General features: G+C 42.7%; 2 protein-coding genes across 2 annotated transcripts; one reads left to right on the forward strand and one right to left on the reverse strand.

The window, feature by feature from the left end:
• Positions 1-18423: 18423 nt before the first annotated feature.
• Positions 18424-26392, reverse strand: LOC130573384 (serine/arginine repetitive matrix protein 3-like). Its single transcript, XM_057365795.1, has 2 exons — positions 25621-26392; positions 18424-18437 (listed from the first exon to the last, which is right to left on the reverse strand). Exons 1-2 carry the CDS (start codon positions 26390-26392, stop codon positions 18424-18426), a joined length of 786 nt encoding a protein of 261 aa, XP_057221778.1.
• Positions 26054-54191, forward strand: ABHD17C (abhydrolase domain containing 17C, depalmitoylase). Its single transcript, XM_057365859.1, has 3 exons — positions 26054-27341; positions 49650-49829; positions 52678-54191. The coding sequence occupies exons 1-3, from the start codon at positions 26809-26811 to the stop codon at positions 52895-52897; spliced, it is 933 nt and encodes a 310-aa protein (XP_057221842.1). The 5' UTR covers positions 26054-26808; the 3' UTR covers positions 52898-54191.
• The last annotated feature ends 5809 nt before the right edge of the window (positions 54192-60000 follow it).

Genomic DNA, 60000 nt, shown 5'->3' on the forward strand with positions numbered 1-60000 from the left:
TAAAGCCACCTAACTGACCCTATAGCTGCAGTTGTAATTGGGAATGCTGATGTTTTTATTGCTGTCAGTGTAGCTTCCTTGGCACTTTGGCTTCCAGTTTCCACAATTTCATAGGTGGTTGGATTTCTCGTTTCTTTTGTGGTTTTTTTTTTCCTAAGCTGGAAATAAAGCTGTGATTTCTGATGGAACTGTTGCAAACACGATGTTTCTTAAAACTGAATCTTTTGGGTTTTAAACCAGTGGAGCAAGAAACTGCAAACAGTGATGGTCTGGGTGAGTTATTTCAAGGAGCAGACATGTAGACTGAGACAATTTTAGATACTRAAATATTTATATTCATTTATTTAGATGAACAATCAGTCCATCACATTACKTGTATAAGTGCTACTGGCAGTACCTACAGTGATGCTTTAACCAGATAGTTCCATTTGTAGCTTTGTTGCCTTTTCTTTTCTTTTGAAGTACAGTATGAAACTGTAAATACTTCTTGCAGAACGGCCTTTTTAACTCTTAATTACTTTTGGCACAGTGTTAAATAGTGTTGGATTTACCCAATTGCTATGACATATATTTTTATACATAGGTGTACTCTTTTTTCGAGAATAATACAGCCATTTTTTCATTAATGCCTTATCGSTGTCATACTGCTGTTGCTCTTTATTTGCAAGGTATCGAGTGGACTAATTTCTAGTTCAGATATTTTCACTTTTCCTGGCAGTGCTCAAGTTTGGCTTCAGGTGATTTTTGCCAGAGTCCCATTTTTCACAGTTGTTAACTGTGAGGAGAAGAGAACGTGGGCTTGGGCTTGTTGCTGTTAATGGAGGAAAGAAAAGGTGATGGCATCTGATTGTCTTTAAAAGGTCAGTCTTTTCCTACTCTAAACCAGAGTGCATTCCATGAAACTGATGATTGTGGGCACTGATTACTTTGTGTAGATTAATGGTCTTAAAAAAAAAGAAGAGAAAAAAAGAAAAAGAAGACAACTCCAAAAATGGGCTTCTGTCACTGTTAGGCACTTGGTTACGTATCTGTTTAAACTCTTCATATTGATGTGAAATTGTGCTGTGGATAAAGTGTATTTTGTACTTCTGAATGTTCTATATTTATGACTAACAAGTACAGAATCAGTTGTGTGTATGTATAACTAATAACTGCCTTTTTAAATTTCATTAAAATAAAAATGTCATGAGCTGTTGTTAATTCCTGTCTTTCTGTAAATAAGCAAAATACGCAGTTGGGAATTGTCAGGTGAGAAATAACCCTGTATTAGAAGATTCATGCCAAAAACCAGATGATGAGGCATTGATCTTTGTCTTTGAAATCTCCTCCAGTGCTRTGTGGTTGGGGACAGGATGTTCTGCTTTTATCTGTCTTGTAAAGGCTGTCCAGAGGGAGCGGGAGAGGAATGATAGTTTGAGAGCCCAACTTTTGAAAGTGTTCCAGAAAACCATTAATTAACAGCCCGTTCATTTGATGATGCTGAGGTGTGTGAATTGGTGTCTATTGTAGAGGGTTTCATCAGAACACAGACGATTTAGAGTGAATTCCTGGTCTGGGRCAGTATTTATTCCCTCCCTGGGGTGGTGTCAGTGGTTTCCTTGTCCACCCCATTGTTCAAAGTTTAAAATGTTTGTATCCTTGCCACAAACATCCTGGTGACCTTTTCAGATGGCCAACATGAGGCACATTTGCCTTTCACTCTGGGCCTTCATTGCAATTGTRTTGTTATTTCTTTGTCAGTTTAACAGTTTGTGAGCAGGATTTACCTCACTGTTAAATCCCAAAGGCTGGTGACTGTGCCATRCAGGAGCTGAGGACAGTGTGCATTGCTGGAACAGGATAGGAGGTATTTCCACAGCTCATTCTCCACTCTGGGGGCTCTGCTGGGACAGGAATGGGGRCACTGGGATGGGTTTGGTCAGCCCCAGCCTCCAGCCCCACTGGGCTCTGAGCTGTGTGCTCATCCACAGGCACAGGCTGCTCTGTGAAAACCAACCATTTGTGCTGTTTGCCTGTGAAAATCGGGTTTTCCACGGAGTGATGTTCTTCTGGCATTCACTCAGGTGCTGCTGGGCATCTCTGGTGGATGGGTTGTGCCAGGCTTTGAGCCYCGTTGGGAAGTGCAGCCGCTTTCATTCATCCTGGCAGCTCTCTGCTGCTTTTCCGGTGCATTTTAATGGGCTTGTAGTGCTTTTGAAGAACTTTATCCAAACAGAAAGGCACAGAGAATGGTGCTGCACCCGTGCCAAGCAGGATCCGTGTGGTTGGGCTGTTTGAGATCCCTCCCAGCACTCCTTTCATTGTGGCTCATCATTAGCTGTGCTCTCACGTGCTGGACCAAGCGTGCTGCCAGCTGGGGATGGGAGTGCTGGGGATGCTGCTTTTGGTGGGAGTGCTGGGGATGCTGCTTTTGGTGTGGGATCTGGGTTTGGGGTGCTGGGTGTGGGATGGAGCCACCTTTGGTGACTGATGGTCACTGTGTGTCAGCAGGACACCGTGCCAGAAACCCACCCAGGCTGGCACACGGGAGGAAATGCAGCCAAGGTTCATTGTGTCCCTGCACTGAACCATCTKCACCTCTGTAAACTGACACTAATGATTCATAACAACAGTGTGAGTCTTCATTATGATGATAGAATTTTATTTTCCTTAATTTTTCCATGGAATCRATTTCTTAGCCACATTTCCATCAAAATACCGTTATGGGTCCGGAAGCATTACTCATTTAATTTTCCCAGTTTCTTTCCCAGTTGTATCTAACAGGGAGAGATACAGGGTGAATTCTTCCATCCTTTTTTACCAAGTTTCAACATACTCCTGGTTGAAAATACTTGGCGTCATCTTCCTTGGAACTTTGTGGTCTGTCCCACATAAAATGAAATTGAATTGTTTGAGCTGTATTAATGGATGTGGGATCGGATCCAGGGGTTGCTAGGGCATCTTTTCATTAGCTCTGGAAAAAATTATCTTCTAATTATAGACTGGCACTAAATACTAATATACAAAAGGTGCCATTTGGGACTCAGTTGACAAAAATGTCACTGTAGGGCTCACCCCTGGACAATGCAGCAGTGCAGAAGGGCATTGCTGTGGCTTTTGCAGACAGAAGTAAGGGCTGCACACATTTCACTGTAGTGACAGCTGTAGGGACAGAAAACAGCCCCATCTGCAGCTTGGGGTTAGAGGAGACTGGATCCCCAAAACTTTGGTGTCCTGCAGCCTGGTAGAAATAACCTGGTAGAAATAACCTGGTAGAAATCTATGTTTCCCCCAGAGCTCTTCAGAGTGGGGCTGCTCAGCCCACCAGAGCTTCTGTTCCAAAATGGAAAAAATTACTCTGTAATGAAAGAAAGTCTGGGTTTGGGCAGTGTTTTATGCCGTGTCAAGGAGTCCTTCATACCAAACCCATGTGTCATCGTGGTTGTCCTGTGCAGTCAGGAAAGGTTCCTGCCCGATGATTGATTCGGTGACGTAGGAAGGGTTCTTGTCACTSTACCCACAAGGCTCAGACACTGAATGTGCAAATCCATTCTGATATGGCATGGAAAACTACCAAACCTTTTGAAAAAATGTGGATTATAATCTAGGAAACCCTGAAATTACATGGTTGCAGTTTTATGAAAAATTTGCTGAATTGATACCTTGGTAACTTGAAGTGGTATCTTTGCCACTGTCTCTGTAAAAACTGTATTTGGTGGGGTTGAGGAAAACAAGTATGCATTGAAATTTGTGAAATTCCTATGAAAAGTTTTAATTATTGAGAAACTATAAAGCATTGTGCACTTCCTTTAATCCATATTGATGCCCACAGTGCACGAAGAATCTAAAGGAGTTCTGATTTGGAGTTTATTTAGATTCTTCACATATTTTTGGTGACCTCCGTGATTTAAGGTCGGAGACCTCAGCAGGGACTCAATGGAAGCTGTCACTTTAATCATTTTCCTTCTAAAGGTTCATCAAAGTTATGGAATTGACCTAAATTTTCAGCTCCTGCTGAGGGAGTGGGGTTCTGCACTAACCTGCCAAGGCTGACCTGGATACATCAGCTGGTAATGAAATACTGGAGCAAACCCACTGAAACAAGTGTCAATTATATAAATAAGGCTACTAAAAGGTGAAAATCTTCACTCAGTGAAAGGTAACGTTTGATATTTATAGATCACTATAGATATACAACATTTCATCACAGAAGTGTCGAGCTCAAGCAGCAGATTTCCTCTGACAGGTTTGTTAAATCCCCACTTTGACCCGTGCACCACCGTGCTGGTGAAGGGTGGGTGGATTTTTGTTCTGATGTTGATAAGGTGTTAAGGCAATTTTACAAGACTCCTTTTAACACCAGCCAAGACTCCAGCATTGAAAAAGAGAGCTTTATTAGCAGRGGTGGGAATATCAGATAACTGATTCCTGTTTTCCTCTTGRTTTTGTGCTTGTTCTCCCATCACAGCCATTTAAAATACTGGAGCTGAGCTTCCAGCAACAGGTCCATTAATAGCTCCGACTTCCCAGTTCTAAAATTGGGTTAAAGATACCCTGAAAGCACAAATTTCTTTGCTGTTTAAGTCTGTTTCTCTCAAAAAAAAAAAAGCAAAAAAAAAAACCCTGCTAGTTGTTTCAGTTGTTTCTCTGAGAGATTACACACGGAATACTGTTTGTCAGGTTTGTTGATTCCCTGTCACTCTGAAATTGAGCTAAAAACTGTGCTGTTCTCAACGGTGCCAGAAATGCTGCTGAAATGGTTTCCACCTTCTTGTGTTCCTCAGCAGACTCAGAGCTGGCCGGTGGTGGAGGAGAAGGTGTGATCAGGAGGGCACTTTGGACATCTTCTGTGATCAGGAGGTGCACTTTGGACATCTTCTGTGCTCAGGAGGGCACTTTGGACATCTTGTGTGATCAGGAGGGCACTTTGGACATCTTCTGTCAGAGACTCTGCAGGGTGGGAAAGGCTGCCAGAGGTCCTGTTTGGCTGGACAGAGCCTTGAGTGACCAGATCTCAAGCTGGGAGAGCCCTCTTTCCATGGGGTGCTGTACTTCGAGTATTCTGGGATTCAGAATTTGATTTATTTGGTGGCTCAGCTCCAGCCCTCAGCACAGGCACAGTGCCAGAGAAGCACCCAGACCCTGAGCCAGTGAAAAGGTCCGTGTGGGCTCCTCAGCCAGGCAGAGCAGCCCCAACTGACCACACAAAGCCCCAAAACCTTGGGCTGTGGCCCCTCCTTGCCCACTGACACATCCTTTCTCCAGACCCAGAAGCTCTGAGAAGGAGCTCTGTACCACACTGCTGTCAGATGCTGAGCTGTTCTCACACCCATCCTGCTTTAAAGAGCACAGCAGTTCTGTAAAATGACTCAAGCTGGTGACAAAATTCCCCTGAGGTTGCTGACAGAAGCCCAGACAGAGTCTATCAGCACAGCCAGTGCCTAAATTCTGCAAGAAACTTTCCCTTTTTATTGCAGGCCCTGAGACACTGAAAAAGAGAGGCYGTCTTGATGCAACACAACAGCCTGATTTGGAAAGTTGTTTTGCTGGAGAAKCTCCAACATCCCATCAAATAAAACCCCTATTAACAGCAGAGTGAAACACAAACACAGCAGTTAGCAGATGTGACCAGGGAGAAGGGAACAAGGAGGATCTTTAATGGGAAGATCACAGTTTAGCTGCCAGCTAAAATGCTTTCCTGTAGGATTATTTCCATCATCRTCATCCAGAACTATGGATTGGTGTCCATGCAGTTTGTAGGGCAAATGTGGATCTACTCAGTAACGTCAGTACCAAAGTATCCTGGATTGAAGGAACCCAGGAAGGAATGCTGTGAGTTTCAGTGCTGTCACAGTGTAGGCCCTAGTTCAATATCACTGAACTATCAATTAATGGTGGTTTTATTTGAGTTTTAACAATCTGAGCTAGAACTAGAGCCAGCCATTCCATGGTGTTTAAAATCCCACTGTTGTGCAAGCTGCTGTTCAGATGTAAGATTGGATACGTTCATCAGCTTTTTGGAAAATTATGTTTTTTAACCATTCCTGAGCTAAAAGTTAGCACTGCTGCTTGTCGGCTTTTTCACTTCACTAAGGATCTGCAAAGCTCTGGGGGTCTCTCCAGGAAAGTTGTGCTCATTGCTGGGAGAGGGACTGTCCAAGTGCTCGTGGATGATCTCAGTTTGGATCAGAACAACCTGCACAGGACCACGTCAAATGCATCATTTCTGATCCAGGGACTGCCCAACCCAAAGCCAGCAGAGGTGAGGGTGGGTCAGCAGGTTTGGGACAATCCCTCCTGGTGCCCCATCAGGGCTCTGATCCTCTCCAGTCCAGGACCAACACATGGATGGGATGAGGAGGTGTCGCTTTGGGACACTGTCACACATCACCCACAGCAACTCAGTGCCCCAAAGCAAACCCCTGGTGRCCCAAAATTACAGCGTGGGAGTTCCTGACTGCTAGACCCCTGCTCATTCCTCTAGACCACACTGCCTCCTGAGAAAATACATTTTAATGGTACTTGCCAGCTGTGTAAACATGTCAAGAGACGGCCATGTAAAACTGAACTGCTGCCATCAGGCAAGTTACAGTCTGTTTTATTTGTAAGCACAAATCCTAAATCCCTCCTCTAGGATGAGACTTTCACAAACAAAAAGTAAGGAAATGAAAAACAAAAGCATCACAGAAAATGTTGATGTTTGGGGTTATGGGTGACATGGCCAAGTTCATTTCCTCTGGACAGAGCCTCTTCCTCTCTACCAGCCCTTCTTGCCAGCCTGGTTCCTGATTTGAGAGCTGATTTTGGGGACAGATGGGGTGGTGCCCACTGGGCAGGTGGGAAAGGCATCTCTTTCCACCTTATGARGTTTCCTCAGCTGATGATAAACCACCTCTGCTTAAAAACACATTGCTGTAAGAATGAGAGCTCAGTTAATGAATCTGAGCACCCTCGGTGCTCAGTGTTGGGTTTTCTCATTTTGCCTCATTTTGTATTATGAGAAGACAAAACTTTGTCTGGTGTAGGACATGGCCCCCACCCCACAATCAATCTTTATTCTTTTATTAAAATGCCTCTTTTCAGTCTGTGCATTGCAGGATACAGAAGAGCAAGGGTTGTATTTAACACTAATATGACCCATCCTCCCAAAAGCACTTGTAGCAGCGTCTAATACAATAAATCTTTGCTCTGTTTTGTTATAAAAAACAGAGGATGGGTTTCTCGCATTCTGAGGATAAAAAACAATGGGTTTGGGTAAGTAAAGTGCCCCAGACCTTGCATGRGCTGATTCCACTGACAAAATGTTTCAGGTTGTAGTGGGACTGATGTTTTAAAAGAAAAACCACAGCTGTGCTGCCTCTTGTTCACTGTTAAGGGCCCTTCTCTTGGCTGTGTAGGTGGCACCAACATCCCAGGACTCCAATCACTTCCCTCTGTGCCAGCRTGTGGGCACAGCTGCACAAAAAATAGAGACATTTCTCACTTGAGACAGTTTGGTTCTGGTCCTTGTGTCACTGCAGTTGCTAAGTGACAGCATTTCCCTGATCCATCCCCCCGTGCTCTGCTGGGCTTTAGCCACAGGAGCAGACTGTGGCTCTCAGCTTTGCTCTAACTCATGGATCACGCTGTTCCTGCAGTGCTTTTCAGCAGCATTTCCTCTGTTCTCCAGCAGTTCCATGCAGAGCTGGGTTCCCCAGGGAGGTGGATCCATGCAGGGCTGGAGAGGCAGCGCTGCTCCTGTGCTGTGGTGACAACAGGAAAGARAAACACTGCCTGCTGTGTCACCTGCAGCAAGCTCCTCTGACAGCCCTCAAGGTCCACAGAGCTCYTCTGGGGCTGGAGTGTGAATGGCAGCAGGAAATAATGAGCTGAGCCCTGCAAAAAGGCACAGCTCAGCTCAGGCTGGGGCTCTGAGCATTGGTAAGGAATTATTATATTCTTTGTTCATGGGGATCTTCCTGAAGGCTGTAATCCCTGCTCACACTCTCATGTTGGGCAGTGGATAATTGAAATCCAAAGGCACTCTGTCATGGTGAAAGAAATCCCAGATAATTTCAGAAATTCCAGGTGTCCTAGTGAAGCAGGAATGTTTGAGCAGTGGATAATAGAAATCCAAAATCACTCTGTCACAGTGAAAGAAATCCCAGATGATTTCAGAAATTCCAGGTGTTCTAATGAAGCAGGGATGCCTGGTACAGGCAGGAAGAAAATTTGAGTGTTGGATGTTAAAYACCCAGGTTGGCTGTGCTGAGAGCGGAGATTTCTCACAGAGCAAATCATGGTAGGGAGTTCTCATGATTTATTTCTTATCTGGGTTTCCTGCTGGGACCATTGCTTCCACGATTTCCCCCTTCTTCCTTGCCTTTCCCTTTCCCATCCCCAGCCCTCACGAGGCTCCTGTGCTCTCCCCGATGCTGGGGCTGGAGGAAGAGCTGCCCAAGCTGTCTGAGTTGAATTCAGGCTCTGAATTCTGCTGACGAGGGCTGTGGTGGGGTTTTGCAGAGAGCTCAGGGCAGGGGTTTTTTTAGCAGGTGTTGAGGTCCCCCTGAGGCTGGTTTCCAGCAGGCTGAAAGCAGCCTTTCAGCTTTACCGGTGATGACATTGGATGAGAAAACATTTCTCTTTAAACAGTAGTTTCTTCAAAGCAAGATGTGAAAAGAAAAAACTCATTCTCAAAGTAGAATTTGCTTCCTAGAGTAGAGCACCAAAACTAATGAAAGCCAGGTGTCTTGGCCTGTCCCAGGAACAGGAAAGGAGGAAAAACCAACCTCAGCAGCCTGAAAATCTACAGTTACAGGAACCTGCTCCGATACCCAGGGTCTCCCAAGCAATAGAGAAGCCCAGGAAGGACGTGTTTGTGACAAAACCACGGTGTGTACAGGCAATGGAGGGGCCTGGAGCTGCTGACACAAAATAAAACAGCTTCCTGAGGGTGAACTTGCCAGAAGGGGAGGGARGATGCTGGAATCTGCTTCAGGGCATTCAGGTGCACTAAGCTAAGCCCCAGGGAGCCCAGAGCCTGGCCTAAGGCCAGCTCTTGCAAAAGTCATGTAGGTGTTCAGTCCTTCCTGCATGGGGACAGTGGTTAGGGTTACACAGCCATCAAACCAGTTTGGGCACCCACTGCCCCCAGTTCCACGCTGTGGGGTCAGTGTGTAGGGCAGCACTGGGCTGGCTTCAATCCCATAATGTGCTCATCCTGTCCATCTGCATCATCCTTTTGCAGGAAAAGTGTTGGGAGTTGAATGCTTGCTGACGGAATTAGGTGAGCGTGGCAGAAATGAGCCTGACACACTTTCCTGAAGGACCAGGGTCACTGTAAAGAGTGTGCAAGTGCAGGAATGTGTGTCTAAAGTGGGTGTGTGTGCGTGTGTAAATGTGTGCACAAATGTCTGTGGTACATGGACCCTTGAGCAAAACATGAGGGCTGGAAAATACCATCAAAGGCTACAAATAATTGCTCTGGTGGGCACGAGAAGAAAGTGYCCCCTTTCCCTGGGCTCCCACAGCCATCCCAGCYCTGCCAAAGACAATGGCAGGAAGCCAAGGGGAAAGAAAGAGATCAGGGGGAGCAGAACCAGGCTGGGCGTCCTGTTTCACACTGGAAATACGGAAACTCAGAGGCTTAAGCCTTTTTTCATGAACCTTTCATCTGGACCAAAAGGGTTTGTACAAGCTTTGCTCGCTAGCTGTGCCCCTGGGCTCACAGGGATCCCTGGGACTGAGGATTTTATCCAGTCCTGCTGATTTTTCTGGGTGGAGATGAAACACTGATTTCCTTTCAGGAAGGCTCATCTCTTCCTGGGAATGGTGAAAYAGTGCTGACTGCATGTGCACCTCCTGGGAAGAGTCAGGGAGGAACAAACCCAGCCAGTTCCACGTTTTGCAAATGGTGCAGACRTTGGAGAATGGTAATGAGGAGCTGATAAGCACTTTGTTACAGTTTATTAATTAAGATCCATGTAATTGACTGATCCCAATGTCAGGTATTTCTGCCCTGCTGTCCTGGTTCAGTCCAGAGAAGGATGTTAGATCCAGGCAGTCCCAGCATGGCAAGTGGTGTTGCTCAGCTGACTGGGCACAGGGTTGAGCTCAGTTGAGCTGGGTACAGCCCTTGGCTGTGCTGTGGACCTGCACACAGTGACCTTGTGTTAAAATCCTCATCTCTCTCCCAGCCCTGGTGTTTGTGCTGCTKTGTTACCTGTGGGAATTACTAAAGGTTAAGAGTTAAACCATCCATCAAACGGGGAGCTGTTGGGAGGAAAAGGAGGGCTGAAGGTGGCTGGATTTCCTTCCTTCCAGGTACTCAGTAGCATCCTCCAGTTTGGGAATGGGTATGTTGGGTTTGGAATAGGCTGGGCAGGTTCCACACATCCCTGGTGGTCCTGGCTCTAAAGAAGAGCCTTTAGCTGCAGGTCTGTTGGTGGGGCAGCTCTGATTTATTCACATAGGTGGGTTCAACTGCAAAGTCTTTGTTTTCAATCTGGTGGCTGTGCCCAGAATAACAGGAGCAGGATGTCAGTGGGAGCCTCCAGAGCCACTGCAGTACAAATACTGATCAGTCCCTAACAGATAATGTTTCCTGTCTCCARCTGTCAAGAGAGCCTCATGGGCCAAGGGACTGCAAGTGTTCTTCTCTGTTTTACTGGCTGCAGTCTCCAGTTAGGGCAGGTAAAACAGGGAAGTGCCTGTTCACTGCTCTGTCAGCTCTGGATGTTCTCCAGATGCCACTGGTGGCTCCTGAGAAAGAAAATGTGCTCACAAAGGCTGAGTGGAGTGATTAKCAGCTCTCCCAAGCACACCTTGGGAAGCCAGTGCTATCTGTGGCTCTGCCCTGATGAATCTGGGTAYGGGCTGGGCCAAATGGCTGGGCAGAACACGCCAAGGGAGCCAGGAGGAAGGAAATGAGCTCAGCTCTGTGACCCACAYCAGATCCCCACTCCCACTGTGAGCTCCTCGCCCTGGTGTGCAGCTCCAGCTGCTGGGGGAGCTGCCAGACTGGGCACACCCCAACCCTTTCCCAAAGATCTCTTGGGGCCGGGGCAGCCCCTTCCCCACGGGRAGCAGTGGTGCTTACACGAGTTACACACAATTATCCCTGCACACCAGCCCCAGTACGGTGTGGGAGCATGCTGATCCACAGGGACTGCTGTGATCCTGCCCAGGCTCCTGTGGGGCTGATGGATGGCCACGGCTGAAAACCTGGGGTGGGTACTGATCACATAAAGTATTTGCATTGTTTATCAGGCCATGAAAATCATGGGGTTTAAAGGATATATCCATGGAGTACAACCAGCAAGGAGTTGCTCAAGACAGCCTGCTGCTGGGACAGGCAAATCGTGGCCTCAGGGCAAACTGGGAAGAAGATCCTGTTCCCAGTAAGTTTGCTGGCAGCAGCTCTGACTGTCCTGAGCTCTGCAGGACTGAGATCACTGTGGTTCCAGTCCTGGGGGCTGTGGCTGAGGAGAGAGGAGGCGAGCTCAGAGAGGCAGCTCCACAGGAGCTTCTGACACCAGGAGATGAGGTGAAAGAGTAGGAGCTTGGCCTTTTCATGACTCAGTAGCACTGATTTCTTCGAAGAAGTAGCACTTGGAAGAAGAGGGAGTGGAGCAGATGCAGCTGTGGGGTAGGAGGCCAAAGCAGAAACAGGCAAGAYGAGGGAAGACCACTGCTAGGAGACGTTCAGCCAAGCCAGCTGCMTATCTCGTGTTTTGGGGTTTCTTAATTGATTTTTATACTAACAGAGAAGCTGATTTCTTTTTGGATGTTTCTCTAGAACTGAGTCATTTCCTGGGGTGGTGGGGTGGGAAGAAAGCAGTATTTTTCTCGAAGCTTTAAAACAGAGTTTTAGCGTTTGGATTGAGGATTCTTTCTTTGTTTGGTTCTTCCCTTTTTTTTTCACTGAAACAGTTACATTTTCAAAAGCATGAAAACAAGAGMCAGTGGTTGACAAGCCCTAAACTTGTGCCAGAGTTGCTCTTTGCTCAGATTGTCCATGCCAGGTAGCACAAAGTAGTGTCTGGGATGGAGGGTCATTCTGGCCAAAGCGGCCCAGCTCCAGACTGTCTTGTCATCACACAGAGGTTGATGCTTTTTCCAGCTCCTGCACACGTCACTGGTGTTGGTGCCTGTCTGTCCTCAGCACAGTGACCTTTCTTCTGGTTTACACATCAAAATGAACCATTTTGGCAGCAGTTTCCAGTTCAGTGTGAGCCACATGCCTTTGCACTATAGTGGCTGTAGGGCAAAGCTGCCTAAAGCCCCCAGAGCTTATGTGTTGACCTGGGGAAGCCTAGTGTGAAATAGATCTTTTTTCTGGCCAGAAAGCTGTAAATACAATGTGTTTGTTAAATCTATGACTAATAAAAGTGGACATCTGCATCAAGCTCATTTGCTGGTGACTAGAGCCTAATTAAAAGGTAAGAAGCAAAGGGGCTACCAGCCTCAGATCAGCGTGCATTGACAACTAAGGGATGCACTGGCTTTTGAAAATAAACAGGAGTTAACCACCTTGAAGGAGAAATCACACCATYCAGGAAACTCCAAGCACTAACTTCACTCTATTCTGTTTTGCCTGTGGACTGGGGACAGGAAAACCACCAGCCAAGGTGGAACCAACAGCTAAATCTTCCATTGACATCAGTAGGTCCTGGACTCATGGCCTTTTTTGTTTATTTATAAGCACGTCTTGTAGTATTTTGTTTCTGGAATGTTTTATGTGTAGTCTCTCAATGGAGAAGGAAGCAAACATCCCCTTCAGAGTTATTTCAGAGTTATTGCCTGTACATCACACAGCTGGATTCAGAGGGACTGTTGCTTGGTAGAGCATTGGCGTAATTAAGCTGGAAATCAAAAAGAGTCACTGCAGATACCTCAGATCCAGAGAGGTTTCTCTCACTGCATTGTKTAGCTGATTATCCTCCCTAAACAGTGTGCAATGAAACCAGGAGTGGGAGAAAAGRAAACTTTTAAAGGTGTGCTCATTGACCCAGTGAATACAGCAGGAAACTGTAGAAGGTATGTTGGGACTTTGCACAAGGCAAACTTGATCCAATTCCACCCCCAGTTTCTTTCATGGCACTGATATTTGCTAGGACCTTTAGCACCACATGATGTGCAATAACACCTGGAATTACAGACTAGCCTGAAGCACTAACTCATGGAAATCATCAGGCACATGGTCAGCAGCAGGGAATTGTAAAACAGAGCCCAGCTCTTGAAAACAGCTTGATTTCTTATCCTCARCAGATTGCATTAACCCATTCTTACCTAAACTGGTGAGCGGCAGTGATTTCATGTTTTAAAACAAAAGGAAGCTAGAGAATACYGATGACTAATTTCCTCCAAAAAACGTCATGTGGGTCATCTTCCTCGTGCATTGTTTGTTTTGCTGATTAGCCTTTAGGTGGATATTCATATATCAACGATTATTTTCCGCTGTGAATTGTGGTTTTCTGCCCAGCAGCAAGTCCAGTTTCCAGGGTAATTGGGAAGCCAAGTCCTTTCTAACTACGCAAAAGATGAACTGTGTTTCCTGCAACTTTAAGGTCTCTAATGTTAGGGGTTGAGTAATAGCCGGACACAACAGTGTCTTCTGTAAGGAAATGTGCCAAGAGTTGCTGCTTACAAGTGAATAAAACCTTTTTTTTTTTTACTTTGTTTTTCCTTTTTAGAAAAAAAAAAAAAGTGGTTTGAATTATTTGAAGCTGCAAAAACAGTCCTTTTCAATCAAAGCTTATCCTTCACAACAACAGGATGCATTGCTCGATTTAAGCAAGTAATAATATTGGTTTTAGTCACTGGACRTGTGTCGCTTCCTGTTGGGAGGATTGCACAACAAATTAATTTATTGTGTATCATTGTGTATTTGCAGAATTTATATGCAGACAGTTTTCTAACACTGTCTGTGTGTAAGAAAATAGATTTTTGCAATAAGCTGATGTGATGTGTCTATTGGCTGTACAACATACAACAAAKTTAAGGTAAGCAGCCTCTGAAGGCCTGTGTTGCTCTGCTAGCATCAGCAAATCCATGAGTATTTGGGGTCTCAATGCTTCTGATTTACAGTCAGAAAAATTTAGTCATGAACTGCTCATTCTGGTTGTACGAGACCTTTCACCTAAAAGCTCCCAGTTGCCTAAAAGACAATTACTGGGAGCAGTGGCAATATTTTGCCTAAGGACTTCTTCATTTGCCCCCTGCTAATGATCTGCTGGGATTCTGCATCTCCTGGAACATAAGCACAGCAGAGAAGTTCTGATGTCTGTTATTGCTTCCTTACTTGTGTTAACAGTGGATTTCATGGCTGACCTCCCATCTCACGGAGTTGGTTTCTTCACGTTGGGCTGTACTAATGAACTGAGAACAGATTCTGAGCTCTCACTCTTCCAGGGGAAAAAGCCCAGACTTGGCTGAAATTAATGGAGTTGCTCTGCTTCTACCTGGCATAAGGAGGATCCTCATCCACCTCCAGGTAAATGCCCTGGGGCTTTTCTTTCAGCCAGGCAAGGCTGCTGCTGACACTGTCCTGGAAACAATTAACATTTCAATCATCTTTGRGTTTCAGCAGTGCAGTTCCTGTTAGGGTGCAGTGACAGGCACTGAATGCCCCCAAACTGAGAGGTGTAATGAGATCCCAGCATTTCCCTGATGTGGACAGGCCGGATCTCTGCCCTGCACAGCCAGGGGGATACTGGGGAAGGAAATGTATATCAAAGCTGGTGACAACTTTCCAGTGTGCATACATAAATCAAGGCTGTGCTGTGCTTTTAAAGAATTATTTTTTTAATCTATCTGTATGTCAGTGGAGGATTTTTAATCAGAAAACTATCAACATCTGCAGATCSAGGCTTTCCTACTTCATTTGAAGTCAGACTGAACATCTGTCAGCCCWGCCAATTGTTTTACCATTTTCCTGCTGAGCTTTCTGCTGCTGGGARGAGAAGGGGGTGTTGAGCCCCCAGCTAACCCCAAGGGCCCTGTTACCTTGTCAGTGTAAATTGGGATCCTCCTTTCAATGCAGTGGGGTTAGAAATAAAATCCTGATCAGAATGGACCATGTTCTCCCCAGTGCCAACAGCCAAGGGGAAACTGGGTCACACTAAAGAGTGTGCAGATGGGGAAAAAAGAGGATCCAGGGAACCTTGTCATTGAACTTCACCTTTATCCTCTGGCCACATGAATTGTGGTCCCTGAACACTTCAGCTCAAGCTGTGTTTAGCTCCTTTATCACTTTATCCCTTTTCCATCCTGTTTGTTCCTGTGGCCAGCTCTTTCACTGCGGTTAATTGACCTGGTTTCACTGATTTCTGTGAAGASTGGCCAAGCTTCCCAAGCTGGAGAAGTGGGTCACCGTCCATCATGTACACCAAGGCTTCAGTGGGAGATTGCCTCAACTCTCTCTTAACAGAGGAGCCTTTTTGCTGACATGTGATGCTGCATTTTCACCTCAAATTCACCAGACCTGGGAYTGGTTTCTCTAAGAGGAACACCTGGTGAGGAAAAGGTGATGACTTAACATCTGTGCAAATCATGCTTATGTCGGTTCAGATAAATTTAACTTGGGACTTAAACTTCAGACAGAAAAAAAAACCCAACAGCTTGTAACTCCCCAACAAGGGGTTTACTGCCAAATGGATGCACTGCATCAAGCGTTACAAGAAACAAATGCATCCAAAAGGGAGAAGTAATTCTTCTGTTAGAAATTACTGCAAACAAAACTGCAAAGTTTGTCATCACTGTTGAAATTTGAACTCTGAGAGTGGAATTCCATACCTCCAAAAATTGCATTTTGGCCCAAAGTGGGAAGCAGAAAATTTTCCCTTCAAACAAACAAACAAACAAAAAATCAGAAGCCACAGAATCTACCCATTAACCGCCCCCCTTTCTTTTTAGACCAGGCTACAGTTATGGTTAGACTAGGATTTATTAAGCTAAATGTTCAGTTCTAAAAGAACACAGTCCAGAAAAACAGGAAAGTTACTTAGCTGGATGTGGACAATTTTAATCATGTCAATGGAARTACTGAACTGTTTCAAGTTAAGCGTCAGATTAAGTATTTAATCAGTTCAGAGCCAAAATTCATCCAATTTCTGTAAGGAACAAACAATCTCATTTCTAACTATATATAACTAAAGCAGTGCACTGTATCAGTTTCCCTTTTGGAATACAGACAATAATTGCAATTTGTGAACAGACACCTCCCAGGCTGAATCACCAGAATGCCTGGAAATGAACAGCATTCAGGTAGTGATATTTGCTGTAAAATGAAGGAACCTGATTTCACCCAAGTACTCCCTTATGCTAGTGTAATGTTATTCCCTRGAGCACAGTTGCAAGCGTTTTTCTTAGTATAGTGTTAATGACTCAGACAAAAGGGTTTTTTCCTCTGTTCTCCCCGAGTGACCAATGTGCAGGAAGAGGAAAACGCTGCTTTTCACAAGGGCAATTTTCCCGTCTCTTACTGAACTTGTGAGACCTTCCTCCTCCGTTTTCCAGTTCTTCARTACTTGTCCTGCAAGCTGGGAATGGCCTTGGTCAGACTGAAAAGAGCTGGCACAGTTGGCCCAGCAGTTAGACAGAGCAATGAAGAGCTCTTGGACCTYCTACTGACAGTGCCTTCACTGCAGAAATCACTTCAGTCTGACATGAGGATGGTCTAGGAGGCAGCTCTGGCATTAGTGCAGTCACTAAAAGCCTTGCTGATGGAATCAAGCTGAGTGCTGTGGGAAGGAAGGATCATCTCTCCATAACCAGTGCACAAAGATCTGTCAGCCTGGTCACAGCTCTGGAGGGCTGTGAGGCATCATCTCTTAGAGCATTTGTGGAATCCAGTCTTTATTACCTGCTGACAGACATGGGCACCAAACTCCCTTTTAATAYTGAACAAAGTGAAAGCAGTGAGATATTCTGATTCGCGTGGTCTTGGGAGAATAAGGAACGTGTGCTCAGCTATAGGATGGTGCTCATCAAATTGTGACTGTCACAGAATTGTTCTAATTACACCAACAATTCATATAGGATTAATACATGAAAGCCCAGGCAGGGAAACATATGCTTTGGGTTTTATCTTCAGCACAAGCCTCTAATCTTTCCTCAGGAAATTACCATGTATTTTATCAGTACCTTGGTGTTAATTTTTAAAACCTRAAGACTTCAACCAAAATGGCCATCTACCATTTTTTCTTTCTTATAAATGTAGTTGCTGTTACCTCATTAAGTATTTAGCATCCTGGCAGTTTACTGCAATGAGCTGAGCTTGGCAGAACCGCCAGGGTTGTAACCCTGAAGGAAAATGTCATTGCTCTCCAGATCTCATAGATTTCGGTTAGCAGAGATTTAAAAGCAGCAGTAACAGAACCATAATAAGATATGTTTGGCAAGAAGATACAAAATAACTATTGAGCTGGTTTACATCTGTTTCCTTTTTCATTCATTTTTCCTTCTCTAATTACATACTTAACATCAATCTGCTATCGCAGTAGCTTGGATTATTTTCTTTCTGGGTCTAGCCTCCAYGTCACTGTCACTGGATTTCATTACTGCTGCTTCACCAGTAAGTAATAAGTCTCTTTGTACTTACATACCCGGACTCCTGCAGTCAAAGTGATTAACAGCACTTCTCTTTAAACACCCTGGTCAGACAAAGGTATGAAGAAAGACGAGGCTTGTTCTGTATTGCCARTGTTCATATGTGTACAGTCTGATAATCACAGATAACACCGTGTGAGATTTTAGAAGACTGGGGAYCAATCTGTGGAAAGCTTTATATGCTTCAGAAAAAAAAACCAAACTTTTGAGTAAGCACATGTGCCCTGAAGTACCCCATCTATTTCAGCAGATATTGCATCACAGGTTCATCAAAAAAAGGGAAAATAGTTATTTTTTCATCAGATGGTAAATAGTTTTTATGGTTTGTTTTTTATTTTTTGGCACTATGAGTCAAAAAGAGAAAAAATGTTTGTTCTCTTTGGAGAAATGTGAGACTTTGCTCCTGCCTGCCTCGTTTCAAAGCTCAGGAGCAGAGGGTTGGCTCGTGGGATATGGGTTGGGGTAAGGCTGGCACTTTGCCCTACAGCACCTGCCCACTCAGGGCAGCATAAGGGTTCCCAGGGAGACCCTCTCAGTCATCCTGCCTGGCCAACAGCATTTATCTGCTACAGACAAGAAGGGTTCTGATAATAAGAATATTAAGTGCTTTCCTAAAAAGTCTGGGCTGACCTGACCAAGCTCTGTACTCAGCACTGTGTTTGTTTGCAGGAGCGTGTTGATTGTGTTAGAAGTGGGTAGCTGCAACCTGATAAGGACAACTGTAATGGTTTGTGTGTTGGTAGGAATAATCAATGGCAAAAAGTAATGGAGTAAAGAGCCAACAGAGCAAGCAGGAGTTAGCTGAAAAGGTATGGGGGTTAGAGAGGACTGCAGGCTCAGTGGGAACCACCAGTGTCATGCAGATCGTACTGAAAAAGAAAAAAAAAGCAAACATCATACTGGAATAGATCAGTGAAAGTGCATCTATAAGGTATGAGCTCATCCTACTTATTCTACTCACCATGAGTAAGGCCACRGTTGGGGTACCATATCCAGCCTGGAGTATTTGAGAATAATTGTGGGTCAGCTTGGGAGAGATGAAGAAATGACTCAGAAACCAAAGAATGAAAAAGCTGAAGGAACTGCAATAATCTGAAGAAATGACAGATGAGAGGTAATGACAAAAACATAAATAACTGCAGTAAAGAGGAAAATAAATTACTCTCAAGACTGATTATAGGAAAAGTAGCAAAAGAGCTCTGTGCTTGGATGTAATTGCATAGCTCTTTAGACATTAGGGACCAAGTGTAGAAGACTTTTCTAGGAAATTTCCCCCAGACTATGAACATCAGGGTCTGACCTTTTGGAAACCACAGTGACTAAAAGGCAATGTGGAGGAATTGAGTTTGCCYGCAAAATGACTCTGAGACAGTGCAGAGGACTCTCAGCTCACTGTCTCCTTCTGTTCTCAGAATTTGTCCTTGAGCTAAAAGGTACAATATTTGATTTTAAGTAATGGTAACAGTTGTAGGCAGYTGGTGAGGAATGAAGCCAGAACGTGTCATTTCTGCTGCCTCCTACCACTCTTTTTCACAGAAAGGAGCATCTCTGCTCATCTGTCTCTTAACCCTGCTTGTTCCACTGGTCCCATGTGCCCAATCCACTCAGCCAGCGCTGCATATGGAGCACACACTGGTTTATTGCAGCATTTTTGGTAGCTTGACCTCTTTTCTCCAGCTTCCTTGTGTCAGGRTATCTGTTCAAAGTTTTCCCAATTTGCTTTCAGAACATCAGGGTGAAGAATTCCAGATGAGTGCCAGAAAGTYGAAGATCACCCTTGGGATAGGCAGCAGTTCTTGATGCCTTGCTGTTGTTGCCACAGGAGGCAAAAAGAATGACACCAGTGTCCAGTGACAGGTAAAGTAACCCCCAGCAGCACCACCAAAGAGGGAATATATTCCACAGGTCAGTTCTCTGCTTCTTCATGCCCTCATAAAAGCATGTTAACAGAACAACAGGCTTTATCCAGGCTTTCTGGGGAGAACAGGGGAGATAAGAGCTTAAAGGAAGGAGGAGTAGGTAAATCTTGAGAGGTGGGCTGTCTAGTTTGCAACCTCAAATGCGTATTTCAGGTGAAGATATGTGACCTGCTTTTCAAATTTACATCTCTCAGTCAGTCAAGGGATGGTCTCAGACTAATGGCATTTTTTAGTTTTTATGATTTCAGAAAACCAAGTTTAAGTGATGTTGAGAAGAAAATAATTGATAGATCTCCATAGATTTTAAATAATCGTAATTGGCCCTTCTATGCTTGTGCTTTTTAAAAATGAAACTCGAGTTCATTATCATAGGTTTATTCCTGTTGAAGAATATGGATGTTGAAGACTTTGGATGTGAAGATTGACACGCAGTTGGAASAGTCCACATGCTTCAAGAAAGCATTGCTGATTTCTGACACACAGTAGCATGCAGAAGCCAAAATTTGTTTTTCTATTTTAATTACATAAACAGCACTCATGAATGGGAGCCTGAACTCCATCTCCACTGACCTTGAAAACGCCCTGGAGGTTTATGATGAAATGAAGCGTATGTTTTCTGATGATTTCTGTAAAGTGGGGAAACACAAAAACCAGTTGTTTTTGTTTTAATTTTCTTTTCAGGGAACAGTGTGATACACCATCAGAGCTCCCACATTCTTGCAGGAGAATTTGGCAGTTTTCCACTTCAGTTCCTGTAACATACATGGCATTTGGCAGTTGTATGCAAATACTCAGATCCGGATTTCATGTATGACAGCCTCATCCCTGAATAACTGGGCACTGTTAAAACCATGTGAACAGTCCTTCTGGCTCTTGCTGGTAAATCAGATCATCTTAATAGATKAATTATTGTAGTGAATTAAATATATGTCTGAATTAAATATATGTCTATGCTTGTCACATTAATGACCCTAGTGCTGTTGACATACACAAATTGCCTTTGAACTGCTAGCTTGATTATGAGTGTGGCCACAGTGACAGAACTCAGCCCCTGTCCAGATTTTGTTGAGAAGTAATGCCTCAATGCCCAGCTTCAGACCTGAATGAAGGCACGACTTACAGGTACATGKAGAGGTCCTGAGGAGTCTTTGGAGTGCACTTGTTACACCCACGCTGTATGCACAGACTGGGAGAGGAGTGTGGATCAGCTGCTCTCTGAAGGTCATGGCAACATCTGGAGCCCAGCTGCAAGGGCTGRGTGAGCATCCTGGATGTATCAGCAAACTAAAAATTCTCACAAGATAGGCTGGAAAATGGTGGACAAGGACAAGCATGAAAGAGGAATACATCTCCATGAAAGTGTCCAGTGGGAACKAATTTGTTCTTTCACCCCAAATACWAAGTGATAGCAAGGTAGGTAGATAAYGTGGGTTTGGTGCTGTTTCCTATAATTAGTATTCCTTTCTTTCCCCTGCTCTCAGTTTTCTATTGTCTTTCTCTTTTTTTCTCTCTYGAACGYCTTTGTATCCATGTCTTACTATTTTTCACACTTCTTTTCCCCAAGGCTTTCACTATGCAGATTTGTAACCYCTTTCATTTCCCAGGATACTGCTTACATACACAGGGTGAAAATCAGCCTTTTCCTGCCAGGTTATGTGCCACCCTCCCTGTCACTCCTGAATGACTCCAGACTGCCATTCCCTTGTGGACTAAACTAGATTGGGATTTATTAAACCCTTAGCCCCCTGTTTGAATGATAAATGGCCTCAGGCAGCAGGCAGTAAGGTGAATGCACACTGTTTCTTTGTAAAGGCACAGTAAACCATTACAGAGTGCACTGCCCCAGGCATTCCTAAACTATCTTGTCCTGTGTCAGCAAGATGCCTTAAAGAACTCTCTATAGAGCTTTCATTGCTCTATTCTTCTGCTCCCACCCTGTGCATTTCAATACAGTAAGGAAAGGATTTCATCCTTAATTGAAATTCCTTTCATCAGCCTAGATGTAGCCTGAACAAAGATACTGACATGAAAAAGCAATCAAGAACATATCTTTAAAATGTCAATTTGCCAGTGACAGGCATAAAATGCAGTCACTGCAAATCAAGACTCTAAACCCTCATTGTATATTATCACATAGCTGCCACTTCACCCTCCCCCTTCTATCCCTCCTGTAAGTTTTGATGTTTGTACATCTTTGTTTTCCTTTCCACATTCTTCTCATGCTGTATTCACAGCAAATCTGAAGATAGCTGAGTCTTGACTAAAACCCAGCAGACCTAGAAGAAACTGTTTTAAACCCTGGAGAGTGTCATTTGTCTTAGACTCATATTTCTGAAGAAATTGATCATTCAAGCTCCATAAATTTTCTATTTTTCCTTTGTTTTATTCATTCTGGTAAAGTAATTGAAACAMTTCTGTCCATATAGGCCTGTAAGTTTAATGCTGCATGGGTTTATGTGGCAGAAAATTGCTACAGTCTTGCTCAGCTGCAGAAAGAGAAATAAGTAATCCAAGCTCTTTCCGCTGGCACAATGTAGGGAAGGATACACCCAATAGAAAAAACATAAGTGTGGGCCATGTACTGAAGGCTGTATTTAGCTTGCTTACCCTGGATGATTAACTTGGGTGTTRTATCTTCAAGTTTTGACTCTACAGAGAACCAGAGCCTGGAGACAAGGAGGCCCAGCAGAGACCTTATTGTTCTCCACAGCTATCTGACAGGAGATTGTAGCCAGGTGGGGTTGTGATCTTAAAGGTCTTTTYCAACCTAAAAGACTCCACAATTCTATGATTTTCTCACTGGCACCAGAGTGATGTATATCTCCAGCAAGTTCTTGATGCCATCCTCTGYTGCCCATGAGTTCTTTTCCAGACACACCACTTCCCACCACATTTGGTTCTCTTATGTTTGGGAGGGTCTTCTTCCATTCCCAAAGCAAAATAACTCTTCTATTTCAAATCCTTCTTTCAGGCACACTTTYGTCCAGAAACTGCAAAGAACTGGACAGTGACATGGCTGATGAGAACTCAGCCAAGTATGCTCATTAATAGKGCTTGATTATTTGCCCTGCCCCTTAGTTTGGAAGATTCCAGTGTGATCTCTCACCCTTTTTTCAGCTGAGCTGCTACTGCTTTAAAATATCCTAGAAACCCGGGATACACAGTTATTAACTCACATGAGCAGTAAGAAACAATACTTGCACTCTTCACACACTGTTTGTCCAGGAAATAAGCAAATATGCTTTGAGGAACTTCCTAGTCTGAGTCTGGTGTTTGTAACCAGTCCTGCAGGCAGAGGAYAGCTGCCGGTGTGCAGGTATGAATGAGATGGGGACTGTTTATCCAGCTGTGGCAGTCACACAGTCGGCCAGCAGCAGCAGGAAGTCAGGCATGGTTAATGTTTAAGATACATAATCTTCACAGAGCTGCTGCCAGGTGTCTTCTTTGGCTTCAGTCTCACTGTCTTCTGGCCTATTTTTTTGTCTATCCCGTGTTCAGGAAAAGGAAGTGGGGTGCAAAGTGCTCTGCCCTTGCAAGAGACATGATGAAGCTACAGGACATGGAAATAACCAAGACATAACCAACTGCTGAGTGTTCTGTTTATTGTATTTGCCCTTTGATAGCTATCTGAAGATCTTCCCTGCTCACCTGAGCCATCCATCAAAGTCCATCAAAAATCACTTAAAGGTTCATAGTAAAAACTTTCAGTAATGTTTTCCTATGGGATGCTTCCCTTTTCTAAGTGGGCTTGACAATTTATTWTTAAGTTCTTGCATATTCTTCCCTCACAGGTCAAATATTAGCATTTAGTGAAGAAGAAGGGTATTTCACAGTCTTAGTGTCACGTTAGCTACAAAGCACAGCAATGCAGACAGCTTTATTTACATATGATTAAAAAGATGACTTCTGTGGTAACAGAACAAGCAGAAAAACTTGTTTATCTTGAGCATTTTCACAGTGYTTGGTCAAGTGAAAACTGCAAATGCCTGCTGGCTGGCAGAATAAAAAGAAATRAGTGGACGGAAGTACGGAGTTGGGGTTCAGGAGATTTGAGATGAGAAGGACTGCTGGACTGAGGCAATAGCATCAGGGGAACCATGAGTGCTAATTCGGKTTGCTTTACTTGAACTACAAACTCATGTTGACTGTTTTCATCTTGCCATGATGGCAGCAGTATTCAAGAACACATTTTTCTTACTTCTCCCTCCTTCTCATCCAGTACAATCTCCATTTCTGTCATTCCTTCTTGCTGCTTTCTTCATTTTGTTCTCCAAGACTTCAGCAAATGTTATCTTTCAGGAGAAGGCTCCCACTGCGCAGAAAGTATTTTATTGTAGAAGGGGTGGACTGAGATTAATGTAAACCACAGAGAGTGTATGATGTGAACAATGAAGAAATAACTCTAATAAGTAATGAGAACTAATGAGRTTTGCACAGCCCCATTCATTCAAGGAGCAAATTCATAACATTTCCTCTTTGTTTCAAGGAGGATACTTTAATCTCACTACTGCAAACATAACCTAAGGAAGGGCCAGGGTGGAGCATGGGAAATACTGTCCTTTAAATTGTCTATTCTTTGGAGTAGCAATCTTTTTATGATATAACAACTTCTGCTGTCTGGCTCTGGGCGAGCCTTTGAAAGGATTCTGAGAAATGTTAGCTTCAGCTGGTGCTAATGCCCAGATYCCAGCTCTTATCTTGGTTTCAGCGTGTGTGCAGTGAGAGGAACGCGTAGTGGCARCACTAGGCAGACTCTTCACAGCTCTCATCAGCCAAATCACTTCTCAGGGTATGTTCAGGGTTTTCTCAGGGTTCTATCAGCCTTCCCACAGATTATCAATAGTGTCTCTTGTAGCAGCTGAGGTGGAGCTTGAGGGCATTTGTCATCCACAAGGAATTTCACAAGGTCCCTCATTTATCTATTCTGTGTTTTCTTTATCCAGATTCCCTGCTGGTCTGTGGAGTAGGAGTCCCTTTCATCATTTCATGACCTGTACATGGGAGCGTTGGTTGTCTCTGCCACCCAAAGGAACCCAGCATCAGTAGGTGGGACACGTTTCATTACCCTGCCCGACCTCTGGACCTGTCACCCTCCCAGTGGGACATGCCTGGGACACGTGTAATTAACTGGGTATTCTGTGTCCTCCAGAGGAACAGTCTGTCCATGCCAGAGGCCACATGTTCGAGCTGGATGAAGATACACATTTCTCCCTTTCATTTTCTCCCTTAATAGTCAGCATAGACACAATTATTGCTGGCTGATTTTAGCATTTCTGAAATTCCCATTGTTAGCAAAACTAAAGACTGATATGGACAGGGGCTGAGCTCATTTTTGAYGTTCCAGAGGCGTATCACACAGGACCAACTTTTTGTACAGAGGTTTTGAACTGAGTTTTCTTAGAGTTGGCATGTGTTACCCAACGAACGTGAAAGGGAAGGGCATATTGGTAACTAATGGAATGACTCCAGTTCTGGAAGTTTTGGAAATTTCTTCCTCTTGGGTAGCGAGTAGTATAATGGGCAAATGTAAGGACAGCAACACCAGCGGGTGAACATGCTCATCATGTCTCAAGTCAGGGCACTGGTTGGAYGTGCAAGAACTGCAGAGTAAATGCAATTGCACAGATGTAATTTTCTTTRTATTTTCACTTGGGCTATGTGAATATTTTTTTTCAGCAAGCACGCCGAGCTGGTTAACTAAAGCGTCTAGCAATAGCCTGTGTTACCAACAGAAAGTTACACATAAATGTGGCATCATTTGCCCACAATCTTTGCTTTCTGCTGTCAGGGTCGAAGAACGTGTTAGAGATGCAGTACCACTGACCCATGAGGTCTGCCATATGCTCTAAGCAATTTGCTAATTTATCCAATGAATTATCTGGGATACGGGTCATTACCCTGATTTTCTAAGGAAATGAGCCTTCTGCGATTGCACCATTTTAAGTTTTCCGTGGTATCTCTTTTGGTGAAACWGCAAGTTTCACCCAAATCCACAGATCCTCCAGAGCTTTTGGACGCCCAGCTCTCTGTGCAGCTGGAGCGCTGGGCACTGCAGAGGAGCAGCTCCACCGGCATTGCTGCACAACCTGGAAAATTGGAGGAGCGATGTTCGGGGCCATGGGGAGCCCCGCACCGGCCCGCCGTGCCCCGCTCGGGGACTGGCCCTCCTCAGCTGTGGGCGCTCGGGATGAGCCGAGCCGGGCCGGTGCGGGGTGCGGGGTCCCCTCAGGGAGAGGGCGCGAAATGCGCGGGGTGCGGGGTCCCCTCAGGGAGAGGGCGCGGGGTGCGGGGTCCCCTGAGGGAGAGGGCGCGAAATGGCCCCGGCGCGCGCCGCCGCTCGCCCCCGGCCCCGCCGCGCACGCGCGAGGGTGGGCGGCCGGCGGAGGGATTGAGGGGGGTCCCTTAAAGGGCCCGGCGGCCGCTCCCGCACCCCGGCCGGCTCTGTGGGACCCGCTCCCGCACCGCCCGCACCTCCCGGCGCCCCGTCCAGGCGGCGGCGCTGCGGGCACGACCCGGCACAGCCCCGCGCCCGCCCCGGCACCTGCGGCGGCGCCGCTCCGCGCCCGTAACCCGGAAGCGCTGCGGCGGCGCGGAGGGGGAGCCGGGACATGGCCGCTGCCCGCTCCTGCCTGCGCGCCGCAGCCGGCATGGCCCTGCCCGCGGCCGCGCGCGGCTGAGCCTCGACCTTGCCTTCCCCTTCCCCTCGGACTCTCCTCGTCCCGCTCCTCGTGCTCCTCTTCCTTCTCATTTTCCTCTTCCCGCGGACGCTGCCGGGGCCGGGCCGGGGGCGGTGGCGCTGCGGGGGCCCCTCGCTGCCTTGCGGGGCGTCCCGGGGGCCGGGGCGGAGCGGGTGGAGCCGCGCGTGGTGCGGTGTGTGCGGGAAGGTGCTTGCCTGGATCCTGCATGTTCCGTGCGGGGGACCGGCTCCGGGGCTGGAGCGCTGTACTGAGCCGTGGGATCGGGGAATTCATTTTGTAAATGTGTACGTGTGGCTCATGTGCTGTGAGGGGGGTCTAGGATCGTGTTTCAGAGAGTTGCGTTTGCCGTAGCGTTAGTTGTGTGTGTGGTGGGGTGAGGGCCGGTTGTAGCCCATCTGTATTTCGTGGGGTTGTGTTTTTGGTTTGTGTGAGCAGTTTCGAGGCTTTGAAGAGCTGCACTGCTGTTGCTGAACTGTAGTTGCTCCAAGGTTGCCATTGTTTGCGTTCTGGGAGGGCAGCCGGTGGCCTCGCAGGAAGGCGGCAGGTCGCGTCGGAGGAGGGCTCCGGGTCGGTTCCGTGTGACTTCTTTCCAGCAGAGCTTTAGCTTTTCTCCGGCGTCTCTGATGCCAGAACAAGGCCCCAGAATGAACGGTTTCTCTCTGGGCGAGCTGTGCTGGCTGTTCTGCTGCCCGCCCTGCCCCAGCCGCATCGCTGCCAAGCTGGCCTTCCTGCCCCCGGAGCCCACCTACACCGTGCTGCAGCCCGAGCAGCAGCAGGAGCCCGGGGCGGCGGCCGGGGCCAGCACCCCCACGGGATCGGCCACCTGCAGCCTGCACCTGAGCGAGCGGGCCGACTGGCAGTATTCCCAGCGGGAACTGGATGCCGTGGAAGTGTTCTTCTCCCGCACGGCCCGAGATAACAGGCTGGGCTGCATGTTCGTTCGCTGTGCCCCCACTGGCCGGTACACGCTGCTCTTCTCGCACGGTAATGCTGTGGACCTGGGCCAGATGTGCAGCTTCTACATTGGCCTTGGCTCCCGCATCAACTGCAACGTCTTCTCCTATGACTACTCTGGCTACGGGGTGAGCACCGGCAAACCCTCTGAGAAAAACCTGTATGCAGACATTGATGCMGCCTGGCAGGCCCTCAGGACAAGGTAAATGGATATTGGGGACAAGGTATTTCTGTATCTGCCTTTAATCTGCAGTAAGTCTGCGCGGTTAACCTCGCTGAGAGGAAGGGAAGGGCTTGTAGAYGGTTTCAGTTACTTTGGTGGCCTCACCAGATGTTCCGTGAACAGCTACAGTGTGATTTACTGGATGGCTTCATTTGCTAAAATGGTGGGCAAATCTTCATCCTGTGGCTTTTTCCAGACTTGGAGGATTATTCAGATGTAATTTATGTTAGCCATTGCTTCACTGTTGAAAATCTCCATCTTGAGTAGGACATAATGCACTGGTTGCAGTTGCAGATTGCAGAAAACCTGTTGTTCAAGACTTGCCCACCACTGTCTACACTTGAAGGTAACCTAGATGAGCCAAAGCTCTGCCTGAATGTAGCAGTAGACTTGGCTAGGGATTTCCAGGAAACTGCTGATGTTATGTGGCATATTTAAGGTTTCACGCAAGCTTATGCAACATAGAGGTCTTTTTTGGCCACTAAACAACTGTYACCCAGTGGGTATGGTAGCAGGAAAGGAAAAAGTGTTGACACCTGCAAGTAGARCTGGGGATTCTACCAGGAGGTGCCAAAGTGTGTGGTATCCAAAGGGATGGAGCAACAATGTGAAGGCTCTGTCAAGGCAGTGTGGTGAATGGAAACAGCGAGCCCTTGGCTTCTAGAAAATCCTGAGCAAACTGCTGGCTCTGGCTGCTTGCTACAGCTGATGGCCATCCCTGGGCCTCTCGCTCTGTCCACAGGAGCCATGAGCTCCTTTTGCTGTTGCATAAGTAGTTCTTAAAGTATGACCTCGCAGAACATGTCCCAGAAGAGAGCTTTAAAAAGCTTAAATTGTTGTAGTAGGCCAAGAGAAAAGAGCGRTGAACATTTTCAGTTCTTGGCTCTGGCGTTGTGTAGATGAACTTGGCTTGCGTGAAATGCGTATTTAATGTCTATCTTGGGGATACGTGCCAGCTTCAGAAATAGTGACAGGAGTTGTTACTAATTTAGATAATTGGCTTTGCAAGAATCCAGGGATTGGTTAGTCGTGGAGTCCAAATGCCTTTTGACATTGCCTAAGTCAAGCAAAGAGCGGGGGGAGAAAGGTGTGGGGAGAAGTTCCCCTTTCATAGCATGTGTTCTGTCTGTTTGGTGAGCAGACCAGATTCTGGGCTCCTTTGCCAGGACTTCAAAAAAGATTTGTTTCCTTGGATATAAATAATATAGTCTTATGTAAAGAAGCAATTTTGATATGCTGCATGCATAATAAATGATTAAGTGCCACTACAACACATGGGTGATGTAAATAAGATTCAAGGGAGGAAAAGTGCTGTGTCTAAACCAAGCCTAGTTAATGGTTGTCCTTCAGTTGCTGTGTTCTCTGTTTCACTTGATGTTAAGTTGATAATATTGTTTTATTCAAACCTTCTCAATCTTTGAAAAAGCACTTTCACATTTGCCTGAAGGTGCTTCTTTGTGCTGACCAGCGTTTAGTACATGGTTAAGTTCTATGTAGGTCCAGAAACAAGGGGTTCCTTCACTTAATTCTTTTAAGAAGCCTAACCCAGTAGATGATGCCAGCACATGCTCAGCTTGCTCAGAGAGGATTGTTCTTCTTCAAAAAAACTGTGACTGGACAGGTTTTATTGTTTTCCATTAGTGTCCCTTCTGTGGTTTATACAAGATCTAGGCTCTGCTTTCCTCCTTAAATTGAGGGTTGAAATTTCCCAAGTCTTACTTTGCCATGTTTGTTAATCCCACATTTTCATGCACTTTGAGAGTGCAGTTAGAGTAGTTATCACTGGTTAGATCTTCAGGAGCCAAAAGCCMTTGGAKTTGGGTGCCCAGGGAMGTGGTGGCATCACCACCCTTGGAAGTGTTCAAAGGGCTTGTGAATGTGGCACTTGGGGATGTGGTTTAGTGGTGAACGTGGTGGTGCTGGGTCAGTGGTTGGACTCGATGGTCTTTGAAGTCTTTTCCAGTGTTAACAATTTTGCGATTCCATGATTACAGTATTATAGATGCCCACTGTAAAATGCAAGCTTCAATAGAAAGTCAATCAATTMTATTAAGAGATGACTGTGTTTGTAACAGGTATGAGCTGAAAACTTAATCTTTCTGCTGATGAATCCTCCAAGTAGCTGTGTGAWCTTTACAAGACTGATCATTTCTTAGTCCTCAATCCAAGTGGCTCACAGTTAAGTGAAACATTCTGCAGTAGAAATACAAGTATGCCTCTTGAGGTAAAATGTCATGTTATAGCATTCCTGCTGCAGCAGTTCCTTGGTAGCTCCAGGAGATTGTGTATGCTTTCATTCTTAATGCAAATTCCTAGCATTTGGCCTCTAGTCATATGGTAGTGAACTGTAATGCAAAGTTAAAAGTGAAGTCTTAAAATAGAGGTTCACTGTGCCATCAAAAGCATTTAGTCATCTGTGCTAAGTTCCGTGGGAAGCTGTTGCTCTTCTGAATCCACCAGACGTTCCACCTGGCAGCAGAAAGGAATCATTAAAATGTTGGAATTCTGCGACTTTTCTTTTTTCCTTTTAAACTGTGCCTCTGAAGTACCACTGATACTTAGCAATCATTAATTTATTGGTGTGTTTTGCAAGTTGCCTTGAGGATGTTGGGAATTAACCTTGTACTTGGAGAAACTGTCAAATTTTAGAAACAATGGTGAGCTGGCAGGGGTTGCCATCATGGTTGCAACTTTTGACTATAGTTCCTGAAACAAAGATCTTGCTGTCACATTGACATGATTTAGGAATCAAACCTTACATAACRAATGGTTATAAAACTATCTGTAAACAGTGGGTGAAAAAATAAAATATTCAAATTCTTTTGTTCGGTTTCAGTTATCAGCGTGTCTTTGCAAAATCAATCTCAAGTATTCTCCATTCTTTTAGTCTTTGTAAAGGAAACTTTCTTTAATTTAATGAATTTAATATTACTTCTCATGAATAAACGATACTCTTAGATGATAATTTTACTAATTGCTGATTTTGAATACTAATTGTCTTTCAGCCTAGTAAAGATGTTGACATAGAATTTTTTTCCCTTAAAATGAATTTTTATAGATTTTTCTTCAAAGGTATTAATTGTAGCATTGGTTGTTCTCATTCCAATATCAAGTATTGAACAGTAATTAATTCGGTCTTCTATACATATTTTTTTTCACTTGATTGACAAATTTCCATCTGGTATCTCAGTGCTTCTCAAGAAGAATTTTCTGTCTTGTTGCTACAGATYATATTTTTGGTAAGTGTTTTATTTTAGCARGTTGGTCTGGTTTTGTTTCAAAATCAGGCCCAGATTGAAGAGAAGGTATAGTGGACTCTCTTCTCTCATTGTCCATGTGGTTTTAAATTCCTGCTTTTTGTTCGGATAGGTCTCTTATCCTATCTGATTGTCTTAATGCAACATCTGTGCAAAATGACTTGATTGTCCTCCTCTTCCCCCTCTTTCCTGAATTCCGCATGGGAAGGTTGAACTTTTTAACACTTTTACATTAAGACAATGTACAGTACTTAAAAACAGGATACACATGTAGGACTTGGGTTCAGTGCTTAAGTGCAAAACCATGGCTGCTTTGTGGATCATATGCTATTTATATTAATATAAATTTGTGTGTTCCCTAAAAATTTGGAGAAGGTCGGTGAAATGTTTTAAAATCGCAGTCAAAAGAAAGAAGGCACTGCTGCCCTACTCCCTCTGCTTCTGTAGTAAAGTATCAAAGAGCAGAACCTGTCAGGCCATCTTTTGCATACTGAAAGSTGGTGAAGAAAATATAATTAATAAATAGCTTAGAAGAGCTGCTCTGGTTGCATTTAACAAAATACAGCTTAATTTGTTTTTCACGTTGCGCRGTGTAAACTAGTATTTTTTAAAGCTTTCAATAAATGATCGATGTTATTGTAATGTTTAAATCCTTAGTTCTCAAAAAAACTACATTTGAATTTGTCTTAATCAGCAGGAGAGCATTGGTTCACTTTTATTTTTCCTTATGCTTCTTGGTCAATGTGGTGTGATACAAGGAATTGAATTGTGAAATGGTGTAGTAAAATCCAAGGGCTTTTGGTCACTGGGTAGCAGATAGTATGTTTAAATAGTTTTTTAAACTATTTTGCCAGATTTAATGTAAAAAAATGCACAACAAACCGTTTATTATGCAGGAATTTTATTATTTGTGGTGCTGATTATCAGGAGATTATCACTTYGTATCAGGAGATTTCTTGTTTCCTTTGTAGGAGCTGGTGGAGAAGTCTTACATTGAGTAAAATCAGGAAACACATCTAATTGGATTAGACCAGAGTGATAACTAATCTTCTGAGGTTGTGTCAGTTTAGTTTGTCTCCGTTTTGATGTGATGATGTGGTTACAGCTTTCCAGGTGAATAACAGCTTYAGGGTTTTTTGACCTCGCTTAATCAAAATAGTTCATTTTTGCTTTAATTTTCTTTGCAAYGGAATCTTTTTTTCACCAGCACTGTATTTCTGTGAATGATCTAATCTGAGTTCTCTAAATTGGATACTTAAAGGTTTTGATAAAAAGTTACCAACTAAATTTCTGACATGACCAAAAGCAGTGCTTGGCAGAATCACAATTAATGGTCCTGGAGTAATAGGGTTCCCTTTGTTCATGGACCATAATCTGGTGGATTTTTCAGTCGCTGACTTTAATAGGGTGTTTTCCACTACAAGCTTTTCAATAACATTGTTAGAGTGTCTCCAAAGGATTGTTTAAATGATTGTCCTCTAAAATTTAACTTATTTTACCTGCCGACTTCAAGAAAGGCTGTACATGGCTTTGAGCAGAAATAGAAGCTTACAGAATCCTCTTCTGTTGTCTATGCAATGAGCAGAGATTAATTCAGATGATGAGCGTCCCAGGGACAAATACCAACAACTGTTCAAAACAGGTGCTCTGATGTTCAAAGTTATTMAAAATGTTTACTGAGCTTTGGTGTTGTATTACGTCTTTTAGTCACTGGAGTAAAAGTAGTTTTTGTTAARTATTTCCCTGTTTGTGTCAGGACTGTGAGATCAAAGCTTGCTTAAAAAGAAAAAAAAAAAGGGAAATTTTTCACTGTCAAGAATGTTTTGCAACTGGTGTTACTTGGGAGGAAAAATAAGCTGCCAAAGAGCCTTTGGCTAACAGTACGTGCTCTCCTGAGTGTAGATAGTCCTGAAATTCAACTGTCTGAACTGGAGATGTTGGTTTACCCTGATGTACAAAGGTTGTAGGACCTGGTTCTCAACATCATCAGAGCCTTGAACATAAAAGATTTCTTGAGCAACATGTTGTTAAATCCTCCATGCTGAAATAACCAAAGGTTTCTGTCTGCTTTTTAACACTAAATTACATGAAGAAAGGCAGGCTTTTTCTCACTGGAGAAAAAAGTGTCACCTTTTGAGACTGAGCTGATGGTTGTTCTGCTGTGGCTGTGAGCTGATGGTTGTTCTGCTGTGGCTGTTTGAGCTGTGCATGTTGCTGGTAGCTCTTCAATTTGTTCAGTTTGTTCTTGACAGTGGAGTATGAGCTGGGCTTTGTGAACCTCAATGGCTTTACTGTGAAGCCAGGCTCAGGCTCCAGTCCATCACAACCTCAAAACCGAAAAACCCCTCCAAACTTCACCCTTTATTCTGTTACTCTGCTACTTAGAAACATTCCAATGTGCTGGGCTAAGTTTGCACTGCTTCATTACTTGTGAACATGAGTAAAAAGAACAAAAATAAAAAAAAAGTAGCGGTGCGTCCAGGACTGTAGGTAGCTGTGGAAACCATTTCAAGGTGTGCAAGTGGTTATCTGCCAACAACTGGCTTTGTGGAGAAAACTAACTGTGAGCAAGTGGATATTTTATTTCCACATTGAATGAAAAATACAGGTTCGTTACAGTTTTCTGGGTTTTTTGGTYCTGTGATGTTTCCTCATGTGGAGATAGATTGTACAAGAGTAGTGCCAAGCACTGGTTGTTTGGAGCCTAATTGTTGGAACACAGGTCTGAATTTCCTATTTCCTTTCAATGTGATGTACTTGTTGGAGAGGCCAATGTGATGATAATAAATTTTAATCCCTGCCCCAAACCTACTTTTAGGTTTCATAGTTGTATTCTCTGTTGGCTTCAAGGCCAAGARTCTCAAAATTATGCAGCACTAGTAAAGCAAATGAACAAATAACAGGGTTTGGGTTTTTTTTTTTTTTTCCCTGAAGCTGATAATAAATTTAATGAATAACTAAGAATTCTTTCTGCTCTCCTTCTCAAATGTAAATCAATTACAAGGCTGCATTGGAAGCAGTTGAAATGAGTCATAAAATAGGGTGCAGATGTGTTGTACCGAACATGCTCATGCAAATACAGGCTTGCTTTTGCCAAGAAGCCCCTAAGAAGATCAGAGATAGCTTCAGTTGCCACTGAACTTGAGAGAAGTTGAAGGCACTTACCTGTGTACAAGATGAGGGGGTCCTTGTGTTTTCCTGAATCTAGAAAAAAAACTTTTTTACAGTTTTTGAGTGCTGGTGGCTCTTAGGTGTCTGAAATGAAGTGATGAAGAATTGATTTTTGTCTAATTCTTAAAGCTTGAGTTTGTTTGGCCTAAAATACAAAACCAAACCAACTGACAGGCAAACCTCCTGTATCTCCTGTGTCATTTGGTGGTGGATAATTGAGATTGCTGCAGACAAGTACTGATGAATTGAAAAAGCAGTTGCAGTGACCCATTTGCTACTGCTTCRTCTTGACTGCCCTGCTTTCCAGTTTTTAGATGAATGACTTACACTGGTCTTGCATGCTCAGCCTGACATCTGATGATGAAGCTCAATTTCATTCCTGACTAAAGCTGAGTGTTCTGTTGGCAGTGGTGTTTTTCAGTGTGTGAGGTTTAGAGAGCAATAGGAAGTGTGGGATTGTAAACCCAGGAAATGCTGTATGAACGTAGAGGAATAAAGATGCTTTTAACAGAAGGCTAAGAATGTAGAATGGGATGGATGAATAGTGCATAGTGTCAGCTTAAGGACAGAGGAACATCTTTGCATTCTTGATTCCAAGGGCTAATTTGAGAAAAATGGGTTACTGTTGTTTGCACATTAAGCTCTGCTGGCCGCAAACAATCACAGAAAGGTACAAGCATAGGCCAGTTGTATAATGATGGAATTATACTGGCATTATCTGTATCCATATCTTTATATTTTTAACCACTATGTTAGCTTTACAGAACAAAGGTTCTCTTGTTAGAATGAAACATTGTGGTTGGATTTTCTGACTATGAGACGAAATAATACAAAGGCACAAAATTGGGCTAAATAGCTGGATCTGGCTCGATGCCAACCCACCTTCCCACACTTGGTTTCATGTCTCCTGATAAACACATGCATATCTTTGGGAAAATCCCTATAATMATGAAATAAATCTCCAACCTCTCAACTTTCAAAAAGGCAAATTCCATGTGGGTTAACAAATGAAGAATGATATTGATGTGGAAGATGAGGTTTTAAGTTAGTACACTTGCCTCAAAGTCTAGAGGGAAAAATTTAAATCAGAGGTAATCTCAAAGTATTGCCTCTGGTTTTTATTTTGTATTGCAAATTTGTAGAAAAAATCCACGTATGCTTTCCTGACTGTAATGTTATTTATTGGTACAGTCTCTTGAATTTCTCTTTAGGTGTACCTTTCAAGATGAAAATTCTATTTTCAGCTTTTGACTAGGAGTTGATTGTTGGATTAGACAGTTTGGGCTATACTTTTAGGAAGATCAGTGTTACTGTGCCTTATTAAAAGAATCCTGCTTACATAGAGAAATGTTACTTTAAGAACTTTGACTCATGGGAGCCTTATTTATCAGCCGAGGCACGCTGCTAGATGAGCTGCATAGCTCAGTGTCTGGCAGGCGACCCTTCTCAAGGCATGCAGTGCCAGCTAGAAGCTCAAAGACACTCTTTTTTTATTATTATTTTTTTACAGGACACTGTCACATTTCTTGAGTTCCCAGTATGTTAGACCAGTTAATTTTAACTTTGTGCCCTGGCATGGCCATTTCTTTCTTACTGTTCTGTTTCCAGAACAACTGTGGGGTAATGGACAATGGGAACCAACAAGTCTGAAAGTTCTGAGACCAACTTCAACACATTTCTCAAGAAAGCACCCTTTAAACAGTACGTCTTGAAGTGTTTCTCCTTTAATAAGGTTGTTTATAATGGGTTTTGCCCCGATTATAAAATCTGATGAATTTATTTAAGTGGGATGTTGGACGTAAGACAGCCTGGGGAAAATAGCATCTKTCAAGAAAATGGTGTTGGTTTTGGAGCATGTTCCCCAGGGCACATTTACAAAAGTACTCCAACATGGTATTTGTTGTTTAGAACTTAATTTCTTACAGAGGTGTTTGTATGTTTAAGTGTCATTTTGGGTTATTTTTGAAAGACTTAATAGTTATTTTGGAGGTGTTCCCTGGATAATTCTTGCCTTCAGGCAGTTACTCAAAAGCCAATCAGTTTCCTCCTCCCAAGACTGAAATGTACTTCAGCTTGCATATTTAAGTTGTTTTACACATTGTAGTATTTTTTGTTGTAGTTCCCCTACTGCAAAAAGCTTGTCTTTTTCTGGTAAATCATGGGCTTTAATGTGTGTTAATATCACAGAAAAAATTACCGTTTCAGTCTGGGTATGAGCATCTCATCAAATTTAACAAACTGTAAACGTACCAGAGTTGGGGGAAGAGGCGGGGTAATGTTTCAGCTCCAGTTTTGCTATTTTTATGCATAGGGGTGTGTGAACGTGTAACCTTTGCTCACACTGGTTAATAAATACTCTGGCAGTTACCATGTGTTGCAGGCAGCACTTTCTGATGCAAGAAGCAGCACCCTTTCAGGAGTCAGTACAGTAGTTTAAGATATTAAGTGGAGTTTCAACCYTAAGCCTTTCTGGTGTGCCTAAAAGGTTTGGATTTGCTGTATCTCTGACAGCTTCCAACCTTCTGCTTCTCTGATAGCAAAACCCTTTGCCCTCTCCCCTGAACTCTTGCTAATTATTCATGTAATGTGATGTTCACTTTTAAAGCCTGCTGTGCATAAGCCTGATACAATTAGTTCTTTATCCTCTGTTTGAAATTTGTACTAAAAAATCAATCGGATGATGCGGAAATTATATCTGTAAGAGGAGTACAGGCCCAAAATTGGCTTCTGGAAAAAGAAATTGTTCTGATTTATATTTACATTAATAAAAAATGAAGRTGACTGAATGTAGTTGAATATAATTTGGATCTGAATTTTTGATAGATCTTGAAAGATAATGTTGTCATAAATCCTCAGTGTCCATAGTTGTGTAGAGAGCAAGTGGGTTGTAAGGTCTCCTTGATTTACTGAGTTCTTTTCTATCCTGAGCTTAAGGAATCTGGTACCAAATATCCCACTTTTCCAAACTGGATGTACTTCTGTCAAAGCTCATCYAAGATCTGTAGATCCTTTTGTGTAGAGCACTGAACAGACACTATTGACACAAATAACATCTGGCACCTGCTGATTTTACTCTTTCCATTCAAAAATCCACTAAAATATTCATAATAAAGAACATAAAACCTAAGGATCTTAGATATTTCTTATCTGGATGTAGTTCTAGATTACTTGCATTTCAGCAGCAGGAGAATTTGCAGTAAAGTTTATTATTCTCTTTGGTTGATTTTCACAGCAATTTTCTATTTTTTATATTACATTAATTTGAAATAAAGGTAGCAGTATTAGCTTAAACTTAGCTCATTAAATCACTGGAATTTTGAGGAGGAGAGGAGGATTTAGCAGGCATAGTTTGTTGTCTGTTATTCTGCTTTTCATCCTTCCACTRTTTCCAGTGTTTCCTGGGCCATGTGAACTATGTTCTTTCCTGTTCTTCACTGTAGAACTGGCCAGACTTCCTCCTTAAATATTTGTTTTAATTCTCGGTCAATATCTCTATTTTGCTCTCTCTTGGAAGCTTTATGGTATTAGGAGAAAGGGAAATAMTATATCCATTTGTAAAATGTAACAGCAGAACTAAACAGGAAAGATGTGTATTGGAGGAAACTGTAGTAGCTTCTAACTGAAAGTGTCCATGTTGTGAAATGGTGAACTGCAGAAAACCTACATGGCCAAACGCCAGCTTGGATAGTAATGCAGACATWAATACACTTCTTTTCCACGCACTGGGCTGTTATCTGTTATTTCAAAAATAGAAGCCCCAGCAGTACAAGACTTCTTTATGCTGTGCTGGTTTATTGGGAGGCAGTTAAGTGCCGGTGTGGCGTGGTCTGGAATTGCTAACATTTTTTCCTGCATAACCAGTTGTTCTGTGCTGATACTGCAGTCAAGTAGGGAGCCTGCATGCTTTACGAGGACTGCGTGAGAGATAGAGGCARATAATGTGGTGAATAACATCAGGAAGCTGCTTCTCATTTTTATTATWTTTAATTTCTAAGATGCAGTTGCAGGTCAGTTTCTACCTTTAGCATCAGCTGAAATAATGACCTTAAGTGATTGCATTAACAGTTGTCCTTGATCCACTGTGAGGTACTTCTGCTTCTTGTGGCATGGCTGGTAATTGCGTGGTAAGCATCCTTTTCTGAAAGGAAAGAGTTGACTAGCAAGAAATCTTTCACTAAAAAAACTACAAAAGCAATTGGCCCTGTTAACTAGGTGTGTTGGCAGGAAACAAAGTCTGCAAGTGTGCTGTTTGATCATTGTTAAAACCTCTWGATTTCCGCAATCTGAGCAAAATGTCTTTTGCTCCACAGACTCGGATGATCCCAGATAAGACAGCTGGATAAGCTGAACAAGTATGTATGACCTGGTTTCAGAACTGAGTTTTCTCATCTGAGTTTGGGAAAGTTAGTACTTTTCTAAGTGTGCAGAAGTACTCTTACCATTTTTTAGAATAACATTTGTTGCTTTAAGTCAGGTTAAGTTTACTGATGCTTAATGTTTCTACATATCATTAAATGCAGATACACGTTTCTGTAATAAATTACCTTTTTTGTGCTATCTTTTCAAGTTTTTAGTGAGCACAAGTCAGGTTTTATGAGCATTTCAACCAAACAGAAGTACACAGAAGCAACTTYGTGCTAAATTTTATTGTACACAATTGTAAGTAGTATTTACTGGGAGAAGGGAAGAAGGATTTAGCCCCTGGGTTTGTGGTGATAAAGGCTGTGGCTAGGAAATTTGATTTTTAAGCTCTGAACTAGTTATCTGTGGTCTGCTGTTCTAAAACATCTGGTGCTGTTAATCCTGGTGATTGCTATATATTTTTTTAATCATCTTAGGTTTATATTGACTGTTACTGGGGCTTGAACATTGATTGTGCTAAAAGTTCATTAAAGGAATATGTGCAGGATGAGAGTGCTTGGGAAGAAAGGACTAGATGAGTCTGATTTAAAAATCAAAAATGCCAATACAGAAAATGGCACAGAGAAAGATGGAACACTGAGGTTTTCTTGTCTCTGAAAAGATGCTGGATGAATCTTTTCAGGTAATAAATTGCTTTCATGAAATGACTGTCATCTTTCATTTCCCACTTACTGTTCTTGGTATTTGCTAGAATATTTAACGAATCTACTTGAAAATGGGTAATTGAGAGAGACAGGAGAGATTCATCAGGAGAGTTGTGTTTCTCTGTAAGSCTGTGAATTTGGCACTTTTTGAAAGCAGATGTTTAAATGTATGCAGATGCACACTGTGACAAAGCTCAGTGTTCTGAGCAAATAAAACATTGATATGTGTTTTCTCCACTTACCTAGGGGTGGGGAATAATAGAGGTTACAGTGCCACTTAGCCAAGTAGGATTTCTTCCTATTTATGATTCACGAGACATGTCATTGCAGAGGAAGCGCCTCTTGGTTTGATTCTTAAATCAAAAGAAAATACTGCCTTTCTTCAGTCTGTGGAAATGGTTAGAGGGGCTCAAAGCAACATGAAATGTTTCCAGGGAATTGCAGAGCACTATCCTAGCAGGATATATGGCCTCCTGCATAACACAGGCCATGACACTTCTTTGCTTGGCTTCTGTATAGAGCCCTTCAGTGTTTATGAGATACTGCATTTCTCCGAGAGAAGCTCATTCTCACTGAATAACTTGGTTCTTCTACAGTGCTTGAGCATACTAATGTCAGTCTGTAAGGGAGGGAGAAATCCTACTGCCAGCTGAGTCATCTTCATACAATGCTGGCTGCTAAAAGCCTCATCATCTGGGGACAGATTCCTTCATCTGCTGTTGGTTCTTTTTAGGAATATTGAACCAGTTCACTGTCATGGATCACTTGTATCAGGGCCTCTCTGCCATTCGTGTTCTCCATCCTGCTCTTCTGCTCTCTCATCTCTTTTCTGTTGGAGGTTCAAATCACTGCCTGAGCTACACTAATGCTTCTGGATGGAAGAAATGCTGCATCCAGTTTGTCTGCTTGCATTCTTTCAAGGCCTTATCCATTCTAGCTCCTGTGTAATCCTCTTGGACTCCAGCTCTGATGCTCTGTGGGAGAGACAGTATTCAGATTTGCAGGGGTCTTTGAAGAACAGTGTGAAAATGTCAGCTGTAATAGGATTTTGGAAACAAGCACCTGCTGTTTGTGTAGACAGTTCAATTTTTTCTTTGTTCTCCTCTGTTGGCATTATGGAGATAACACTTGAATCTTTTTTCTGCCAGCTTGTGTTTTAGATGCAGCTACAGTTGTCTCTAAGTGATGTAAGGAAAATGCTGTATCAGTGCTACAGGTTTCACATTTAATGGCTTGTCAGCTATATAAAATAATCCTTGCAAAACCAAGTCRTTTAGTGCTGATAATATTTGAAAATGTGACGTTCTTAGTAAAACCTCTAGATGAAATAGCTATTACTTAGAGACTGAAACAAAAACAAAAACTACAGTAAACAGATGAAAGAGAAGGCAAAAGGAAGGCAAGAATGGAAAAAAACCCCAAACAATAAACAAACTGCCAAACAGAAGCCCTCCACAAAGAAAAAAAAATAGTTAGTGGAATTCAAACTGGTGGGATTGATTACCTGAGCAGTTCATGGGCCAAGATCCATAGATACCAGTTTCTGAGTGCTCTGCTTTGAATTTTTTTTCCTCTAGTCCTCTAAATATTAGTCTCCAAAGTATTAATTTGAGTGTGAGCAAACCATTTGATGCTGCTATAGCATCCAGGCAACTAACTGTCTTCAGCAGAATATACATCTATACTTCTTGTTCAAGATCCGTAGGTCAGGAATACCTTTTTTATGAARTTACAGTGTGTGTCTGACTGACCAGCCGTGCAAACCTTCTGGTGTGACATTTTAGGTGAGCTCTGCAGTTTGYTCATTACAGTCTAAGTTAGTCCTGTTTCATTCTGTGCTTTTCTGTGATAACAATTTTCTGAAACTACAGCCTGATGCATTGAAAGCARACTTAAATGGATCCTTTTTATGTGGAGTGTCCTGGTTTGTGCACTGAGTTATTCCCTGCTTTGTGGGCAGCTGGGCTGCACCCAGTGGAKGGGGAGAAATGTTGGAGATGGGTGGAACAGGCAGCAGCGCTGGTCAAAAGCCACTGTGCTCCTTCCAGAAATAATCCCAGCTCATGAGTCAGAGGTTTAAGCCTTGCATAGGTGCAGCTCGTGGCAATTAGTGCCACAGCAGGGTGGCCTCACCTCAGTGTGGTGCTTTGGGAGGGGAGGGATGAKGGAAATACATCATAAAGTTGGTGTTTGGTGTGAAGAGTCCAGGCAAGAGCAGTGCTCGAGGCAGGTGTCAGAGAGGTTTCAATGAACAGGTGGAAATACTGGAAAAAGAATAATTTAGTGCTCCTGGACCAAAATGCTTTGAGAACTGTGGAAGCACTGCAAGATTGTTTCCTCCAGGGTTGTAAACCCTCGGTTTCCCAGTGCTGAGCCAAGGCTGGKGAGGAGGGTTATGTGATGGGCGTGGGAGGTGAGCCAAAATGCATTGGCTCACTCTGAAATTTCGGCCTCAGGAATAAGGCAAGGCTCTCCAGTTTGGAAGTAACTGAAATTGAAGAAACAGCTATGAAAGCACAAAGTTTGTGGGAATGCATAACCAGTATTAGTGTTTGCATTCAGGTTTTCTTCCTGAATGTTTCATCCATGTCTCCTAAGAAATCGGTTTCTGTGTTAGTTGACACATACTTGTTACAAATGAAGTATTTTTATTGAAAGATAATATATTTATCTACATGGATATCATAAAATCTTTCTTGTTTTTCATAACGTCCTTGATTAGGAATACCCTTTTAGGAGTAGTTTACCTTATTTTTCAGGTTTTGAGAGTGGGATGCCCAAAGTGGAAGTGCAGGGTTTTTGCAACATTAAAACGGTTGAAGTTTGAATGTCACATCAAGATGAGATGGGATAGAAACTGGGGGTGAAGGTAATGGATTCCTTCAGAAGATGCTGTAGACTGAGCTTCTCTGTGAAAGTAACAGAATTTTTTCTGCTGTCTCAATTTATTTAAATGTTCCTCAGAGAATAACTGTATAGGTTGTGTACACTGCTTGCAGTAAAGAGTATATAACAGAATGTAGCTGACTGAGTTTTTGTGAATTATTGATGCTGTGGTCATAAAGRTAGTTTGCAATGGCCAGCAAAAATTTCCAGTCTTCTGTACTCCAGGTTTATTTGCTACAGAGCATCTTAATTAAATGCAAAATACTTCATTAAAGTTACCTCCAGTGCTCTATTTTTAAAATAACTGGAGTAAAAAATTCATTTTGTATGCCATTTACCTKTTGTGTCTTGGGACTAAATGGTGTGAATCGAGATTGTTCTAGGAAAGCACTTTAAAAGAAGTAGGAAATTATGAAGGGTAGAGAGTTCCCATGTTTTTACAAAACTGTAATCTTGTGCGAGTGCTGGCTGTACAGCTCCCAGTTGATTTTTAAGCAAAAAAAACTTTGGGGCAGTGGGAATTATGTTTGAATATGTCTGTAGGTTAAGGCCCTATTTCCACTAGCTTTTCGTATTTCAACTTACAGTGGCTTTGGTTTGTATTTGCCCCAGTGATTAGAGAAASAAAACAACCTCCCAGCATTTAGAAGGATTATTTAGGAATTAATTCAGGAAGGTGCTCACTCCCTCTCRTTGCATGGGTGTGCACTGAGTTTGGAGTGTTATTCGCCTTTGGTCATAAAGCAGTGGAATGGTAAAGRTAGGAGTTCAAGAGGCTCAGCCACATCATTGCTCGTTTTTCTTGGATGTTTTACAAGAGTCCTTTTTGCTTGTCAGTGGCTGCCTTGCTTTCACTCAAYATGAAAGAATTGATGATTGTAGGGGCTAAGTTATTCTATTACATCAGCATGCCCATGGCACAAGTTCCTGCTTAAATTTCAGTGCACATTTAATACAAACTCTGTTTCCTGCTTCCCTGCTATCTAGGGAAATAAAAAACCGAACAACTAAACAAAAAAAGCCAACAAACCCTCAGTCAGGCAGAAGCAACTGTTCCAAATCTGTTTGTTGTTTATACATAAAACTGCTAGTTCATGTGGTAGACAAATGAGCAATCTATCATAAGCCAGAACATCAAAATCAGTGTCCTGGGTTATTGTGGTGAAAAGTCTTGTTATAAATACAGCTGAGTCCTCACTACAAGAGAAAAAAAACAAAGGCAGTTTTACTTTTTAGTTCCTTAAAAACATAAATAGATCTATCTGCAAGCACAGATTGTCTGGTTTTTGCCTGGGGGAAAAGGAACTTCCTTGTAATGGTGAAACTAGGGGGGAAAAAAGGAGGAGGGTGGATTTACTGTTCAAGAGCACTTGGTTTTGCTCTGAGTCCTGGGTGCTTTACTTTGGTCAGAAAAGTGTTTCCAACTTTGTAACATGACATCTTCAGGGGCCTGTGTTTGAAGCAGATGAACAAAAGGTAATTCAAGGCTGTTTGTAAAAGCAGTAAATTTTTGGACAAACTAGTATTATTTGGATTTTATGAAAAAAAGTCAACCAACTGTCACCCTCAASCTACTCAGTGCAGATTAGCATAATTCAGTTAATTTAAAATGTAATCTCCTTACAGTTTGTACTAGGGAATGCCATGAAATACAATTTACCTTTGCCTACCCTGGTTGTTCAGGGCAAACTTGCAGTGGCTTCAGCACTCAGCAGTGTGTAGATCTGTGCTTTTGTCATGGATGCTTGAGCTCTCCAGTGATATTCAATATCCTTGTTAGGACTTGGTTGAACTGTGAGCACAGTTCTCAGTGTTTGATAACAGATCGCTGATTGCCACAGAACAGTAATCAAGAGCCAGGTGCACTGATTTCATACTTTGGTATAATTAAGTTACTACAGGGCCAAGTGATCATCCTCAAAGGTGCCTAGAAGTTGCTTCCACTTGATCCATTTATTATTTATATGAAAAGAGGAGCTGGTACATCACTGGATTTATGCCAATCACATAGTCCAGAAAGCCTCTAGTAGTGTAATATTTGCTAACAACTTCCAAAATCACCTTTAAGAGGGCATTTTCAAGAGTCATAGGTTCATTGTGTAATTCCATATCAGTTAGCTTATATTGGTTAGCACTGGGCTTTCTCCATAGCATAATCAAATGACTCTCTGGTGTGGTAGTAAAAGTAATAGTGATATAAAACTGTGGTGGATTCCTTGATTAAATTTCTCTGTCAGCCATTTAAATTATTTTGAGAGTGAACACATTTGTGGAATTACTTCTGTGCTCCTGTGACGGTGTGCTGGGACGTATGCCAAAAAAATYGGTGTCTCTGTTTTGCAGCTTCATRAGCCAGAATACAACCTGGTTTTGGCTCTTAGCATCGTGAGAACGTGAAGTGAAAGAGAGTGTGGTGTAGCTGAACTTGAATTTTATAGTACTTGTGGACCTGGAGAGGAAGGAGGTAGAGGAGGAAGAAATCTCATGATTTAAAGAGTCAGTGTCAGTAAAACAGKGAAGAATTTTAGACCTGTATTTGGTGAATTCAAGGAAACTGGAGAAACTGGCACAGGGACACTTGCTGTGTGCTGCGGTTTCCTATGAATCTTGAAATCTGATTTTTCTCATTTGACAGTTGTTGCTATGGTTAACTGAAAAAATCCTTAATCTAATGCCTTCCTCTCAATTTAATGTTGGCATTTAGAYTAAAAGTCTGCTGTAATTTCTGTGGTATTTTGGCTGACATGCTTGAGTGGTACTTGCTGAAGAACACAAAATTCAGTGTTCTGATACTGTACATTTCTTGCAATAATAATTATTGACTGAGTTGTAGTGTTGATTTATTTTAATGTAGAAGTCACACAACGTCAAGTCATACTCAAGATAYACAATCTGCTTGTGTGTCTTTGACTTAATTGAGGATATTTGTTTTTCTTTCTACCCCCAAAACGAGATCTTTAGATTCATAGAGCATTAAATAGCCAATTTATTTCTAAAAATGTACATGGATACCATATGGAAGAGTATATTGATGCTAGAGACTATCTATCTGTGGTTCTTAACAAGTGATCTAAATTTCTCTGGATTATTAAACTTAAATGTAATGCATTTCGAAAGGTGATAAATAGTATGTTGTTACAAATGGGTTTGTATAAGCAGAAAGAAATGGGCTTGAATAGGTTATGAAAAAGCAAGCACATGCATGTTCTAGCAAAAGTACTCTAGAAGTCACGATTTCCTCCAAATTGTGGCATGATCTGTCTCATTCCTGATGTACGCTGGTTTTTCTTTGTGTCTTGTAAATTACTTATTTCTTTGGTGTTTGCTGGAGAGCAGAGTGCCCAGTTTCAAACTCAGTCCCCCTCTGAGAATGCAGGAGCTGGTTACCTCATTTTCCTGGCCTTGTAAAGTTATGTTCTTCCTATGTTGTAAGGAAGAACTGGTCCATCAGTTGCTGCCTTAGTTTAGTAGCAGCTAAGCTCCAGGTCTCAAAACCACTATGGAATGGGGTTTGTGCCATCAAAATGCTCTGCACTGACAGTTTCCGTGGCTGTTCTTGAAAACTAATTTGCTGCTGTTGCTGTATGCATTCTGTTCTCTGTGCTTTCCAGTTCAGGAAAGGGRTAAGGGACAGCAAATACCATCAAAATTCTATGAAAACATGAGGTGAGGTTAACTTCATGGATTCAGTAAGCCTGAAATAAAGATTGGCCTCATTAATGAATATGTACTTGGCACCTTTGAGGATTGGCACAGATGCTGAAGCTTTGGCCATGAGCATTGCAGGGCTTCAGCTGTGACATGTCTGGAGTCCCCACAGCAGCATTCCACCGGTGCTCTCCACTGAGCAAGGAGAGAGTAAAAATAGCAATGGTAAACTTTCCAGCTCCATGGCTCAAAGCTGGAGCCCTGGGGGAAGGAGGGGYTCGGTATCTCAGGCTCCTAATTAAAGATGCTTTGAGATAATACATGGTTTACCCAAAGTGCTGTCAGCCAGAAAGAATGAGGTACTCAGCAGTGGCCTTTGATGCCATCATCGGTGGTGTATGAGGAAACTGAGGAGGGACATGGCCCAAGCCACAGCCCTACAGCCAAGCAGGTGAACTAAAGCAGTTGTGTCTGATCCTGCTTTGCTGTCCTCTCTGTCAGCAATATTCCAGTCTCCTGTATCCCACTGATCTGCTGGCATGGCTGAGGTCTCTTATTGCTCTGTGCAGGAGTAAGCARAAGATTCTGGGGTGTGGATTCCTAATAACCAGCTTCTTTGCACGTAGTTCATGGAGAGACCAGAATTGCTGGTAAACCTCATTTGTATAAATTGAGGCAGTAACACAGGGGGAAAAAAACCCCAAACTACTGTTATTAACTGTGCAGTGTTTTGGGGCCTTAGCTAATCCTGCCCTGAGGCTGTAGGTACAGACAGCTGAACTGCTTGTGAAGGTTGCTGGGGTTTCTGTGGAATCTGTAAGCCACACAGTGTATTTGTGGGTTACTGAGAGTGGAATAGGCTGGAGAACTTTGAGCTTTGCCACCTGTAACTGTTTGTGGGTAAAGGGGAGCAGAAATCACATTATTTACACAGCAGTAGCTGCAGTTCTSAGCAATGGAGTTCCCTCTGGGAAAGAAGCATTCCTGCCCTTTTTTTCTTCTTTTTTTCCACCCCTTTGTCAAGTCAGGGTTTTGCATAYGCCCGTGGTAGCTGTTTGAGTTGTTTCCTGCTTTGGCTTTGCTGAAGGCTGGTTTCGATCCTGCGGTGTTGCCCTGCTTGTTTAGAACTCTCTGATGGGCTCCACAGGAGAAATGCCCAAACATATCCAGAAATTTTACTTGGCTCTCCTGCTCCGTTGGATGGAGCTCTGTTTCCACAGAGACCAAAGCTTCTATGTTTCAAGGAAGTTATTTTTAGGAGCTGCTGTTTAGCTGGTGGAAAGACTTTCTTCCTTAATAGGAGAGCAGACTGTAACAGGATTCCTCTTTTTCCAGAGTGTCTTTTGCCTTTTTCTACCCTTTTCTTTCCCTGTTTCTCTTTCAGTGCTGTCTTTTTACCCACATCTGCTCTTCCTCTTTCACTTTCTGTATCACTGTTCCTGTTGTGCAAGGATCTAGTACAAGGAAGTTTGCAGAGARTGAGGGAGGGACTTGGCCTGTGCTTTAAGAATGTTTAAGGATGGAGCCCCCAGATGGGTTTGTCCCCCAGTTGGGTTTGTCCCTTGGATGAGCAGTGCTTGCAGCRTCACCACTGGGCAGTGTTTATGAGGACACAGGATCACAGAGCCAAGCCCTGGCCCTCAGCTCCAAGGACCTTGCACAGTTCAATTATTCATGGCCTTAGCTCATGAGTTGTCCTGTGTCCTTTGGCCTCACAATAAATAAATATTACATTTAGCTGCTTCTGCTGACATTTACGATAAGCTCCSTGTTTCACTTGCTGAGTGATGACCTAATGGTGAAGGGCTTAAAAAGATAAATCTGTTACAGGAACTCTTCTATGCTGGAAAGGGGAACTGTCCCTAAATAAAACAGTCCCAGAGATTCTTTTAGTTGTCAGTCAGTAGGAATGTAAAGCARACAAGACATTTGCTCTAATGATAGGCTAAGGGTGCACTAACTCARAGTCCTAATACCCTTTTATGATTATTAATTTTATCAAAATTGTCACATTGTCTTTCTGCGGAGTGGAATATTGAGTAGTTGTAGTGATGAAGGGCTACCTTAAGTTTAGACTTATCTCTGGGCTTTTTCAGTGATGCTATAGACTGACTCTAACTGGCATACCATGATACTGAGATTTTTCTCTAGAGTAGCTGTTGCCACAACRGCAAGGTACTCTCCTTACAATGTGAGATGTTTTCAGAAACAACATCAAAAGGAGTGAATCTAAAGCAGATCTGTGTTGAAGGAAACTCCCATACTAAGGCATATGTTGAATTCTCTTGCCACCCTGTGCTGTCCTGTTATCCTGTGATTCTCATTCAGACATCTGTTTCCATACTCTGCTTGTATTATAAACCTTTTAGAARGGGAATTTCATAATTATCATGGTACTGCAATATGGTATTTCAGGATGGTATTTCAAAACCTTCCAGCATTAATATCATTCCTTGCCCACTGAAGTGCCATGTGGATGATGGTGTTCCATCCAGTCCTGCTTTTTTGTGTTCCACATACATTTCTGTCATTAATAGGATGCAGCAGCTGGCGGGTGGATGGGATGCATGTGGTGCCTTTGGGGTCTATGCCTCCAGCCCTCCCCACCCAGCAGCTGGAACCAAATCTGCAAGGACAAAACTTAGTTCCAAGGTCCTGTTAACCGAGTCAGCCAGGCCCTGCTGTGTACTGTGTATCTAACACTGAGGGAGAAAAAAAAATCTGCTGAAAGAGCTGCACAACATCTCTAAAAACATCAGCCTGTGGCTGTGSTGACAGACCGCCAGCGTGAGCTGCTGCTTGGTTACCAAGAGGATAAAATTTTACTCTAGAGAGATATTTTTATACAGTTGCTTATTCATATAACAGTAGATGCCAAAAGCACCCTTATGCTCAGCATTATAAAAATAYTAAGAAAATTTCAGTTTCACAGAGGGTACAATCCAGTCTAGTTATACTTAATCATAAAATGAAGCAATCCTGACAGCCTATAATTGAACAATTAGTACTGGATTATTCTTAATTTTAATTATTAATTGATTTTTTTTCCATTATAATTTTCTCYTTTGCACATACCAAATCATTTAGCTGCTTAAAAGTCGAGTACCCTCCAGGCCTGCCATACTGTTTGCAAGCATCTTTGCAAGGAATTGAAACCTTTCAGATGTACATGGGGAATAACCTGAACTGGAGAGTTTGATTTTTCACTCTCACAGCAGTGACCACAGGACTGTAGACAGTGTAGATAGTAAAAAACATGCTTTACACAAGTTATTTKCTACTAGAAATGTGTTCTCTTCTGCATTTGATTATTATTTATACAGCTTGCAATGGGAGGTGGAGTTACAGAGAAATCTTCTGGATAAATACTTTATAATTGAGTAACAGCTTTGATTTGCAGCTTTCCTAACAAGTTGTGATGGCCAAATATTCTTCACTTTTTCCTATCCACTATCACATCCTCCTGTGTCCCTTCCAAATTCTGTTCTATTTTGCATACTTTAAATGAAAACTGAATTAGTCTCATTCTTAGGTTTTTGTAGTGTGAAGCAGCACACAGGCTGGGACAGTTTTTTTAGACTGGATGGCAATACTGGGGAGCSATGCAGGACTCTCTGTGAGCCCTGCATTTTGTGGAATGATGCATTTTTATAGTTACAAAATAAACTTGATATGTTTTAAACTGGAAAAGAGAAATGAGGAATATTTTATATCAGAAACTGGGAAGATGAACAGACCTGTTGTCTTTTCTGCCACTAAGAAGGCAGTTTTGTCTTTTTATTCCAGCTGCATGGAATGAAAGGTAGGCAGAGGAGTAACTGACTTGTTTAATGRTGGAAGGGCTGTTAGCCTTTAGGACACCCAGCTGAAATTCCTSAGAGTGAATCTGGATAGGGGAGATGTCCAGTTTATAATTTGGGATAGGGGAGATGTCTAATTCATAATTTGCTGTGCTGTGGAGTGAAAGGACAGGAGCTGTTCCTGAAGAAAGTGAAGATCAATGACTATACTGACATTCCTTCCTTGAGGATAGCTCTCTTCAGCCTGTRTAATATTTGGGTTGTTTACTTTGCTGGACTTGTTTAAAATTTAAACTTGTAAGTTCATGTCTCCTAAGATCATATTTTAAAGAGCCACAAAGGATAGGAGGGATGCGTCAGGTTTTATTTTATGTGTTTGGTTTGGTTTTTGCATCTTGATGTGAAATATGCTGTGTTTTGGCTTTTTTTTTAATAAAAGGATCTTTCTTGTCTCTGCAGGTATGGGGTGAGTCCTGAGAACATTATCCTGTATGGCCAGAGCATTGGTACTGTCCCCACAGTAGACCTGGCATCTCGGTACGAGTGTGCAGCAGTCATCCTCCATTCTCCCCTGATGTCTGGCTTACGGGTAGCTTTTCCTGACACCAGGAAAACCTATTGCTTTGATGCTTTCCCCAGGTATGTATCCATGCTGCAAGGAGGGGTTTCTGTCCTCACCATTARAAGGGACTAGTGGTGTAAGTAGGGACCAAGGCTTGTATTGGTTCCTCCTTGGTGGAGATTTTGTAGGATCCTGATTTTGTGACCCAAAGTCCCTGTCCCACCTTTAAGAAGATTTCAAGCTTGTTTTAAGAACCTCTGGAGTATTTTACTTACAGAAAACTATATACAATTGGTTTTAAAATAAGACATTTGCTTTTATAGGGTAGTTTTCACTAGGCCTGTTGCAATTGCATTTCCAGAGTACCCAAATATTTGGGAATAGTAGAGCTCATGGGAACATCAGATGTTCTGGGAATCTTTTAGAAATTCTCCTTTGATCCAGTTGAAGTTATGGGACAATATGAGAGGGGAAGCCAGTCTCTTTGTAGCAGGGCACACACACCGGGGCAGGGTGGAGGGTGGAGGGAAGCACAAGTAAAAAGCTTAGTGGTCCATGGGAGGGAGAAAATAAAACAGGCACTCACTGGAGTCTTGTGCAAAACTTGGCTTTGCTTCAAAAAGTCATGCTTGTGATAAGTGTAGTGAGGAATATTCATTGCATTTCTTATGTTTGTTTTATTTTGGTTACAACAGATTAAATTTAGAAGTTGTGGGAGGCCCTAGGTATAAATCTATGTGCCAGAACAGCTCAARGGAATGGTGATGAAGTAATAGTGGCTCACAGTCCCAATGTTTAGAATCCTTTCAWATAGGTTTCAATTAGTTAATTAATTAACTTGTTGGAGGTGCAGACTGAATTTTGAAGCACTTACACTCCAACTCATTCATCATCCTCAAACCTGAAATCCAATATTTACAAATTCTGCGAGAGAGGAAAAMAACAAAGCCTTAAACATAGCTCTGATTACAGAAGTAACAGTGRTTAGCTGTTACCAGCCAAATCAAATAACAGTTTTGAACAGAAAAGTGGGAAGGGGAGCAGTGACAGCAGATGTGCTGTAGCACTTGAGGATTTTGTTCTTGCCCTACTGAGCTTTCATTGCTGTCAGTCCTTGGTACAGGGAGCAGTGCAAACAAACAGCAGTGCACTTCATCAATGTGTGCAGCTCAACTGTCTGTCTTCTCAGCAGGAAACAAAATAGTTCTGTGTGCACCTACAGTGAGTTGCTATTATGTGCATTTTATGTTGGGACTCCATGAGAATTTGGTCTCTGTAGATTTTTCTAGCTGCAGAGCTGTGTGGCTGGGAATACTAAGTAAGGCTAATGTGCAGTTTAAATACTGCTTTATGAGTCGCTGAGTTGGCAACGGGACGCCCTCCAATTTTCTGCAAAATATAAATATTATCTGGCTTAATGGTCTGTGAATATATGTGAAAAAAAACCTGTTTCATTATATGAATAGTGAAGTGAAAGGGATTTCCTACAATAAATGAGAATTTAGTRTCTAGCCACAAAAATTATGCATAAACGTCTCTATAGCTGATAGGTCTTTGTCTCAGACCTTTATTGACCTTAAAACTTACAGTATACTGATTRTAAAGTATTTACATTTGGCTATAATACTCATTTTGGGATGAAAATTATGTCCAAAAAGAAAATCTGCMTTTTTCTGATGCCTCATTTATGTTACGATTTTTGTAGAAAATCAGCATAGTTGCRCACAGCTCAAGTTCCAGACAGGAGAAGTGAAATAGGCTGCATTTTAATTTAAAATAGCATCTTAAATGGCTTGAAACCTGGGGGTTTTTTTGAGAGGTATAGACACAGAGACAGAAATGTGTTTACACTCAGCTGTTCACTGGAATACCAATGGCAGTTCTCAAGARTAGTAAATGCTGAGGTTTGTGAGTGTGAGGCTTAGTGCTTCAGTTTACATCTTTTTAGTTAAGTTTATATTTTCATTAAACTTTTTTGAACTTGTTTTTRTGTCGGGGTATGGTGGCATCTGTATTTTTAAAATAATTTAAGAGTCTAGATCATTTTGTAAAATCAATGGTCTTGCCAAAATTCCATGCCTTCCTGTTGTTCAGGAGCATCTTTTATTAGCTACCATGAAGAAATAGATATGTCCTAAGATCAAATCGTGTATTACCAACACTCATTTTTCCACCCACTCCACATGATGCCCTGAGCCAATTCCTCCATTTGTTGTTGGAAGTGGAGCTGGTAGGAATTTGGGAGTTCATTGGCACGTGGTGTCTGTACAAAGATTTGGAATTATTGGTAACTACCAGCATGAAATGACTGTGTGCAATTCAATGTCCCTGTGTAATGCTCTTCTCACAGTTTTCTATTTTATTGTTTGAACTTAGAGTCAGTACTTAGATTGTTTTCCTTTAGCTGAATCTGCCTAATTTGGGGGTTCAAAGACAGGTTCAAGCTCCATGAGCCAAGGCTTTTTTTTTGCTTTTTTTTTTTGGTTAATGAAATCTTATGACCGGAATGTAGTTAATTAGTTCCTAAGCTGCTAAATTGGAAGGTGATAACGTGTCATGTGAAGAGTCCATGCTTGCAGAATGTCCCATGGAATCTTACTTGCCTCACAGTGCTTTGTGTGACAGATACATTCACTGTTTTGGTGGGGGTTTTTTCGGTGCCAAACTTTATTTGCATGCTGCCCACTCAAACTTGTTGATGTTAGCAGTGGTGGGATGGTGGTGATGGCAGTGCAGGCTCCTTTTTACAYGTGTGTGTGGTTGGGGAATGAGCCTTGTCCCATATCACTGCTCAATTCCAAAGGTTTGCAGCCATTTACAAACATACACTGCTGACTGGGTTGTGTGTCAATAGTTAAACTTGCCTTCCCTAATGATGTGAAGCTGAAAGCCCCAAGCTGAGCTGTGTCTTTCTTCTCCTTCCAGCATTGACAAGATCTCTAAAGTGACCTCTCCTGTGCTGGTGATCCACGGTACTGAAGATGAGGTGATTGATTTCTCCCATGGCCTGGCCATGTACGAGCGATGTCCACGAGCAGTGGAGCCCCTGTGGGTGGAAGGGGCTGGGCATAATGACATAGAGCTTTATGCACAGTACTTGGAGAGACTAAAACAGTTCATATCTCATGAACTTCCCAACTCCTGAAGAAGCTTACCTGATTTTACCTCAGTTACTGTGAACGGAAGAAATTACCTGTTTTTGCACATGCTTTAACTGGATAGCTGTAATAGCTTTATACTATGAAGAAATACCCTGTCTTGAGGGTGTTCTAATCAAACATCTGATGAAATTTGTCTTTTATATCTGGAAGTGATTCTACTAATGCACACAAATATGGTCAACTACTGTAATTCCAACAATTTTTAGCTTCATTGCCCTGAAGGAAGTGGGAATCCTAGCTGCTTATGGGGACACTTTTTACCTAGTGCTGTATTAATTGAAGATCAGTTTTCTCTGTCTCACTTCAGATCATTTATAATTCTGTCCTACAAAGACTTTTTTCCCACCGTGTTCTCAGTGTGGAAAACACAACTGTTATGAGCTACAGCTTGTTCTGAACAATCATGGGTTCAATCTAAGGGAGTACTTTCTCTGTGAAGTTTCTAGCTGTGGTATTGTAACTGGAAAGTTATTGTGATGAAGTTCCCCCCMTCCTCCCTTCTAGTGTTCTTTTGTTAACTTACTGATCTTCCCAAGTAAATTATTTAAATATACTTTTACCTGAAAATAAACGAACTACTATATGGGGCTAAACTCTGTAACGACCTCTCCATTACTTGTATAAACATAACTGGAATATTCTTAAAGGATCTAGGGACAAAACTGCTTTTGTTTTAAAATAAATGTGTAAATTTACTACTAGAAAACTCATTTTAATATTCAGATTGTCTGAATAATAGCCATAACAGACATTTCCTTCTGTAAAGCATTCCTGTAGACTTTTTAAAAGTACTGTACATATTTGAATTTACATTGTGCATAGATTCTTAATTGGTAGTTTTAATTTAAGTCTAGTTACAATAAACTGCAAAATTCTGGTTTGTATATGATTGAATACATTTTGTTAAAATATGTTTTTATCCCTATATTATTTTGCTATTAAAGTTTTATAAAGTTTCCAGGACAAAAAAAAAAAAGAAATTTACACATTTATGTTTTGATGAATTATGTAACTAAATTTTCATTGAGCTGATCTTTTTAGTTTAGAAGTAATTTGATTCTTTGACACTGGAATCGCACAGATTATGCATCAGAAATGCAAAACACTTAAAAATTGTTACACTACTAGCATAGGTCTAATTTTTCCAAATTTAAAGGCCTTAAATGTACTGTAAGCCTCAGATTGTTGTATAAATTGATCGCGATTGATTGCAGTTTGTGTCCTGTTGCTAGAAAGCAACACAGTGATTGTAATGGAATAAAGGATGCATGGATTAGAGCTTGCTCAAGTTTGGAATCTTATTTGGTGCATAATTTTCATACATGAGGAAAGTGTAAATACAGGGTACTTGATAGAGTAACCTGGGTATGTAAATCAAAACAGGCAAGAGGTTATGTTTAAATGGTGTTCAGCTGGTTCTAAGGAATGAAAAATCATGATTCATTGCCTGGAAGAAATATTTGAACATAGTTCTTATTAATTCTTGCAACAGGCCTGCAGTTAATTTTCAGTGCTGCAAGTGTATATTGTCTTTGATTATTGCCTTGGTCCTATTACTGCAAAATAAGAAAAAAAMCCTGTATTTTGACTTACAGTGGAGGGAAATGAGGAGAAGCATCCTGGTCCACGTCACCTGGGTCCTTATACTCCAGGTCTGGGCATCTGTGTTGTCTGGCTGTGAGTTTGAACTGTCCCAAGCAACAGGATCCCCAGCAGTTCTCTTGGTGACTCTTCCAGCCAAAATTGTCTGGTTTTCCCTAATCACCACCTCAAGCTCACCACCTCCCTCCTGTACTTTTAATCAGATACTTGTCTGATTTTATATATATTTATTGTACCTTCATAAATCCATGGTGGTTTTGTTCCATTCCTACCTGTGTTCTGCCTGGGCTGTAGCCCTGCAGGTATTCAAGGTAACGCTGGAAGGGTCATCCTGTCCATGGAATGACCTGGGGGATTTCTTTTTTACCTGTTTTTTTTTTGGTACCCACAGTGAACTTTGTCCTGCTCTGAAACTTCAGCCTGCAACGTTTCTTCTCCTCTGACCCCTTGTAGCTACCCTTTTACTTAAAAAACTGATACTTTTAACCTTTTCCCTATGAATTGATTTTTTTATTGCTACTTTGCCRACTCTTTCCATAATTTTGCGACTTGTCTTTGCATATGCTTTGTTTTTTGCCAGTATTCCTCTGTTTATGAGAACCCTAAATATGAATTCAACATTTTTTTAATAAGTCCCATGGTCTCTGCACTTGCAGCCCCAGTTCATGGTGTTCTGTTGGACATGGATTTCCACTTGTGCACACTTTTATTTGCCTGAATTCCTGCTTAACTAATTCTCAGAGGGACCTTGCTCTTCTGGCTTCTGGTTTGGTTTGTGAAGTTCATCTGTGTTAAACTAACACAGAGATGATTTGCTCTTAATTAAAATGTTAATGATCTATCATTGATCCACAGGTATGGATCATCTTCCCTCTCTTTTAATTCAGTAATTTGTTTATCTCTTTGTTCTCTTAAGTAATTTTCCTTGTGGCCGTATTCTCACCCAATAGTTCTTAAATGAATTCTGAAATTTTTATAATTTTCTGGTGCATGCTCTGCACAAAATAAATGCTAATAGTGAGCTGCTTGGTATGGTAAACTTGTATCAAARTTTCAAGCATTTCAAAACACTGCTGGTCAACCTTAGAATTATTAGTGGAAAAAATGTGAGCAAGTCATGAAGATGCAATTTGATCCATGATGGTGGATTTCATGTCCTCATTTTTTAAAAGAAAATACTTTAAATTTTGTTTCGAAATATTTTAGTTAAAATTTTAGGAAAGGGGATGATGTGAGGTTATGAAAAACAAATTTGGGGCTAAAAAATAGTCTGTTCCAGCAAACTGCTAACATTCTGTTATTTAAATGTATAATGTGGGCCTTTACAAGAACTTGTTATGCATATTTTAGAGCTATCAAGGTGTCACTGTAAAAATGGCTCTGTGTGCCTGGATAAATTATGCAACGGGTCTCCCAAAGGTGTGAGTGATCACTGACATTTTGTTGTTGATGGGGATGTTCTGTCCATTTTTCCTGTGTGACTGACCATTTYTGTTCATGTAATACAGCCACAGATGATGTATGGCTTGTTTGCAGGAAGGTAAGATGTGGTACATCTGTTTACTATCAGTAGTTGTCTAATGGTTGTACTTTGAAAAAGCCAGAGGACAGTATTTGTTATAACTTCAAAGGTGTCGTTTTTCAAGGAGTCTGATATGTATCCTTTTAAAATTTCTGTAACTGTTATAAATTTAACTTGTGCTCACATGGAGGCCTGTTACCTGTGCTGCCTCTGCTGCGGTTTTGTTCCTCGTTCTTCCATGTCACTGCTGTAACTTGTGCCAGCTCTGCTCGGGGTGCTGGCCCTGGAACTCCAAATGCCCAAACCTGTATTTATGCTTAGCATTGTACACATCTATAAACTCTGTATTGTATTTGCTTTTTCTAAATGGTGCTAAACATAGAAGTAGAGACCCAATGTACCTGCTTCCTCTGGTTATTCGTTCAGCCGTGAACTTTGATTGTTCTCATTCAGAAAACATTTTCCTCCCCAGGTTTCTTCTTGTGAACGATCTCGGTTAAGCCCATTTAACTCATTTGTGTATATCCTTCTGTGTGGAACTCTCCAAACATTTTAGCTGTGAAATTTCTTGTGTTGCAAGTGCAGTCGTTTGTGCTCCCACACTGGGTGAGGGTCGGGTGGCTCTTTGATGGTGGCACTCCACTGTTGGGAATGAGGTCAGGCACAGAAACTCCCTGCTGGGTCCGTGTGGCTTTCCAAGTCCAGTGCTAATGCTTAGGTCAGATGGGTGTGAATTTCGAAGTGGGAGGTTKTGCTTGAATCTCATAACTTTGGTACAACAGTGGAAAGCAGGAGAGTGAGCCCTGCTCCTTTCCCTCTGCCYGGGTCTGGTTTTGAGGATGTGTTTCTGCAGTAACCATGTTAATCTTGCAGGAAGAGTGAGGGTAACGTGCCTGCTGTCTTAAAAAAAAAACTCCAAAGAGACCCCTACACCATTATTTGGTCAATTATAAATGGCCTTCTGGTTTCTGTAAGGGTAGCGGTGGCAGGGACAGCCCCAGCCCTCCTGTGTCGGTGGGGAGATGGCTCTGGGATACCGAGAGGGTGGGGAGGGGGCTCTGCAGGGGCCTGGCCACTGCTGCTGCTGCTGATGGGGAGGGTGGAGATGGTGGTGGTGGTGGTGATGGGGATACTGGTGATGATGGTGGTGCTGGTGATGGTGGTGCTGGAGATGGGGATAGTGGTGATGGTGGTCATGGTGCTGGTGGTGATGATGGTGGTGGTGATGGGGATAATGGTGATGGGGATAGTGGTGATGGTGGTCATGGTGCTGGTGGTGATGATGGTGGTGGTGATGATCGTGGTGCTGGTGATGGTGGTGCTGGTGACGGTGGTGCTGGTGATGATGGTCATGGTGATGGTGATGGTGATGGTGATGAGGATAGTGGTGCTAGTGATGGTAGTGGTGATGATGGTGGTGGTGGTGGTGATGGTGATGATGGTGGTGGTGCTGGTGATGGTGGGATGGGTGCCCGGGGTGCAGGCGATGGGTGCTGCCGGGCAGGCGGGGAGAGGAGGGGAAGGCGCTGCTGCAGCCCCTCGGTCCGAGCCCCTCGGGGCCGGGAGCAGCTCTGCAGCCCCAGCGGGATGGGGCCCTGGCTGGGGCTGCCCCGGGACAGGAGGAGGTGTGGAAACACTGGSTCTGAGCCTTCCTTTATCCGCAGAGCCGGCGAAAGGAAGGAACACACGCTCTGGATTACACCGGSACTCAAGGCAAACACAGGGGGCTTGGTTTGCTGTGCCTCTGGAGGTGGCTGCATGCAGTGGGTCTTTAGTTTCTCCTTTTGTTTCTAGGCCTTTTTTAGTGTAAAGGCTGCCTTAAACTACGAGGACATCGATCCAAAGTTTTGTTTATTCTAAATAGCAACTCTCACAACAGTTTATTCTTGGAACTTCCAGACCTGCTAAAAGATTTAACATCGCTTACATTTCAAGTCACTCGGCTGCAGCGGTGCCATTAGGAATGCYTTGGATCTGTCCCCAAACCCTTTTCCTTTGGCTCAAACCAGTGGGATGGCAGCAGTGCCTAATGCACTCCTCTGCAYGGACCATCTGTGAAATATAACTGCAAGAACTAAGCTAAGTAATACAATGTTATATTTCAGGGATGAGTCACAGCCATAAATGTGCATTTTGGTAAGTGAAATTCCGACAAAATAGCAGAACACTAAACTAATACAATTGCAATATGCAAGCAAGCCTCTGGGCCCTAAGTAACAACTACTTGAAGTTTATAACTTTAGTCTTGAATCATAAATAAGCAACAAACCCAAAGCTTCTCAACCATGCTGGTCTGGGATGCCCCTCTAGGAAATAGAAAAACATTCTGAAAGATTTTGTTCTCTGCTTGGAAATGAAAGGGAAGGCTTCAGGCACATTCCAGGGCTCCGAGGACATGACCTCCAGCCTTCAGCCCTGTGCTGTAACATTAAAACATTCACCATTTCAAACACTTTTGGCAATACTCCATTAAGTTTTGTGTTCYTTGTCCCTTTTAATTATCAGAGCTTTCTTTTTGTGTTTGCAGCCCTACTTATCATGAAGTCCCAGCCTAGTTATGTTGCATGTAATTGTTTTATTGATCAATTCCCAGAGTGCAAATTGAACCTTTGGGCTCAGCCTGGAGGAAGGAGAGTTGGATAGGGGCACTATCTTAGAAGAAAGTTTAAGCTCCAGAGAGTCCCAATGTCCCTTACCAGCACATTTTATCAACAGGATGAAGTTGCTGCGGCCTTTGAGCAGSCACAGCTTCCCTGGTTACACCAGACTAATGGCTTTAATCAGCAGAGACAAAGAGCAGCTAGAGCAAAAGGGAGCCTTTAAACCCAGCAGATATCGATTGGAAAAGCAGAGCCTGTGCTGGACCCAAASTGCAAATGGCTCAGTGGGAGTGTAGAAGTTTCCTTTCTTCATCAAGTGTAGAAAAGTCTTYATAGCCTTTAATAAGAATTGCTACTTTTAAAAATGTTTTTCAGAAAATTAATATGGAGTAGTAAATTTTCTTTTAGTGGTTGGGTTGGTTTTATGTTTTGGGGGGTAATCTGTGCACACTGATTGTGTGAATAACAAAGACAGTTTTTTCTGAGCATTACAGAAAATGGTAGTTTAAATGAAAAATTGTAGACAATCATTATGATATTAAAGCATCTAAAAGCCTGTCTATCACACATCTATTGATTTGGCCTGTGGAAACATTCAGTGTTTGCCAGAGTAGTGCAGTGTTTTGCACTATAACCAGGCTGCAGCAGAACGTCCATAAATGTAGTTATGTATACATATATTTTGAAGAAACAAACTCTCTGGGATTCGTTGCTGTTTAACAGGTTTTACTGTATTTATGATTATTTCCTGAATCCCAGAAGTTCTTTGTGGGACATGGATTATGAAAGATTGTTGCACAATAAGAAAACCCTCCCTGGGATTGGGGGCTCCTACAAACCCTCCAGCCCATTCAGGAGCAGCTCTCTCTTGTGTTATCACAGAAGGAAACATTTGCTAAGTCAGAACCTGGGCCAGAAGCAACAAGAAAAGTGATTGTCCTGTGATGCATTCCTTCAACTCTTCCGATATACTTTAATGGATACCCTTGGGCCTAGCTTGGCCTGGAATCTCTCTCGGTTTTGTAGCTGGGATCAAGAAACCACCTGCCCAAAATTCATATCAGTGTTCTCAAGGTGGTCCAGCACAAGGTGAGGCCGTTCTTGCTATGCAGGATGCTCCAGAAGCAAGTGATGAAACCAAGAGGAACAAAGTGGTAGGTGAAGAAGGAGGAGGTGTGGGTTTGGTATCCCAAATGCTTTCTGGTGCTGGCTGATGGGAACAGTGGGGCTGGGTGAGAGGAGGGCATTGCTGGGTGCAGTCTGGTGACAGGGAACCCCCCTGCACTGTGCCAGGAGCGCTCTCAGAGCTCGGGCTGAGACACAGCCGGGCTGGGGCTGCTCATACCATGGGAGGAGTGGGGGG

This window comes from Malurus melanocephalus, unplaced genomic scaffold (assembly GCF_030028575.1).
Source record: "Malurus melanocephalus ecotype Western Australia unplaced genomic scaffold, MMel_1.1 scaffold_58, whole genome shotgun sequence".
In the NCBI taxonomy this organism is placed as follows: Eukaryota; Metazoa; Chordata; class Aves; order Passeriformes; family Maluridae; genus Malurus; species Malurus melanocephalus.

Excerpts from the sequence above, each read along its gene's own strand:
- LOC130573384 (XM_057365795.1), bottom strand. The coding sequence starts at position 26,392 with ATGCAGGATCCAGGCAAGCACCTTCCCGCACACACCGCACCACGCGCG.